This window comes from Lethenteron reissneri, chromosome 64 (genome assembly GCF_015708825.2).
Source record: "Lethenteron reissneri isolate LAM-NWPU_2019-01 chromosome 64, ASM1570882v1, whole genome shotgun sequence".
Taxonomy (NCBI): domain Eukaryota; kingdom Metazoa; phylum Chordata; class Hyperoartia; order Petromyzontiformes; family Petromyzontidae; genus Lethenteron; species Lethenteron reissneri.
Genome location: NC_083842.1, coordinates 465,680 through 537,768, shown reverse-complemented (window position 1 = coordinate 537,768; position 72,089 = coordinate 465,680). Strand labels below are relative to the sequence as shown.

Here is a 72,089-nt window from a genome sequence, read left to right as displayed (position 1 = left end):
TACATATATATACACAGATACTAAGGTATTGTCAAAGCCCGGTTGGCTGTTTGTACATTTCTCCACCAACAAATATATAAGAGGCTTTCACAAGTCCAAAAAGTTGTAGAAAGTGTGGGGTAAATAGTTGATGTCAAAAGGTTTCCGAAAATTGTGGTCTCCCCCCCCCCCCCTCAAAAAATATCTTTACCCCTCGTAGGTATATATACTAACAACACCTTACATACAACAGAGGAAGTGGTATCTATTGACTCTGTAGTAGTATCTACTGACTGTACCGTAGTATCTACTGAGCCAGTAGTAGCTACTGACTGTGTAGTATTTAGTGACTGTAATAACTACTGACCATAGTAGTATTTACTGGGCCTACAGTAGTATCTACCGACTATATACTCGTAACGACTAACTGTATAGTATCTGCTGACTCTATAGTTGTATCCACTGACTATAGTAGTAACTACAAAATCTATAGCAGTATCTACTCACTCTATAATAGTATCTACTGACTCTAGTAGCTACTCACCGTGGTAGTATGTACTGACTGTATAGTAGTATATACTGACTGTAGCAGTATTGACTGACTGTAGTGGTATATACTGACTGTTTTAGTATTTACTATAGCGGTATCTACCAACTCGATAGCAGTATCTACTATCACTACAGCAGTGTATACCGACTGAGGTCGTACCTGCTATCACTACAGCAGTGTATACTGCTGTGTTGGTACCTGTTATGATTACAGCAGTGCATATTGTGGTGGAACATGCTATGATTACAGCAGTGCATACTGCTGTGGTGTTATCTGCTATGATGAGAGGAGTACATATTGTGGTGGTGGTACCTGGTATGATAACATAAGTACATACCGAGTGTGGTGGCACCTGCTATGACGACAGCAGTACATACTGTGGTGGTGGTACCTGCTATGATGACAGCAGTACATACTGTGGTGGTGGTACCTGCTCTGATGAGAGCAGTACATACTGTGGTGGTGGTACCTGCTATGATTACAGCAGTGCATATGTAGGGCTGTTACAGAGGGGCTGTTTGTGTAGGGCTGTTTGCATGGGAGCTAACGGATAACAAACACAGTGGGCGGGGACTCCGTGAGCACACAGGGTGGTGCCCGCAACGACGTCCGCACTGGACGGCGTGAGGGGGGTTTCGATCCTCTAGGGGGGTATAAAAAGGGATGAGCCAGAGAGCTCGGGGTTGAGTCTTAGAGTAGTTAAGGGAAGAAGGAAGACCGGCCAGATAGGCCCTGGACTCCCCCTGGGACGCCGCCCTTGTAAGGGCAGCGCAGGCTGGAGCCAGTGGCGTGGTCCCGGAACCAGAGTTAGTCCTCTGGGATTCCGGGTACCGTAGCTCGACTGACCAGTGTCGGGCCAGACAGCCTCCCCTAGCCCGTTAGTGGAGGACTCGGCTAGGAAGGCTAGTTATAGGTGAATTCCCAGTTATACGGGTGAGGGGGCCGATACATCCCTCAGCGCTGTAAGACATTGTGTAAATAAATACGTGTGCCTTACTATGGTGTCCACGCGTCTTCAAGAGTACTTCATCTGGCGTCAGAAGAACTAAGAACATGGACACGCGCCAATCAGCTCGAGCCAAAGTACAGCAAATGGAAGACGCCGCCGAAATTGTCGAGCCCGAGATGGCTCAACAAGACAACGTGCAGCCGGGGCCGGACGCGTTCTTACCGGAGCGTCGGCATGAAGAGGAGCCGCGGACAGACGACCTGAGGCTGGCTCACGAGAGGCTGGCTGAACTGCTCTACGCCGCTGCCGCCACGCTAGAAAACATCACATGGCTGGGGGCTGGTGGTCCACCGCGGGGCGAGGGGAGCCGGCGTCCGGAGCGCCTTCCCGCCATTTCCGAAGATTCAAACTTCGAATTTCCCGCCATCGACGCGGCGACCGCTAGGGGCGTGGCCAACCTCAACCTGGGGTCCGACATCGGCCGCGCTGGGGCTGCCGCGTCAACGACGGAGGAGGGCGCGTCATCAAGGCTGCGACAGGCGATACCATCTGCCGTTCGCGCCGAGACACAGCCGAGTCGGGGAGACAGCAGCCCACGGGACTCCACGGCAACCGCTGCGCTGCACCAAAGGCTGCCTCCGCTTAAAGAATTCGTGGGCGCAGAGGGCGACTGGGGCGGCTTCCAAAGACGCTTCCTCGCCCACCAAGAAATGGCCAAATGGACAGACGCTGAAGCTCTCAGCGCGCTGCCGGCGCTCCTCGACGGCGACGCGCTCGCCGCCCTCACATCGGCGCCGAAGGAGAAGCGCTCTACGCTGCCGATGGCGCTGCAGCTGCTGGCCGGAGTCTACGGGCCTTCCGCGGAGTGTAGGCAGCAGTTCTACGACCGCCAGCGGGGCACGAAGGAGTCGCCGCTGGCTTACAGAACAAGCCTCCTGGCGTTGGCCAAGACAGCCTTTCCTCGCATGGACGAGGACGGGGTCGACGCCATGGTAACTGAGAAAATCCTCCTGCTAGCAGACGACCTGGACATCGCCGTCGTGGCACAGGAGGATACAGAGATGACTTCTCTACAAGCGGCGCGACTCCTCCACGCCAACTTGCTGTCGCAGCGGCGGAAGGCCAGCAGGGCAGCGGCTGGGCGTGCGGTGGCGGCAGCCACCCTCCCGGCGGAGGAGGTCTTCGCCGTCAACCACCGTCGGCAGCAGGGGACGGGAGCACGGCCGGGCCGGGATGGGTCGAGCCGCTTCGACCGTCCGTCATCGCCGCCGCCGCTTCCGCGCTGCTTCAACTGCGGCGTCCGGGGCCATGTCGCCTCGGGATGCCGCTCTCCCCGACAGCGTGGGACGACGCCTCGCCAGGACGCCGGGCCTCCTCCTCCTCCCAAGCTTCATCAGCATGATCCGGCGAGTCGCGACACCACACATGTTTGGCCAACACACACACCTGTCGCACACTCTCGCATCGCAACAAATGGGGGGACGACGTCGCATCGCGACGGGCCGGCGCGTACCACTGTGGGGACTCGAATTGAGCCCGGGCAGTGGTCCGCGTTGGCCCATCGCGTTGTGGCCGCATCGTCAGGGTCGTCGGCCGTCGTGGGACTTATTGACGGGGTTGAGGTACGCATCCTGGTTGACACGGGGGCATCGGCGACCATTATTTCCGAATTGATTTACAACATTTTGCCTGTCCAAAGCCGTCCCTTACTACCAGTTAATGTCCCATTCTATGCGGCGAATGGGGGCTCCCTGGGTATTATTGGACAAATTCGAGCGCAAATTTGTATCGGGGATATCAAATTATCAGGCCCGATTTTTGTTTCCTCCTCACTGGCGGTTCCGTGCCTGCTGGGGACGGACTTCTTGGGTAAAATGCCGATCCGTATTTTAATAGACCAGGGATGTATTGAGCTCCCGTCGGGACGGCGCATGGCGTTTTTACCCTCCCCTTCGGTGATTCGGACGGCGTTCGTAACTATACCAGCGTCCGTCGTCGAAACCGTTCGTGTGCCGCCGGGGGCTCAGATGTTAGTACCTCTAAAACTTCGTCGGCCCTTCGCAGAGGGTATCGGGGCCCAGGGGATCCTGTTGGGACCGTCTAGGGCCGGGGTTAGTGGACCGCATTTGATTCCGGCCCTGACCGTTGTGAGGGGAGATGGGGACCCTTTCATCGCGGTCCTCAATGTGGGATCGCAACCTGTTGTGGTTCCTCGAGGGACGGTGCTTGCGCACGCGACGCCGATGCCCTGCGAGGAACCAGTTGCGAATCATGTCGGCACCACCACCCGACTGCACCCACATTCGGACAGCGATGACGGGTGGCTCGACGCGCTTTGTGCGGGATCGACGGACCTGTCAAATTCAGAGCGCCAACAGCTTAGATCACTACTGCAGGAATTTTCCGACGTTTTTAGTCGAAATAAATATGATTTGGGTTGCACTCATCTGCTGCGTCACCATATTGACACGGGTGACAGCGCGCCAATTCGCCAAAATCCGTTTCGGTTGAGTCCCGCCGAAAAGGACCATGTCAAATTGGCTGTGGATGACATGTTAGCCGCCGACATCATTTCTCCCTCTACCAGCCCTTGGGGAGCGCCGATCGTCCTGGTTAAAAAGCAGGACGGCTCGTTGCGGTTTTGCGTTGATTTTCGGCGCCTTAACAAAATCTCGGTTGCCGACGCATACCCGCTCCCACGGATGGACGAATCGCTGGACGCCTTGGCGGGAGCGCGATTTTTCTCCACGCTGGATTTACTTTCGGGATTCTGGCAGCTTCCTCTGGATGATGAATTGAAACCTAAAACTGCTTTCCGTACACCGCACGGCCTGTTCCAATTCAACCGGTTGCCGATGGGCTTACACTCAGCGCCGGCAACCTTCCAACGTTTGATGGAATTGGTTTTGGCTGGATTGCAATGGGAGTCGTGCCTGATTTATTTGGATGATGTTATTGTCTTCGCTAAAACTTTTGACGAACATCTCCAGAGGTTGCGGGCGGTTTTCCTAAAGATGCGGGCTGCTAATTTGAAGTTCAAGCCCCAAAAGTGTCATTTGTTACGCGATTCCGTGCGTTATTTGGGGCACATCGTAGGGCGCTCGGGTATTGCTACCGATCCCGCCAAAACGCAGTGTGTCAGCTCCTGGCCAACTCCCACCACGGTGGGAGAGGTCAGGAGTTTCGTCGGCTTCGCGTCATATTACAGACGGTTCGTCGCCGACTTCGCAACAATTGCCAAACCCCTACACGCATTAACATCAAAGGGGGTTCGGTTCCACTGGGGTCAAGAGGAGGAGGCTGCTTTTTGCTCCCTTCGGGACGCCTTGGTAAAAGCTCCTCCCTTGATCTACCCCGATTTTTCAAAGCCGTTCCTGCTCGACACCGATGCGAGCAACACGGGTATTGGGGGCGTGCTTTCCCAGGTGGTTGACGGCGTCGAACGGGTGGTTGCGTACGGCAGTCGGGTGTTGTCTCAAGCAGAGCAAAGATATTGTGTTACCCGCAGAGAACTGTTGGCAATTGTCTATTTCATCCAACAGTATCGCCCATATCTGTACGGTCGGCGTTTCACCGTCCGCACAGATCATGCGGCACTGCAGTACGCCCTGCGAGTTCAACAGCCATCGGGACAATTGTCCCGATGGTTGGAGATCCTCCAGGATTTTGATTTTGACACCACATACCGTAAGGGCATCCGCCACACCAACGCGGACGCTCTGTCGCGCATGCCAACCACCTCGGAATGCGCGTGCCTCCTGGGGTCGGGACGTTGCAAACCAGCAGGGGACGGGTCGGTTCCGGGCCTTGCGGCCGCCGCCGACAGCGGGACAGTTGTTCTGAATTCCATTGAACAACAAGGGAAAGATTCCCTGCTGGGTTTGCACATTCAGGAATGGGGGCGCCTCCAGATGGAGGATACCTCCCTCTTTGCGTTGCGTCGTCGCGCCGGGGAGGCAGGGCGGGGGTCGGGTGATGCCGACGCATGGGAAATGCACGGGGGGTTGCTGTTGCACTGGGACGGAAAATCCCACCGACACCGGCTGGTGGTCCCTTCGGGCTTACGGGGTAGGGTGGTGTGGGCTGCTCATGAGCGCCTCCTCCACCTGGGTACCCAAAAGACCCTCGCCTTGCTCCAGCGTGATTTCTTTTGGCAAGGCATGACAAGGGATGTCTCTGATCTGTTGGCTTCATGCCCGCGGTGTGCACAGCGAAAACCACCAGCGTGAGAATCTAACCCGCCCTTGCAGTCTATCAGGGTCTCCAGAGTAAACGAACTTGTCGCGCTGGATATTCTGGGCCCATTCCCCGCCACCCCTAGGGGAAACAGATACTTGTTAACCGGGGTCGAGTATTTTACGCGCTGGCCTATGGCCTGGCCCCTGGCCAATCAGTCGGCAGCAGCCATCGTCGACGCCTTTGTCCAAGGCTATGTCATGGACAAAGGTGCCCCGGAGCGGCTGCTGACCGACCAGGGTAGAAATTTTTCCGGAAAACTCCTCCAACAGGTTTGTGAGCTCCTAGGAACGAAAAAGATTCGTACTTCCCCCTATCACCCGCAAACTGACGGGATGGTCGAGCGTCTGCATCGTACCATCTCGTCTATGTTATCACAGCAGGTTTCGGACTCACAGACTGATTGGGACTTGAAAATCCAAGGGGTCTTGGCAGCATACAGACTGGCCCCCCATGCTGCAACGGGATTTTCGCCATTCTTCCTCATGTATGGGCGCGACCCTGACCCACCCATTCGGGCGCAGCTGCAGATCCCCACACCACTGGGTAAAACTACATTAATTGACCATGTCAAATTCAACCTTGAAAAATTGACTGAGGCACGGGATGCTGCCATGTTAAATTCGGAACAGCGTCAAAAAGCAAACGAGCGCCTCAGACTGGGTCGCGCGCACGTGCTGCAGTGGAAGCCGGGGGACAGAGCATGGCTGCACTGCCCCCAGGTACCGCTCGCAACATCCCCTAAACTGGCGCGGCCGTGGAGGGGGCCTGTAGAGGTGGTCGAGGTTCTGCGGCCTCAGTGTGTTCGCATCAAATGGGGGAAGCGCCGGTGGTTTGTGCACCCCTCGAGGCTAAAACCATTCGTTGCGGTGCGAGGCCCCACTCCACACACGCGTGGCCAAACATGTGGGGGGTCGGCCGACTCAAAGGGTCCGTCCTCACTGCCCTCGCCTGACGTGTCGCCGGCTGTCCCACCCACAGGTGCACCGGGACTGACGAGCTCGCACCCACCTACTGCTGCGAGGGATGCCGAGGGTCTCGCGACGTCAGACGCGGACTCTATACAAAATGAACAACCGCCACCGGCGGGTTCGCCACCCGGGATTGCCCCGTGTGACGGGCCTGCAGCAAGGACACGCGCAAAAATGCGCAGACTCTTATAATGCATTGGACGAACACTTTATTCTCTTACGTACGGTTGCGTGGTGCTGCGTCGGTGGGGAGCTCCTACCACATTTTTTTTGTTGTGTTGCATGCGTGCTAGGAGTTCCCTGCTAAACCTGTATATACGTCGCTCTTACGGTATTCGTATTTATTCAGGGGGGGTGCGTCGGATTGTTCCCTTCGGGGTTGTGGGTTTTGTTGTTGTTGTTGTCGTTGTTGTTGTTGTTGTTGTTGCTGTTGTTCCCTTCATGTTATCGTTAAAAACGTTTTTTTAAGGCACACGCGGGGATCCAGGGGTTAAATAACTTTTATTGAAGTTGTTGCAGCCGGGACGGCTGCGAGCTGTACAGGGGGGGGTGATGTAGGGCTGTTACAGAGGGGCTGTTTGTGTAGGGCTGTTTGCATGGGAGCTAACGGATAACAAACACAGTTGGCGGGGACTCCGTGAGCACACGGGGTGGTGCCCGCAACGACGTCCGCACTGGACGGCGTGAGGGGGGTTTCGATCCTCTAGGGGGGTATAAAAAGGGATGAGCCAGAGAGCTCGGGGTTGAGTCTTAGAGTAGTTAAGGGAAGAAGGAAGACCGGCCAGATAGGCCCTGGACTCCCCCTGGGACGCCGCCCTTGTAAGGGCAGCGCAGGCTGGAGCCAGTGGCGTGGTCCCGGAACCAGAGTTAGTCCTCTGGGATTCCGGGTACCGTAGCCCGACTGACCAGTGTCGGGCCAGACAGCCTCCCCTAGCCCGTTAGTGGAGGACTCGGCTAGGAAGGCTAGTTAGAGGTGAATTCCCAGTTATACGGGTGAGGGGGCCGATACATCCCTCAGCGCTGTAAGACATTGTGTAAATAAATACGTGTGCCTTACTACGGTGTCTACGCGTCTTCAAGAGTACTTCACATATTTGACTGTACTCATCATTCACCCTCACCATTCACCACTCACAACTCACCCTTACCACTCATCCTCACCACTCACCACTCACTATTCACCATTCACCATCACAACTCACCACTCACCAATCTCCCTCACCAATCTCCCTCACCACTCACCCTCACCACTCACCCTCACCACTCACCCTCACCTCGCCACTCACCCTCACCACTCACCAATCACCACTCACCCTCACCACTCACTCTCACCACTAACCCTCACCACTAACCCTCACCACTTTCCCTCACCACTCTCTTTCACCACTCACCACTCACCCTCACTACTCACCATTCATCCTCACCAATCACCACTGACCAATCACCACTCACCACTCTCCACTAACCCTCAACACTCAACCTCACCACTCACCCTCAAAACTAACCACTCTCTCACCACTCACCCTCAGCACTCAGCACTCACCCTCACCACTCACCCTCACCACTCACACTCACCACTCACCCCTCACCGCTCACCACTCACCCATCACCACTCACAACCGCCACTCACCCTCACCACTCACCCTCACCACTCACCCTCACAACAACCACTCACCCTCACCGCTCACCACTCACCACTCATCCTCACCAATCACACCCTCACCAATCACCACTCACCCGCACTGCTCACCCTCACCACTCACGCTCACCTTCACCACTCACCCCTCACTAATCACCACTCAGAACCGCCACTCACCCTCACCACTCACCACTCACCCTCAACACTCACCCTCACCACTCACCCTCACCACTCACCCTCACTACTCACCACTCACCCTCACCAATCACACCCTCAACAATCACCACTCACCCTCACCACTCACCCTCACCACTCACCACTCACCCTCACAACAACCACTCACCCTCACCGCTCACCACTCACCCTCACTACTCACCCTCACCACTCACCACTCATCCTCACCAATCACACCCTCAACAATCACCACTCACCCTCACACTCACCACTCACCCTCACCAATCACACCCTCACCGCTCACCACTCACCCTCACCACTCAACATCCCCTCACCACTCAACCTCACCCTCACCACTCACCCCTCACTAATCACCACTCACAACCGCCACTCACCCTCCCCACTCACCCTCACTACTCACCACTCATCCTCACCAATCACACCGTCACCAATCACCACTCACCTTCACCACTTGCTACTCACCCTCACCACTCACCCTCACCATTCACCCTCACCACTCTCCCTCACCACTCTCCCTCACCACTCACCAGTCACGCTCACCACTCACCCTCACTACTCACCACTCACCCTCAACACTCACCCTCACCGCTCACCACTCACCTTCACCACTCACCCTCACCACTCACCCTGACCACTCACCACTCATCCTCACCAATCGCACCCTCACCAATCACTGATCACCCTCACTGCTCACCCTCACCACTCACCCTCACCACTCACCCTCACCACTCACGCTCACCCTCACCACTCACCCCTCACTAATCACCACTCACAACCGCCACTCACCCTCACCACTTACCCTCACCACTCACCCTCACTACTCACCACTCATCCTCACCAATCACACCCTCAACAATCACCACTCACCCTCACCACTCACGCTCAACACTCACCCTCACCACTCATGCTCACCACTAACCCTCACCACTCACCCTCACCACTCACTAATCACCTCTCACAACCATCACTCACCCTCACCACTCACCCTCACCACTCACGCTCACCACTCACCCCTCACCGCTCACCACTCACCCATCACCACTCACAACCGCCACTCACCCTCACCACTCACCCTCACCACTCACCCTCACAACAACCACTCACCCTCACCGCTCACCACTCACCACTCATCCTCACCAATCACACCCTCACCAATCACCACTCACCCGCACTGCTCACCCTCACCACTCACGCTCACCTTCACCACTCACCCCTCACTAATCACCACTCAGAACCGCCACTCACCCTCACCACTCACCCTCAACACTCACCCTCACCACTCACCCTCACCCTCACTACTCACCACTCACCCTCACCAATCACACCCTCAACAATCACCACTCACCCTCACCACTCACTCTCACCACTCACCACTCACCCTCACAACAACCACTCACCCTCACTGCTCACCACTCACCCTCACTACTCACCCTCACCACTCACCACTCATCCTCACCAATCACACCCTCACCAATCACCACTCACCCTCACTGCTCACCCTCACCGCTCACCACTCACCCTCACCACTCAACATCCCCTCACCACTCAACCTCACCCTCACCACTCACCCCTCACTAATCACCACTCACAACCGCCACTCACCCTCCCCACTCACCCTCACTACTCACCACTCATCCTCACCAATCACACCGTCACCAATCACCACTCACCTTCACCACTTGCTACTCACCCTCACCACTCACCCTCACCATTCACCCTCACCACTCTCCCTCACCACTCTCCCTCACCACTCACCAGTCACGCTCACCACTCACCCTCACTACTCACCACTCACCCTCAACACTCACCCTCACCGCTCACCACTCACCTTCACCACTCACCCTCACCACTCACCCTGACCACTCACCACTCATCCTCACCAATCGCACCCTCACCAATCACTGATCACCCTCACTGCTCACCCTCACCACTCACCCTCACCACTCACCCTCACCACTCACGCTCACCCTCACCACTCACCCCTCACTAATCACCACTCACAACCGCCACTCACCCTCACCACTCACCCTCACCACTCACCCTCACTACTCACCACTCATCCTCACCAATCACACCCTCAACAATCACCACTCACCCTCACCACTCACGCTCAACACTCACCCTCACCACTCATGCTCACCACTAACCCTCACCACTCACCCTCACCACTCACTAATCACCTCTCACAACCATCACTCACCCTCACCACTCACTCTTACCACTCACCCTCACCACTCACCCTCACAACAACCACTGACCCTCACTACTCACCCTCACCACTCATCCTCACCAATCACACCCTCACCAATCACCACTCACCCTCACTGCTCACCCTCACCGCTCACCACTCAACCTCACCCTCACCACTCACGCTCACCACTCACCCCTCACTAATCACCACTCACAACCGCCACTCACCCTCCCCACTCACCCTCACCACTCACCCTCACCAATCACCACTCACCCTCACCACTCACCCTCACCACTCACCCTCACCATTCACCCTCACCACTCACCCTCACCATTCACCCTTACCACTCTCCCTCACCACTCTCCCTCATCACTCTCCCTCACCACTCACCCTCACCACTCACCAGTCACGCTCACCACTCACCCTCACCACTCACCCTGACCACTCACCACTCATCCTCACCAATCACACCCTCACCAATCACCAATCACCACTCACCCTCACTGCTCACCCTCACTGCTCACCCTCACCACTCACCCCTCACTAATCACCACTCACAACCGCCACTCACCCTCACCACTCACCCTCACCACTCACCCTCACCACTCACCCTCACTACTCACCACTCATCCTCACCAATCACACCCTCAACAATCACCACTCACCCTCACCACTCACGCTCAACACTCACCCTCACCACTCACCCTCACCACTCACTAATCACCTCTCACAACCGTCACTCACCCTCACAACAACCATTCACCCTCACTACTCACCCTCACCACTCATCCTCACCAATCACACCCTCACCAATCACCACTCACCCTCACTGCTCACCCTCACTGCTCACCCTCACCACTCACCCTCACCACTCACCCTGACCACTCACCACTCACGCTCACCCTCACCACTCACCCCTCACTAATCACCACTCACAACCGCCACTCACCCTCATCACTCACCCTCACCACTCACCCTCACCACTCACCCTCACTACTCACCACTCATCCTCACCAATCACACCCTCAACAATCACCACTCACCCTCACCACTCACGCTCAACACTCACCCTCACCACTCATGCTCACCACTAACCCTCACCACTCACCCTCACCACTCACTAATCACCTCTCACAACCGTCACTCACCCTCACCACTCACTCTTACCACTCACATTCATCACTCACCCTCACCACTCACCCTCACAACAACCACTCACCCTCACTACTCACCCTCACCACTCATCCTCACCAATCACACCCTCACCAATCACCACTCACCCTCACTGCTCACCCTCACCGCTCACCACTCAACCTCACCCTCACCACTCACGCTCACCACTCACCCCTCACTAATCACCACTCACAACCGCCACTCACCCTCCCCACTCACCCTCACCATTCACCCTCACCACTCACTCTCACCACTCACTACTCACCCTCACCACTCACCCTCACCATTCACCCTCACCACTCACCCTCACCATTCACCCTCACCACTCTCCCTCACCACTCTCCCTCACCACTCACCAGTCACGCTCACCACTCACCCTCACTACTCACCACTCACCCTCAACACTCACCCTCACCGCTCACCACTCACCCTCACCACTCACCCTGACCACTCACCACTCATCCTCACCAATCACACCCTCACCAATCACCAATCACCACTCACCCTCACTGCTCACCCTCACTGCTCACCCTCACCACTCACGCTCACCCTCACCACTCACCCCTCACTAATCACCACTAACAACCGCCACTCACCCTCCCCACTCACCCTCACCACTCACCCTCACCAATCACCACTCACCCTCACCGCTTACCACTCACCCTCACCACTCACCCTCACCATTCACCCTCACCACTCTCCCTCACCACTCTCCCTCATCACTCTCCCTCACCACTCTCCCTCACCAGTCACGCTCACCACTCACTACTCACCCTAACCACTCACCACTCACCCTCAACACTCACCCTCACCACCACCACTCACCCTATTCCCGTCTTAAAAACGTACTTACGTGTCGCCAAGTATGCTTGAGGGTGATTGGTGATTGGTGAGGGAGAGTGGTGAGGGTAAGTAGTGAGGAATAGTGGTGAGGGTGAGTTGTGAGGGTAAGTGGTGAGGGTGAGTGTGAGTGGTGAGTGGTCAGTGATAGTGAGTGGTGAGTGATAGTGAGTGGTGAGGGAGAGTGACGAGGGAGAGTGTTGAGGGTGTATACATTTTTTGCCTATGATGACAGCAGTACATGCTGACGTTTTGTATGTTAAATGTAAAAGCTAAATGTGTGAATGTGTGTGTCGGAAATGTTAAGCAAACGTGGCAACACGTATGTATATTAAACAGGAATAGGGCGATTCTAATGGAATCTACAACCTTCGATGATTCCTTTGCGCGATTCAAAGAATCGATTCCTGGCGCGTAGGAGGTTTCCATGTTTAATTACAGAGTTTTATTTTCATTGGTATGTTATGTTTTAAAGTTTTCAGGAGTTTTTAATTATATTTTTGCTCCGGTCAACGCCGGATATTTCCCATTCGTAGCAGTTTATATCGACTCTATAACTAACTCAGTGGCGGCTCCTGCAAAATCTCTCAGGGGGGGCAAATGTCTGGATGATTGATAAGGATAAGGTCCACCCATGTAATGGATAAATTAACAGCTTAAGCATGTAAAGGCAACTTCACTTCTTTAATATTAATGAAAAATAAAGTGACTCTTACAATACATCTTGTTTGTTTATATACTCACTATTAAAACAAACCACTCAAGTTTATTTTATTAAAGATTCCACTAGGTAGCGATAAATTATATTGTTGGATGAAACGTGCTTACGTATGATGACGTTAGCACGTATGATGACGTAAGCACGTTAGGGCTTGCCCTCCCGGAGCCATAGAGAATGCATTGGAGCGCCCCCGTTCGAAAAAAAACATCTTTGAATGTAAGTCTATGGGGCCACTCGGGGCGATTCTCAGCCGGAGTGAAATCGCCCCAAAAGAGGCGGTACTCCACAGAACGTGACATGACGCTGATTGGACTATATCCAGAGGCTGACAGTGACGGCTAGCGTGACTGTGGTTGAATGACATTGGTGGTGCGTCGCCCAATCGCCCTAATGAAGAAACCGCCCCTGAACTAACTTATATTTAACGGGAAAAGGGCGATTCTAAATGAATCTACAACCATCGATTCCTTTGCGCGATTCAGAGAATCGATTCTTGGCGCGGTCGGTTTTACATTTTAAATTACACAGTTGTATTTTCATTGGTATGTTATGTTTTAAAGTTTTCAGAAGATTTTAAATGTATTTTTCCCCCGGGCAACACTGGGTATATCGAGTTTATACCACAAAGTTGTCGCCTGAGACGTGTGGGGTGTCGAGGCCTAGTACCGTGCAGAGCCTCCGGCCTCGCCTAGATTGCCCACCCGGCCTAGGCTGGGTGCTTTGGCCGTTACCCCCGCCCCCGCGCTACAATAATACTGTCTAATCGCTATAATTTTATTATCTACCGACCCTATGATAGTAATTGCACACATTGGGGTGGGGGGGGAGTGAAGAGGACGTGAAACTTTGATGAATTTACCTCAGCGTCGCGTGTTAATGCGTGTGCATATTTTTAACGGGAATTAAAAATGGCGTCCACCCTGTTGCTGCCCGTTGCCAGGGGCCAGCCGCCCGTTGCCAGGGGCCAACCGCCCGTTGCCAGGGGCAACCGCCTTCCCGCATGCCGGTCGGCAATAGTAAATAAATAAAATAAGAGAAATCGCACTAAATCGATAATCGGTCCGATTTAAAGTTTAGAGACGAAAAATTGGAAATGCCTAAGTTTACCGCGGAGCCGGGGGCGTGCCCACCTGCAAAATTTAATCTCGGCGAACCCCACGTTCCGAGAGCTAAATCCCCCGGAAGGGAGCGTACGCAGTTGGACAGACGGACGGACAGACAGACAGACAGACAGACAAAAAATGAATTATATAGGTTAGATAGCCCTGTAAGCCATTCGGCTCTTGAATCGGGTGCAACAGCAACAAACAAAAAACAAACAATGCGCTTCTGTGGCCGTCTGGAACGCTCTTCCTTACGATATTAGGAAGCCACTGGGGCTATGCACTTTTAAATCTGTATTGAAAACTAATTTCTTTAGAACTCCCCTTTTCCTGATGATGACCGCTTGTGTTGCGATCGAAACGTCGTGTTTTTTTTTTCAGGCTACAGTCTACATTATAGACTGCCAGTACACTCACCAAACTTAATAACCAGGCTACAGTCTACATTATAGACTGCCAGTACACTCACCATACTTAATAACCAGGCTACAGTCTACATTATAGACTGCCAGTACACCCACTCCGATTAGAACCAGGCTACAGTATTATTATTTTTATTTTTTATTCACTTTCTTTTTTAAATAAGTTTGTTTCTATCTACGTGACTTGACCGAAATAACCAAATACTTTTATTTAGAACTACTTTTTATTTTAAGTTTGTTGTCCTTCCCCATCACCTCCGATTAGCACGGTTGATTAAGTACGGTGCAAAAGAAGTTCAACATACACACAAAGACAAAGATCCCCCGTATAGCCTTAACAGACTGTTGGGGCAAGTCCTGTTATGGAGCACCTATGAAGGCCGGCACAGCACACGAGGGGGTGGATGGCCAGTACCACACCCGGCCGCCTTTGTCTCCCTAGTGGCGATGTTTACACACCGCACCAGGTACTCATTTTGAGGCTGAGTCGACCACACACAAATACGTGAGTGATCCCCACGAACTGGGTGACATTGGCTAACAGAGCTGCTGCACTGCCCGGGGAGGGGGCACATTGTCCGTGTCGGTGTGCCCAGAGTCAAGCAGCAGGCGCGGCGTGAGGCGTGAGTGGTGCAGGGAGGTTCCACAGAGAGGCGGCTGGTGGCCGGGTGGCCTGCACCGCGGCAGGGCGCTGCTGGGACCCTGCTGGGCTCTCAGGCGACACGAGCTGATGGCCTCGTCCCAGTTCAAACTCCCAGCCCATGACGCCACCGGCACGATTTGAATACGAGGTGGAACTGAAAAAGAAGACATTTAGTATGAGAGAGTTATGGAGGAAATCGTTTGAGTGGATAAAGTAAAATGATTATCGTGCTTATGATGGTGTCATTTGTGTGGCGTTATTGTAATAAACAATCACACATGGATCATCAGGTAATTCACTGACGTCACGCCGGGTTTATAAATGCACCAAACATCGCGGGCTGTCGGGTCGTCCTTGGACACGTGAACGCGCGAGTGAACCAAGTGAACCATTTTACTTGTACACCGACACCACAGTCATGGACATGGCAGCCACAAGAGGCAGCCCTCGTGTGCACGGCAATTGATGCGCTACTGAGTGCTCCCTGCTACCACTCTTGTCCCATTTAAACTCATTTTGCACGTCCGGGAGAATTCTAGAAAAATAATAATTCGAATAGCATCTACATTAAAAATATATTATGATTGTTTAGTTCAATTGCCTATTGCGCTTCTATGCTAAACAGCATTTACATCGATATTTGCCTTGCAGCAACCACCTTCATATATCTGATGTCGGATCGCACAGTCAAAGCCGACTCGAGCCTGGTAAGCGCTCGGATGGGTGACCACAGCGCTTCCCTGCAGTTCTAAATGAGAGACGATAAGGGTGGTGAAGTGCGGCACTAAGTGCACCCCACATACAGATCTGGTCCACTGACTGGATTGAGTCTGTCGATTGATCCATCTGCGCAGAGCTTTGAGAGTTTGTTCCTCATCTGCGATGGTTTTCGCCATGTCACATACAGTGCCTATGGGAGATAATCTGGGTATCTGGTTCATTATCAGGCGGTACATTCCGCGAGGGGTATTTATAGCACATCGCGCGCGTTGATTCACTGCACGGAAACCAGGCGTACAGATAAAGTTCGGGACTTTTTCTACACTCGTGGCGTTGTTTGCCGCGAGTGTACCCATCATACGTAGTGTGTGGGTGTGTGTAGGTGCGGTTAGCACGCTGCCCTAAGATCGATGAACACCAGTGACGATTATCTGAACAGGTCATGGGCCTCCCCAGGTCGACTCAGCCTCAAATGAGTATCTGGTGCGCTGTATAAACATTGCCACTGGGGAGACAATGGTGGTCGGGCGTGGTGCTGGCCACTAACCCCCTCGTGTGAAGTGCCGGCATTTATAGGTGCTCACTAACATCACTTAATCCTAGAGTCTGTGAAGGCTATACGGGTGAGGTGATCTTTGTTTTTGTCTCTGTATATTCGTCTCTGTTACTCACACGTCCAGAACCCGAATAGTTATCCGCAGGTGCCAGACGTTACGTCACTACTCCTATTACCCACTATTTTCACGGATAAGAGGAGTCATGCGGCAAACTCAACCTGTTATGCATGGGTACAGATACAGAATGAGGCTGCATGATCTCCCTATGTACCTGTATACAAGTGTATGGTTACATATACACAGTGGATCTGCATGATCTCCCTTATGTACCTGCGTACAGGTGCGTAGCCCTGGCGAGTAATATCTAACCCAGTCATGCCCTCCACCATTGCTTAAACAACCCACATTGACCAGCGTGGTGAAGTATAGTCAAATAACCCCTATGATCAACATGGACTGGAGAGGCCTTCTGTGGTATCATCCTAACTTGTGTAGTTTGTGAGGAAGAAGCCACAGTGGTGTTCCACGCGTGTTATACAATCCACAGCTGGATGAAGGCCTCCCATATGCCATGTTGTCATTGGGATTTTGACTATTTTGACTATACTTCATTGCACTGGTCAGTGTGGGTTGTGAAGGAGACTCAACTGAGTTAGGAGCTTGTTTACAGAGGCAACCACGTTACACATGATAGCTCATCGAAGTGGTTTAGAACCCCTTGTGGGAATCTATAGCTGCCAAATAATGTACACGTGTTTCTAAATAATTTACACGTGTGTTTCTAAATAAATTACACGTGTTTCTAAATAATGTACACGCGTGTTTCAAAATAATGTACACCCATGTTTCTACATAATGTACACGTGTTACTAAATAATGTACACGCGTGTTTCTGCATAATTGCCACGTGTGTTTCTACATAATGTACACGTATGTTTCCAACTAATGTATACCCGTATATTTTAAATAATGTACACGTGTTTCTAAATAATGGACAACCGTGTTTCTAAATAATGTACACGTGTATTTCTAAATAATATACATGCGTGTATCTATATAATGTACACGTGTTTCTACATAATGTACACGTGTGTTTCTACATAATTGTACGTGTATTTCTAAATAATGTACACGTGTTTATAAATAATATACACGTGTGTTTCTAAATAATGTACACGTGTTTCTAATTAATCTACACGTGTGTTTCTACATAATGTGCACGCGTGTTTCTAAATACGAAGGGTAAAACCTGAGGGCCAGGAGAACATTTCACGCCACCACCACGAGGAGAGAACAGATCAACCTCATCAGAGCAATGACGAGGCACACTTTGTATCAGAGCATATTGGGAAATTAGAGAAAGCCATTGACTTAAGAGAAGCAAGTGACTTGTGCAGGACACGTCACTGGAGGGGATGATGGCCGGTGGTCGAGACTAATGATGGCGTGGCAGGTAAAGGACGCCTGAGAAGATGTCCACCGTGGCCACAGAGCAATGAATGGGTCATGTGCGGGACCTGTATAGATTGTGGCATCACAAGAGCATGATATATGGTGACGGATTGGGGAGGTGTCCATGTTGCAGTGAATAGGTCATGGCTGATGGTGCATCTTGATACAACAATCCTTGAGCTTGGTGAGAGTCTCACACAGCACGACATGGGTGTTGTACTCCTGCCGGTAGCGCTGTCTCCTGTCTCCTGCCAGGTTCGCCACTCCGTCAGCGTGCTGCACCATCGCTTGGTCGCGGTAGAGGAGCCAGGCTTACACTGAACGCGTTCGTGTATTGTGGATAAATAATTGTGCACGCATCACGAGTCACGGCAGCGGTCGTCATCTCGCAAGCCGTCAGTCATGCAGCTGCGAAGGGCCATGCTGCCATCTGTCTGTTGACATCAACAGCTGAACGCGTAAAAAAAAGAGGGGAAGAGAGAACGAGGAGAGGGAGGGGAGAGAGAAGAGAGAGGGGAAGAGAGAGGGAGGAGAGGGAGGTAGGAGAGGCTTTAAAGTCCAGTAAACATCTCATGTATTGAAAACGCCATTGGACTCGCTCTTTGTTTAACATTTTCCCTCCCCAAGCGGGGAGGTGCACCATTCCCGGAGGTACTGCAATACCGGGTTGATGCGCGGAGTGGACGGAGCAAGCCCCTATTCCATCTCCTAGGAGAGGGAGGGGAGAGAGAAGAGAGAGACAATTTTCGTGAAATCTTTCATTTAAAAAAGGGGGGGGGGCATATAAAGCAAAGCATTGAAAAATAAACAAGAAAAACGAAATGATGAACGAAGCAAAGTGCCGACTACACCGAGCATCTTCTTATTTCTTCTGATGGTAAAAAAAAGAACGCGTCGTCCACATCATGATCCCAACAGAGGTCCCGGCATCGTGAGATGAGGGCTCCGGTATGGGAGCCGCCAGCAGGGATTGGCAACGAGCACCGCAATAGAAAGGGAAATAAATCAGACGACTGGACATGGGAACTGTGTGATGTGAACCTTGCCGCTGGGTTTAAATATCTCAGCAGGTCCTCATTCACTGCAGACAATGTTATTTGAAACAACACTCACAGATGTTACTGGGCAAAGACCCGGACTTGCCCCGTCTACTGTGTTCAAGCCCTTTTGTCAGTCCACTGCTGGATGAGGGCCTTCCCACGCTGTGCAAATAGTGGAGTTATTTGACCATACCTCACCACGCTGGTAATGCGGTTTCCTAAGCAACATTTATCGAAAATAATAGCAGTTATTAAAGTAAAAAAGTGAATTGGAAAACGGGATACGAGGTGGCTCGTGGAGGTCCAATGCCCCATCGTGAACAGCAGTGCCCCCAATTCATAGCTCCTTGGGGGGGGGGGGGGGGGCTGACGAGGTACTCAACTCCACGCTAAGGAGGTAACCACGGCCAGAGCCACTGATGCCACTTCACCTCACCATCGCCTCCTGCCTCGCAGCAGTCTCCCAGTTGACAGCTGCCCTCCCAGGTCTCTTCCAACCGCCTCGCGTATTCTACTTTGTACACTGCTGGAGGAAACATGACGCGTCTTGCGTTTAACCTCCATAGCTTTAACATTCAAATATATATAATAGGTGGCGTTTCAGAAAATGGCCCGTCTGCATAGCACATAAATCTAGCGCATCACTCGCCATTGATGTTCGCCGTGACCGGATATCAAACTTCGGTGGGCCGAGTTTGTAGCACAGTGCACGAACACCTGGCATTCCACATTGATCAGAGATGTGGACATCAAATAAAAAAATGGCGAAAAATGTAAGTGCTGAAAACAGCATGGGAATATTTATGCTAAGAATTACACTAAAATACACAGCAAGAGGAACGCATGCATTCAAGAATATACGCAAGTTAGTGACATCATATTGACTGTGACGAATGGTAAGTGGGTTGGGCAGGATGTGCTGCTGGAAGTGATGGGTCGCTGGTAGTCGAGGCTAATGACGGAGGGACAGCCAAGAGGTCACGCGCCCGAGAGGACACCCACCATGAGGATGGGGCCACGAGTGCAGCTCGTGTGCAGGTGCTGCTGGGTTGATGCTGCGCAGGTTGAGAGGCGGTAAGTTTGGAGGGCTTCGTCCAGCAGTGGATTGACCGTGGTTCATTATGGTGACGCGCTAACAAAAACGAGTCTGAGCACGGATCATTATTACCCAGGAAAAATTCACTCAGTCACGTGCCTCGTGTCAGAAGCATCCTGCCAAGTTTTCGCAGGAGGGGGCCATCATTGCTATGTAGAATCCCAGTGCACAATTTGCGAGTAACATTTCACATTTGGAAAACTTTTCTGACATGATGCCGGCAGGCAGTGGTCTACTCTTGCGATTGACATCAGGGGAATTTCAACGCTCACCGTGAAGCAAACAGCGCATGTGTCATGGTCAATAGACCCGCGGTGTTAATGAGGACGGCCGCTCGATGTCAACCGTGAAGCCCTGCAGCAAGTGGAGAGCGCTGCCGCCAGGCCACGTGACAGTCACATTGCTGCACGGCGCCGCGACCCGGAGCATGGAGACCCCCCCGCAACCCGGAAGCCCCGCCCCCCTCAGGGCCACGCCCCCTGGATCCTCCCTCCAGACTCGGCCCCTCCCCCCAGCAGCGCGGCACAATGAGCCGCTCGGTGCTGCCCCATGCGCTGCTGTTCTCAACTGCAGCGAGGGCGTGGGGGCTGCTGCTGCTGTTGCGAGAGCCGCCGTCGCCGTGCGGCAGGGCCCATGCACGTGGTGGCTGCACGCGGCTCTTCGTCATTGTGCGTGGCGACGGGCCCCGTGCCGCTATCGCCGGCATTGCTGGGAGAGTCGCCAAGGCAGCTGCGCGCCCAGCCGCTGTGGCGAGGCGCGAGCGACGGAGGAGCCAGGACTCTTGACTCGGGTGTGGTCACTGCGGACCCTCGCAGGCGTTTACCAAACGCACCCTTGGTTTAGGGGGTCGTGGCCTCCCTCGGCGTCCTTCATAGGCACGGCCAACTCAGCTGGAACGTGCCCGATCCTGCCAGATATCGGAAGCGAAGCAGCGTGGACCTCGGATCGCGCTTCGACGGGCAAACACCGCGCATGGAGCAGGTGCAGGGGGCTGTGTGGGCAGCAGAGGGCAGCGCGGCAACGTCCGTTGCTCTCTCCTCCCTCCGCCTTCGCCACCCCGCACTGACCAGCGTGGTGCAGGATGGTCAAATATGGCGATCCTCACGGCTGGCACGGCGTGGGGAGACCCTCATCCAGCAGTGGAGTGACAACAACAGGATGCCCATATACACGTTCCCTTGCACTGTGCATAATTTGGAACCTGCACTAAATTTTCCTTTCATCGTAATCTAAAGGTTGGACAGCCAAGACGAATCGGCCAGAGAGCGGCCGCAGTTGTGTCCAGTTGATGCTGAATGAGTTGTATCCACGTCACAAACAACGACCATGACATTGAAGTTCGTGTCCGATTCCCAACTCTCATATCAAACCCTCGGAGCAATGGCACGAGAGTGTCCATACTTCTGTGAGCATGAGATTTGTATGTGAACATGTTTCATCATGGCGATTTTTAGTTTGTCAAATGTTGTACTGGACGTCTGTAAAAAAAGAGCTGTATACCTCATCGGAATCCTCCAGTATAACTACATATTATGATTCTGTATGTACGTTGAAAGCTAATCAACACTATTGGTTACAACTGGACTCTGCATGATGAAGATTACTCAAGCAAGCACTGAGACAGGCTGACTCGGATGAGTTTCTTATATTCTGCACAGACACATGACACAGCAGGAGGAACACGCGGCTTGTTTCACTCAGCCGCGCCACACGGCTGGGACGCTGGGTGCGTGTTGGTTGAGTCGAGTCTCAGCTTCTCCCAGCTCTGACGGGCGTGGGGCAGTGCCCACTCCCACTGGGGGTCCTGAGCCAGTGGTGAAAACTCCACATTCCTATTGACGAGGCCAGTCTATCCATAATATAACACAGCTGCCCAGAAGGTGGTGCTTATTTTATCTGTCCCAGAGGGATGATGAGCTCAGCCTACCCGTGACTAATTGGAACGAGCAGACTGAGACAGCGGCTCTTCCACAGAACCCCCCGGCTCTCAGTGTTTATTCGGGGGGGGGGGGGTACTAGAGCGCGCCTCACCTTGGTGAGTGTGAGTGGGGTGAGGGGGAGGAGTGTAGACGTGGGGCCATAGAAGTACTGTACAACAGGTGATATTGTTACTTTTGTCGTGACTACAGCCACGACTGTGAGTGTAGACATTTAAATGTCTCTGTGGGTCGCGCCAGCAGCAGCGCTGGAGGGGCGCCGGGTGCCCCGATTGGACGCGCTAAGGGCACGTGACCGAAAGTGGGCCTAGATTGGAGGAGTCAAAGTCATGTGACCGGAAGTAGGCCTCGATTGGAGGAGTCAAGTGCACGTGACCGGAAGTGGGCCTCGATTGGAGGAGTCAAGGGCACGTGCTGAAGCGGTGCCTCGATGGGAGAAGTAGCCTAGTTAAGGACGTCCATGCAGCGCACCGAAACCAGGCAGCGTCTGTCTCATTACATTGCGTTGACGAAAGACAGAGACAGCGCACGTTCATGTGTGTATATAGACAGATAGACACACACGCGATGAAACATTCAAACTTGTGAGCACGGCTCCACTTTGGTTTAGTGGTGTTTACCCGTTTCACCAGCAGCAGCTATGGGAAGCAAACACGCAGCTGCGCTGATTGCTGCAACAAATCTCAACTCATCGCGCGTTCAACCAGTCTCTAGATCACCCCTCTGAGCAAACATCACGACTGTGTTTGGCACGATCATGATCAACAGCAAATGTGAAATAAATAAGAATGACGTGACTCATTGTTGTGTCACCGGCCACAGAAGTTGCAGCAGCTACTGGGGAAGGTTTCATGTTAAAGGACAGAGCTGAGACACGGGCAGACTGCGCAGCTTCAGGGCGCCTGTTGGGGGCAGCGACACCGCGAGAGGCCGGGCAACTCGGAGTCTGCCTGGGAGAGTGGCACCGCGGATGTAACTGCGCGCCGCACCCTGGGGCACAGCCCTTGAGCGTTGCCGTCTGCGGGTACGTGGCCGCGTGGCGATCACCGCCAGCCTGGCGTGGCCACAAACACAAAACGCGCGAGCATTGCAACAAATAAACAAAGATGGCGTGGTGCAGGCTGCTTTAGTGTAGCAACACAGCCATTCCTTATGAAAAATGTCTACTTTACAAGTTTTAAAATGTTAAATGAATATATAATATACATTGTGTAAAGAGCAGAAACAATCACGATTATCAATGTCGTTGGAAATCGCCGTCTCACATTTTCTCGTCCTGCTCCATACAAACTGTTAAATCACGAAGTGCGATGCGCGTTGCTGATTGTTCACTTACGTTGAGCGCTGTCGTTAAAGGGAGCGCCGTTCACAGTTTGGGTCAAGCTGAGACCGCCTCCACTTCGGGTTTGGTGATATCACAATAACCCAAGCAGCGTGCTGGCCAGCAGATAGGCTGGTCCCTGCCATAGGGATGTGAAATTTCCATTGCGAGCTCAGGTCCGTTAATGGAGTAGAGCACCACCCAATGCTTGTTTGAGCAGGACGACTTTGTTTTGTTTGAATGGCCATTGTGATTGTCAATGAGCTGCAGCAAAGCAACATAATTATATTGGATAGCGAGCAGCTAAGATGCAATAAACATCACGGTTTCCCAATGTTTAAGGCGAGAGACAAGGGGATGTCTATCTGTCCAAAGAGACATTTGTTTTCACAAAATTACAAAACCCTGAAGCAATCCCTACAAAACGTGAACGCAACTTTTACCAACATTTCCAGATTGAAAGATTTTGATAAAAATTGGCAAAAATAATTCACAAAAGGTGTTCTGCCTCACGGCAGGTGTGGGAGTGTGTGTACACAGGAATTTCCTGTCTGGATGTAGAGTTTGGTCACGTGACAGGGTGTCAGCCATTACAGAGTACAAAATGGTGGCACAAATCGCGTCTCGGTGAAGACAGGTGCATCTATTCATTGTGGGACTTTAAGCATTGTCTGTAAGTTCGTTTTTCGTCTTACAATACTGGGAATGCTGTTATAATGTCAGAATGCCCGTTATAATGCTGTAAATGCCTTTATAATGCTGTGAAATTGTTATGATAAATATGAGGCCTAGTTAACAACGAAGCCTGCCTCTTGCCTTATTGTGAATGTGACTTGTAATTGAATAAGTCGAGTCAGATTTGTACCCATGTAACGTTATTGCTATCTTGAGAGCAAGGATGACAAAATATCTCATCCACAGTTCAGTTTTATGTATAGTGCTGTACATTTAGGCTGCAGCATGGTGATTACACGATGTGCCTTTATTTAACACAGTTGCTTATTCTCTTGTATAGCTATTCAGTACTAATGTAGGTGCCTGGTCCATCCAGGATCTATTGTTGAGTTTCATGTTAGCTAAGACAATGTGATGATGCTGTAGCGTTCATTCATTGTTTTGATATTTCCAAGTAATAACAGATGCTGTATTTGTGCTGTGTTTTTCCAGCAGTTTTACCTCGTTCATTTTATTAAATTCGTTTTGAGTCGGATGTTCACCCTGGCTCTGAAGGTTTATTGAACCAGAGGTTATCTACTTGGATAGTGGTGCAACGCAGCGCACAGCGAGGCCGAGACAAAAGGTATTAAAGCCGCACCAACAAGGTTTTTTGATACAATTGTAGTTTAATAGCGCCAGCTGTTGGACAGCAGCGGCAACTGTGGTGGACAGATAGTACACATGCTGGTTAGGGTGTGCACAGTGTGTTGGCAGAGAGAAGGATCTAGGGTAAGGGTCACAGAGGACCCCATCTGGAGGCCCCTGGAATCTGCTAGCGGGTTCGAGAAGGGAGGCGCGGTGAGGGCAGAGCCAGGCCGCGCTGGTAGCATAAAAGGAGCCGAGAGCGGGGGCTCCAGGCTGCCGGTTCAGGGAGTTGCTAATCGTCTCCGCTAGAAATTGCGCTACGAAGGATATTAGTTGGCTATCTCAGTCAGCGCCATCGGTGTTAGACGGCTATTGTTGTGTACAGGCTAAGCTAAACTACTGTGGAGAGTGTGTGGACGGGACCGTGGAAGTTGTTAATAAAGAAGGTGCCTCCTAGAAACTCTGTCTCTGAATTGTTGACACTACACAATGATATAGCCCCTAACAGAGTGGAAGCTCTATTGATGTACACATGGCTTGTCACCTTGTTGCTGTCTGGCGGTCCCACAACACCCGATGGTGTCACCTGTGGCAGAGCCCTCAAATTGAAATGCGCGATCGAGGCTACCGTGGGGTTCCTGAGATCGACTCGAGGCAGCGTGAGAATAGCGGCAGTGAGGGGGAGACGGAATCGCCGCTTCTGTGAGATTCGAAGAGCCGATTGTGAAGCACGTGGCGGGCATGAGAACGGCTCCTGATGCCGCGAGAGTGCGAGCCGACTGCAAGATGCGTGGAGCAGGAGGCCTGGTGCCCTCTAGGAGGCTCTCTGGAAATCCCTCCAGGGGAGGCTGTTCCCCTCCAGCACATGCATTACCAAATACAGAGTTTGTATAATTTGCCCAGTTTTTTTTCACATGTACAAAAATGTTGTTAGCTGGATAATGTTTTCCAGAATCGATGTTGATCGATGCATGACATTCCTATCATGTACAGCGATGAGTACCCTGCGCAGAGACTTACAAATATGCAAAAAATCGAACTTATTTAAAGTGGGTTATCATTCAGAACATATTCATAAATGAGTCGCTGTAATGTGGGCTTTAGGTGCATATTGATCAAATCGCTCTCACTAAACCGGTTTGGTTCTCACCATTGGAGCCTCATTTGCCAGTAGCAAAATATGATAATTGTTTTTTTACCCTTTTATCTGGCAACAAAACTGACACCTTTTTTACAAGGAGTCATGTTTGCATTGACCACAATACCTGCAGTTGAAATGCAAACAAAAAACATAACTCTGATAATGTATGCACTGTTTTTGAAATTGATTGGTCCACACCCGAGACAGCTTTCTTTAGAGCCTGGTCTCACATGGTGTTAGACCAGATTACGCCAAAAGGCGCACGTGTCAGTTTTGTTGCCAGATAAAAGGGTAAAAAAACTATTATCGGTTTTGTTCTCCTCGGTCTCTGCACTGAAATCTCCGCCAGGTTAGGGTCGCGCTGCTTGATCCCTTCCCTCATCCAGCGCCAGCAGCAGCAGCCCCAGCGCGGGCGAGCGGCCCCCAGCTCACACAGCCGCTAGGACTACGGCACTACCCCTGCAGTAGCACCACGCGTGATTTTCCTCGCGCTCCAAATATTACGCGACGCGTTTGATCGACATTGTAAAGAAGTGGCACCGTGATGCTGCTCCATGGTGCTATCTGAAGGCCCTTTCTGTGAATAAACATTGGCGATGAGGAGTCACAACGGGACATTGTTTAGCATTCTGATTAAAGCGAGGATTGTGATTAGACCGTTAAGCCTATTAGAGATGAGGTTAAGATGACATGGAGGGTTATGACGAGGCTTAGGGATCAGGGCTCGGGTTATGACTATGGGAAAGGTTATACTGGTAGGAACGAAGTGAACCAGCCTACAATAGATTATATCGTCCGTCCGTCCGATGAACGATTAGGTGTAGCAACATCGCCCCCTACTGCAAACACTTGGCATGACCCTACAAAAACCTTTAGACTCAGTGAGGCTTTCCTGGCTAAACAAGTGTAACATTCCCTTATAGTTCCCTGAGATAGCTTTCAATTAAAACATTTAAATTAATGAGGCTTTCCTGGCTAAACAAGTGTAACATTCCCTTATAATTCCCAGAGATAGCTTTTAATTAAAACATTTAAATTAAAAATTAACTCACAGCAGCCTAAAGCCTACAGCTAGGCCTAAGGCCTAGAACTAGGCCTCAAACTCTCCCTTCGTATCGTACCCCCGCGTGTGTGAAAGGGAGTTTAACAATGTTACATTCCTTGAAGTTTTTAAATAGAAACATTTAAATGTAAAGCTTTTACGTAAATAATAAAAACATTTCAATTAAAAATTAACTCACAGCGGCCTAAAGCCTACAGCTAGGTCTAAAGCCTAGAACTAGGCCTCAAACTCTCCCTTCGTATCGTACCCCCGCGTGTGTGAAAGGGAGTTAATGTTTAACAATGTTACATTCCCTGATGTTTTTAAATAGAAACATTTACATTTAAAGCTTTTACATAAATAATTAAATCCTTTAAATTAGAAATTAACTCACAGTGGCCTAAAGCCTACAGCTAGGCCTAAAGCCTAGAACTAGGCCTCAAACTCTCCCTTCGTATCGTCCGATTAGGTGTAGCAACATCGCCCCCTACTGCAAACACTTGGCAGGACCCTAGAAAAACCTTTAGACTCAGTGGGGCTTTCCTGGCTAAACAAGTGTAATAATACATTATGTTTATATTCTTTGGTTATTCGTTCCTACCAGCCCACCCCGCAGGGTCCTGTTAACGTTAAAATGCTGCTAGGCAGGGTCAACTAACCCTCACGACCCGTACCAGCATAGAGAGGCCCTCATCGAGTTGTGGATTGGCACGCGTGTTTCTGCATAATGTACACGTGTGTTTCTACATAGTGTACACGTGTGTTTCTACATAATGCACACGCGTGTTTCTAAATAAATTACACTCGTGTTTATACGTAATATACACGTGTTTCTACATAATGTCACGTGTGTTTCTAAATAATTTACACTCGTGTTTATACATAATGTACATGCGTGTTTCTAAATAATGTACAGGTGTGTTTCTACATAGTGTACACGTATGTTTCTACATAATGTACACGTGTGTTTCTACATAATGCACACGTGTTTCTAAATAATCTACACGCGTGTTTCTACATAGTGCACACGTGTTTCTACATCATGTACACGTGTGTTTCTACATAATGCACACGTGTTTCTAAATCTACACGCGTGTTTCTACATAGTGCACACGTGTTTCTACATAATGTACACGTGTGTTTCTACATAATGCACGCGTGTTTCTAAATAATCTACACGCGTGTTTCTACATAATGCACACGTGTTTCTAAATGTACACGTGTGTTTCTACATAGTGTAGACGTGTTTCTAAATAATCTCCACGCGTGTTTCTACATAATGCACACGTATTTTTACATAATGTACACGTGTGTTTCTACATAATGCACACGTGTTTCTAAATGTACATGCGTGTATCTACGTAATGTACACGTGTGTTTCTCAACAATCAACACGTGTGTTTCTAAATACGGAGGGTAAATCCGGAGGACCAGGAGTTCATTCCACGCGACCACCACGAGGAGAAAAAAGTGAAACCTCAAAGCTATGAAGAGGCACACTTTGTATTAGAGCATATTGGGAAAATTGAGAAAGCCGTTGACTTAAGAGAAGTGACTTGTGCAGGACACGTCACTCGAAGGGGTAATGGCTGGTGGTCGATACTAATGATGGCGTGGCAGAGAAATTAATTGGTTCATGTGCGGGACCTGTATAGATTGTGGCATCACAAGACCATGATATATGGTGACGGATTGGGGAGGTGTGCATGTAGCAGTGGATAAGTCATGGCTGATGGCGCTTGGTGAGAGTCTCCTGTCTCCTGCCAGGTTCGCCTCGCGCATTCTACTTTGTACACTGCTGGAGGAAACATGACGCGTCTTACGTTTAACCTCCATAGCTTTAACATTCAAATAGGTGACGTTTCAAAAAATGGCCCTTCTGCATAACACATAAATCTAGCACATCACTCGCCATTGATGTTCGCCGTGACCGGAAATCAAACTTCGGTGGCCGAGTTTGTAGCACAGTGCACGAACACCTGGCATGCCACATGAATCAGAGACATGGACATCAAATAAGAAAATAGTGAAAACATGTAAGTGCTCAAAACAGCATGGGAATATTTATGCTAAGAATTACACTGACATACACAGCAAGAGGAATGCATGCATTCACGAATATACACAAGTTATAGACATATTGACTGTGAAGAATGGTAAGTGGGTCACTGGTGGTCGAGACTAATGACGGAGTGGCAGCCAAGAGGTCATGCGCCCAAGAGGACACCAACCATGAGGATGGGGCCACGAGAGAAGCTCATGGCCAGGTGTTGTTGGGTTGATGCTGCGCAGGCTGAGAGACGGTGACACTTTGGAGGGCTTTGTCCAGCAGTGGATTGACCGTGGTTCATTATGGTGACGCGTTAACACGAACGAGTCTGAGCGCGGATTATTGTTACCCAGAAAAAACTCAGTCACGTGCCTCTTGTCAGAAGCGTCCTGCCAAGTTTTCACAGTAGGTGGCTATCATTGCTACGTAGATTCCCAGTGCACAATTTGCGGGTAATATTTCACATTTGGAAAACTTTTCTGCCATGACGCCAGCAGGCAGTGGTCTACTCTTGCGATTGACGTCAGGGGATTTTCAACGCTCACCGTGAAGCAGACCGCGCATGTGCCATGGTCAATAGACCCGCGGTGTTCATGAGGACGGCCGCTCGATGACAACCGTGAAACCCTGCAGCAAGTGGAGAGGGCTGCCGCCAGGCCACGTGACAGCCACATTGCTGCACGGCACCGTGACCCGGAGCACGGAGAACGCCCCCCCCAATCCTGGAGCCCCGCCCCCAGTGCACCGCCCACCCTGGATCCTCCCCCAAGACTCGGCCCCTCCCCCCAGCAGCGCGGCACGATGAGCCGCTCGATGCTGCTTCTTGCCCCATGTGCTGCTGCTCCCGACTGCAGCGAGAGCGTGGGGGCTGCTGCTGGTGTTGCCTGGCAGCCGCGAGAGACGCCTTGCGGCAGGGCCCATGCGCGTGGTAGCTGCACGTGCCTTTTCGTCGTCATTGTGCGTGGCGATGGGCCCCGTGCCGCCATCGCCGGCACTGCTGGGAGAGTCGCCAAGGCAGCTGCGCGCCCAGCCGCTGTGGCGAGGTGCGAGCGACGGAGGAGCCAGGACTCTGACCTCGGATCGCGCTACGTCGGGCGAACCCCGCGTATGGAGCAGGTGCAGGGTGCGGTGTGGGCAGCAAAGGGCAGTGCGGCAACGTCCGTTGCTGTCACCACCCCGCACTGACCAGCGTGGTGCAAGATAGGGGTCGGCACGGTTTGGCTCAAACCACCAAACCGCGGTTTGAACCGAACCAAATCGGTTTGGTTTGGCTCTGTTTGAACTGGTTCGGTTTGGTTTGGGGCTACGAAAACCGACTCGGTTTGGCTCGGACAGGGTGGAACCGGCTCAAACTAGTTTGGTTGGTTGTAAAGGCGACACGAAAGGACATGCTGTAGTTGCCTTTGCCTGCGAATTCACTTTGCAATTGCATCTCCATGGCTCGAGCGGCTCAAGACGGCGCCATCCCCGGCGGCTCCAGCATCACAAGGTATCTCATCCACGACGTGGAAGAGACCAAACACGCCGGTAGCGATGAGGAGCCGATGGCGAGCGAACGTGAGAGCCCGGACGCCATGCGCGGCGACACGCGGCAGAGCCTCATGCGCACCCTCGGCGCCGCAGCGCTGCAGACCGCGACGCAGCCCAAGCCCAAGAAGGCCCGTGTGTCCCGAGCGCTGTGGCACGACGAGTACTTTGAGACGAGCCAGGCCGCGGGCGACGTGCAGAGCCGGACCTGCAAGATCTGCACCCTCCAGTACGCGGGCTCCACCTCCTCGGGCACCCGTATCAAGCATCTCAAGACCCATGGGATCGTCGACCCCGAGTCGCCCACCGTCGTCACGTCGCCGCCGACGGGGAAGGGTTTGCTCGTGCAGTCCAAGATGGCCACGCCCATGTCAGCGCACGCGAGCAAGGCCATGGACAGCTTTGTCGCCGAGTACATCGCGACGAGTGGTCTAGGCCATAAACACGTAACATCGGATCCCTTTACGACTCTTCTTCAACGAGCTGCCCCAGGTTACGAGCCCAAGTCTGAGCGCACGGTCAAGCGCCGCATGCTCGAGATGTATGTCGTCCTCAAGCTACTCATTCTACAGTACTTTACTACTTTTGGCTCTTGCGTCTCCTTGACCTACGACGGTTGGACAAACGACGCCATGACCGGCTTCTTCTCGGTCACCCTCCACTGGATGGACCCGGCGTCGTTCTCCATGTGCAACTGCATCATTGACTTCTTTTGGGTGGCCCCGGGCGAAGGCGTGGGCAAGCGCATGGCGCAGCGCCTGCACGAGCTGCTCGACGACTTTGGCGTGTGGCCGCGCCTGCTCGCCGTCGTCACCGACAGCGGTTCTGACGCCGTCGCATCCGCCAAATCCCTCACGCTCCCCGAGGGGAGCAACCTGCGCTCGACGTGCTGCTTGCGGTGCATCGCGCACTGCGTCAACCTCGGCGTCAAGGCCTCATTCGGCGCGTTCGAGACACTGCTGCGCAGCCTCCGCGCGACGCTCGGCGCTATCCGCAAGAGCAAGACGAAGAGGGCGGCCTACACGTCGCTCGCGCGGCACTACCTCAAGTGCCCGCTGCAGCCGCCTTGCCTCGACGTGGTCACACGTTGGGGTAGCACGTACGTGATGCTCACGGCGTCGCTAAGGCAGCGCCAAGTGATCGACGCCATCTGCCTTGAGCCCGGCTGGTCGCGGAGCCAGGCCGGCTTGTCGGACGAGCAGTGGGAGCAGGCGGCGCTGCTCTGCCAGTTCTTGGAGAAGCCGGCGGCCATCTCCGATGCCATGGGCGCCGAGGAGTACTGCACCATCTCGAACGCCATCACGGCGCAGGAGGCTCTCTTGAGCCACTGCATGACCCACCGCCCGAGTCCTCATGTGGTCGTGAGCTCGGCCGCCGTGACCATCTCCGACTACATGGTCAAGTACAGCGACCTTCTCTCGTCCGAACCAAGCCGCGTCGCCCGCTTTCTCGACCTGCGCCACCCCAAGCCCGCGGCCTCGAGCACCGAGTACAGCAATATCAAGGACATGATGACGGACATTCTCAACCAGCGCTACCCAGCGTTGACGACGGACGCGGCGCCGAAGGCGGCGCCGCATGGCGGCATTAACATCCTCTTTGACATGGTCTACGCGCCCAACGCTCACGACGGCGCCGCCTCCGAGGTCGACCGCTTCCTGCTTGAGCCGACTCAGGACCTGAGCATGGACGTCGTCGAGTGGTGGAAGCTGTACGGCGGCAAGTACCCGCGCCTACGACGCGTGGCCCTCGACTATTTGCCTATCCCGGCGTCGTCCGTGCCCTCCGAGAGAGCAAACTCGGCTGCCAAGCGCTCCTTTCTCGACCGACCAAACCTGCACAAGTGCACGTTCAAGGCCGAGATGTGTGTGCGCTCGTGGGCGCGGATGTTGCCTAGTGTTGGGGTTTCACTGCCATTGAACTACCACACTGCGTTCAAGGACATTGGGCGTGCCAAGCTTGAGGAGATGGCTGTGGACGACATCGTCGTCCAGTACTTGCTAGTGAATCTCAATATGAAGAAAGCCTGCGTAGAAATTAGCGATTAATACACTTGATATTTGTGAAGTATGGGAATTGACGGCAGGAACTTCTTGACGGGTAACACACTTTTTATTAAATCTTTACGTGTCACAATACAACGTGTGGTCTTCCTTCTTCCGACGACACACTCCACTAATCTCGTGTAAACTCTAGGCCTCTGGCTACACCCGATACACTTGACTCGTGTAGACCCTATGCCTCTGGCTACACACACTACACTCGACTCGTGTAAGCCCTATGCCTCTGGCTACCCAATACACTCGACTCGTGTAGACCCTATGCCCTGGCTACACACAATACATTCGGCTCGTGTAGACCTATGGCTACACACACTACACTCGCCTCTGGGTTACACAGAGTCCCGGTCCCCTTAGGACAGCGGGGCTAGGTACCGCAGGGCTCTAGGTCTTCATCCCCGTCTTCATTCTTCGCTGGTTACACACTCCCTCACGCCTGTGTGCATCCCCTTTTATAGCCCCTGCTCACGAGAGGCGGAGCTGATGCGTACTTCAGCATGAGCATCGCTCCTTAATGAACCAATCACGACGCACTCTCTCTACGATCCGGTTTCCCCAGCGCGTGTTAACACTCCTCCACCAATCCCACCGCGCTGCCACCCGGTCACTCCCTCTCAGCACGTCACCGGTCCACAGCCAATCAGTACCCCGTAACCCACGACCCCGCGCTGACCCCTGATCCTCCACCGTCAGCGCACGTCACCACCTACACAGCCAATCATTACGCGCTGGCATACGATCTCTAATCCCAGCGCGTATCACCTCTACATCTGTATTGAATGCGAATATTGTTTGCCGCGCATCTTTTCGGTTCAAGCCAACTCAAGAGGTTTGGTTTAGCTTAGTTTGGTTTGGTTTTGGTTTGGTTTGGTTCAGTCGTCGCTGGTTTGGTTTGGTTTGCTCAATTTGAAACCAGTTTGAGTCGGTTCAAACCGTGGGGAGGCCCTCATCCAGCAGTGGAGTGACAACAACGTTCTCTTGCACTGTGCGACATTTAGAACCTGCGCTCAATTTGCCGTTCATATTCATTCAAAGGTTGGACAGCCAAGACGAAACGGGCAGGGAGCGGTCGCAGTTGTGTCCAGTTGATGCTGAATGAGTTGTATCCACGTCACAAACAATGACCATGACATTTAAGTTCGCGTCCGATTCCCAACTCTCATCTCAAACTCTCAGAGTAATGGCACGAGAGTGTCCATACTTCTGTGAGCATGAGATTTGTATGTAAACATGTTTCGTCATTGCGTTTTTAGTTTGTAAAATGTTCTACTGGACGTCTGCAAAATATATTTATAGCTCATCTGATTCCTCCAGTATAATTACATATTCTGATTCTGTATGTACGTCTATAGCTAATCAAAACTATTGGTGACAACTGGATTCTGCATGAAGATTACTCAAGCAAGCACTGAGACACACTGACTCTGATGGATGAGTTTCTTGAACTCTGCACAGACACAGCTGACACAGCAGGAGGAACACGCGGCTTGTTTCACTCAGCCGCGCCACACGGCTGGGACGCTGGGTGCGTGTTGGTTGAGTCGAGTCTCAGCGTCTCCCAGCTACGACGGGCGTGGGGCAGTGCCCACTCCCACTGGGGGCCCTGAGCCAGTGGTGAAAACTCCACTTTTCTATTGACGAGGCCAGAATATCAAAGACAACCACTTCTAGCTGCCCAGGTGGTGCTAATTTTATCTGCCCCAGAGGGATGATGAGCTCAGCCTGCCCGTGACTGTATTTGGAATGAGCAGACTGTGAGGCAGCGGCTCTTCCACAGAACCCTCCGGCTCTGTGTTTATTCGAGGGGGGGGGGGGGGTACTAGAGCACGCCTCACCTTGGTGAGTGTGGGTGGGGTGAGTGTGGGTGGGGTGAGGGTGGGGAGTGTAGACGTGGGGGGTACTAGAGCACGCCTCACTTTGGTGAGTGAGGGTGGGTGGGGTGTGGGTGTAGACGTGGGGCCATAGAAGTACTGTACAACAGGTGATATTGTTACTTTTGTAGTGTCGTGACTACAGCCACTACTGTGAGTGTAGACAGTTAAATGTCTCTGTGGGTCGCGCCAGCTGCAGTGCTGGAGGGGAACCGGGTGCCCCGATTGGACGCGCTAAGGGCACATGACCGGAAGCGGGCCTCGTTTGGACAAGATGAGGGCACGTGACCGGAAGCGGTGCCCGATTGGACGAGTTAAGGACACGTGGCCAAAAGCGGTGCTTCGATTCGACGAGCTAAGGGCACGCGACCGAAAGTGGGCCTCGATTGGGGGGGCGGGTCAAGCGCACGTGACCTGAAGCGGTGTCTCGATTGGAGGAGTTAAGGGCACGTAGCCGGAAGCGGGGAGCGCCGGCTTGATACAGCAAGGGGCGGGGGCCATGAGACAAAGGGGGGGGGGGGGGCGTCAGGGGAACTCGGGGCTCGTGTCGGGGATCACGAGTTAATAGGCGCGTGCAGAGTGAGCAGCCTAGGACAAGTTAGCCCCACTTAGGGCCGTCCATAAATGATATCACGCGATTTTGGACGATTTTTACCCCCCCCCCCCATCGTCACACGGTGTCACAAAAAGTCAGACACCACCCTCAAATATGACGTCACAAAGCTCTGCCCCCCCCCCAAAAAAAAACCATGCTTCAAATCGCTTTAAACTATTGTCATTGTAGTGCGTATTTAATGTGGCGCTGCACTCTCATGTTGTAGGAGAAAACATTAAAAAGTATATTTAATGAAGTAGAACGTGTTGTCTATGTATTCAATGTTGCGCATTTTTACGTGACGTCATATTTCTCCCCCCCCCCGTCACATTGTCACAAATGTCCGACCCCCCCCCCCCCCCAGGTGCGTGGCGTAATTTATGGGCTGCCCCTTAGCAACAGAATCTGGTGTACAGTGAATTGTTTAATAAATGGGTTGCCTCCTACAGCAGTGTGTGTGCGCCTCAGTCGACATACACTACACTTTGCCCTCTTATAATCAAAGTGGCATCGCTGCCTATAACACCTATCATGGTGCGGAATGTACGTGCAGTACAGTAATTTGTGTCCCACTGACACAACATCGACCACGAAGTCGAGGGGCCCCGGATGAACATTGAGACTCAACAGTTTTTGGGAGTCTCTCAACGAGGGTTCGAGGGAGCCCCACGGCTTCTGAGAAGCACAAAGCGAGGCGCGCCTCGCGGATTCGAGTCGTCCGCTTTCTGGTGAGACCGCGAGCCGCTGTCTCCATCGCCAACAACGCGGAGGCTCCCCAAGCGGAGGCGTCATGGCCCCTGCTCTCAGCACGTGGACCAGCAGCAGCTATGGGAAGCCAACACGCAGCAGCGCATTCATCGTTGCAATAAATCTCAACTCATCGCGTGTTCAACCAGTCTCTAGATCACCCCTCCGAGCAAACAACACGGCTGTGTTTGGCACGGTCACGATCAACAACAAATGTGAAATAAATAAGAATGACGTCACTCAGTGTTGTGTCACCGGTCACAGAAGTCGCAGCAGCTGCTCGAGAAGGGTTCGTGTGAAAGGACAGAGCTGAGGCACGGGTAGACTGCGCAGCTTCAGGGTGCCTGCTGGGGGCAGTGACACTGCGAGAGGCCGGGCAACTCGGAGTCCGCTTGTGCGAGAGCACCACGGATTTAACTCCGTGCGCCGCACCCTGGGGCACAGCCGGCAGCGTTTCTGTATGCGGGCACGTGGCCTCGTCTAGATTCCAGCCAATCACCGCCAGCCTGGCGTGGCCCCAAACACAAACCGCGAGCATTGCAACAAATAAACAAAGAGGTCGTGATGCAGGCTGTTTTACTGTAGCAACACAGCTATTTTTTACGAAAAAATGTCTACTTCACGAGTTTTAGAATACTTAAATGAATATATAATATACATTTTGTAAAGAGCAGAAACAATTATTCCCGATTATCAACATCGTTGGAAATTGCCGCCTCACATTTTCTCGTCCTGCGCCATACAAACTGTTAAATCACGAAGTGCGATTCGCGTTGGTGATTGTTCACTTTCGTTGAGCGCCGTTGTTAAGGGGAGCACAGTTTGGGTCAAGCTGAGACCGCCTCCGCTTCGGATTTGATATCACAATAACCCAAGCAGCATGTTGGCCAGTGGATAGGCTGGTCCCTGTCATAGGTTTGTGAGATTTTCATTGCGAGCTCAGGTCCATTAACCGAGTAGAGCACCATCCAATGCTTGCTTAAGCAGGACTGTGACTGGTCGTTGAATGGGCATGGTTCTTGTCAATTATATTGGATAGCGAGCAGCTCAGATGCAATACACATCACGGTTTCCCAATGTTTATGGCAATAGACAAGGGGATGTCTCTCTGTCCAAAGAGACGAGATTTGTTTTCACAAAATGCCAAAACCCTGAAGCATTCCCTACAAAACGTGAACGTACCTTTTACCAACTTTGCCGGATTCAAAGATTTTGGTAAAAAATAGGCAACAAAATACATTCAGGAAAGGTATTAAAGCCCCACCTCCAAGTTTTTTTTAATACAATTATACAGCCGTTAATAGAGTGGAAGCTCTATTAATGTACACATGATAATTGGTTCTTTACCCTTCTATCTGGCAACAAAACTGACACCTTTTTGCAAGGAGTCATGTTTGCATAGACCGCAATACCTGCAGTCATAATACAAACAAAAGAACATAACTCTGATAATGTGCACTGTCCTTGAAGTTGATTGGTCCACACCCGAGACAGCTTTCCTTCGAGCCTAGTCTCATATGGGTTGGACCAGATGACGCCAAAAGGCGCACAACTCAAAGACAATGCACCATCAGAGTATGAGAGCTCGGGGCAAGCATCTACACTATGGGGACCTCATTTGCCAGTAAAAATATGATAATTGGTTCTTTACCCTTCTATCTGGCAACAAAACTGACACCTTTTTGCAAGGAGTCATGTTTGCATAGACCGCAATACCTGCAGTCATAATACAAACAAAAGAACATAACTCTGATAATGTGCACTGTCCTTACTGGCAAATGAGGTCCCCATAGTGTAGATGCTTGCCCCGAGCTCTCATACTCTGATGGTGCATTGTCCTTGAGTTGTGCGCCTTTTGGCGTCATCTGGTCCAACCCATATGAGACTAGGCTCGAAGGAAAGCTGTCTCGGGTGTGGACCAATCAACTTCAAGGACAGTGCACATTATCAGAGTTATGTTCTTTTGTTTGTATTATGACTGCAGGTATTGCGGTCTATGCAAACATGACTCCTTGCAAAAAGGTGTCAGTTTTGTTGCCAGATAGAAGGGTAAAGAACCAATTATCATATTTTTACTGGCAAATGAGGTCCCCATAGTGTAAATGTACACATGGTTTGTCAGCTTGTTGGTGCCGGTCAGCCCCACAACACACGATGATGTCACCTGTGGCAGACCTCTCAAGTTGAAATACGCGATCGAGGCCACTGTGGGGTTCCTGAGATTGACTCGTGGCAGCGTGAGAACAGCCGCAATGAGGGGGAGACGGATTCGCTGCGTCCGTGAGATTCGAACCGTTGAGTGTGAAGCACGCGGCGAGCGTGAGAACGGCTCCTGGTGCCGCGAGAGTGCAAGCCGACTGCGAGACACGTGGAGCAGGAGGCCTGGTGCTCTCTCGGGGGCTCTCTGGAGATCCCTCCAGTGGAGGCTCCTTCCTTCACCAGCACACGCATGACCAAATACACAGCTTGTATCATTTGCTCAGTTTTATTTAATACGTACAAAATTATTGTGAGCTGGATATTAGTATTTTCGAAAATCGATGTTGATCGATGAATCGTGACATTCCTACCATGTACAGTGACGCTTACCCTGCACAGAGACTTGCATAGATAACATTTCGTGAAAAGCAAGGTTTATTATCTCTACTTAAACGCGTATTATAACTTAAGTACAGCTAATGATACGTGACATAATGTTAATCTAATACAACCGTATGGACTTACACATTTACGAAAAAATTTAACTCATTTGAGGTGGGTTATAATTTAAAACAAGTTCATAAATGAGTTGCTGGAATGTGGGCTTTTGGGTTGATCAAATTGGTCTCACTAAACCGGTTTGTTCTCGAGCTCTGCACTGAAATATCCGCCAGGTTGGGGTCGCGCTGCTTGACCCCTCCCCTCACCCAGCGCCAGCAGCAGCCCCAGCGCGAGGGAGCGGCCCCCAGCTCACACAGCCGCTAGGACTGCGGCACCGTCTCCTAGCGGTGCCATTACCCTGCAGTAGCACCGCGCGTGAACTTCCTCACGCTCCGACGCGTATGATCGACAATGTAGAGAAGTGGCACCGTGAGGAAGTGATGCTGCTCAATCTGGAGGCCCTTTCTGTGAATCAACATTGGCGATGAGTCACAACAGGACATTGTGTACCTATGTACAGGTGTGTGGGTACAGATACACAGTGAAGCTGCATGATCTCCCTTATCTACCTACATACATGTGTGTGTGAGTATAGACACACAGTGTAGCCATGGCGAGTAATATCTGCCCTCCACCATCCCTTAAACGACCCACATTGACCAGCGAGGTGAAGTAAGTCAAACAACCCCCATGATCAACATGGACTGGAGATGCCTTCTGTGGTGTCATCCTAACTTGTGTAGTTTGTGAGGAAGAAGCCACAGTCGTGTTCCACGTGTGTAATACAATCCACTGCTTGATGAAGGCCTCCCATATGCCATGTTGTCATAGGGATTTTGACTATACTCATTGCACTGGTCAGTGTGGGTTGTGAAGGAGACTCAACTAATCTATTTTATTAAACAGGTAATGTCAACTGAGCTAGGAGCTTGTTTACACAGGCGACCGTCTTACACATGATAGCTCATCGAAGTGGTTTAGAACCCTTTATGGGAATCTATAGCTGCCAAATAATGTACACGTGTTTCTAAATAATGTACACACGTGTTTCAAAATAATGCACATGTGTGTTTCTACATAATGTACACGTGTGTTTCTAAATAATGTACACGTGTTTCTAAATAATGTATATCCATGTTTCTACATAATGTACACGTGTGTTTCTACATAATGTACACGTGTTTCTAAATAATGTACACCCTTATTCTTGGTTCTTTCGGTAAAGTCACGTAAATGGGAAATCATATAATAATACAAATTAAACAATACAATTATCACGACGTTTTGGCCACAACGCAAGCAGCCGTCCTCAGGTGAAGAACAGAGTTGTCGGAAAGACAGCGTCCTAATGAACACTGCTAAGCTTGGCAGCGTATTTTAAGCTGGATGGGAGGAGCAGAGAGCCTTGACAAAGGAGTTTACATATCAACAGAGAAATTTAGCATGTTAATGACACATGCAGATATGGGGTTAGTCACTCCTTGTGGAATGTGTAGGCGGTGTGGGGTCTCAAAGTCATATTCTGCTAGTGTATTATGTAGGATTAGCAGTAATAAAGGAAGGGACACGTGTTTATACATAATGTACACGTGTTTCTAAATGATGTACACGCGTGTTTCTACATAATGTACACGTGTGTTTCTAAATAATGTACACGCGTGTTTCTACATAATGCACACGTGTTTCTAAATAATGCACACGAGTGTTTCTAAATAATGTACATGCTTCTTCTTGGTTCTTTCGGTAAAGTCACGTAGAAGGGAAGTAATAAAATAATAAAAATAAAACATAATAAAACAATTCTCACGACGTTTCGGCCACAACGCAAGCAGCCGTCCTCAGGTGAAAACCAGGTCCGTCGAGGCGACAGAGTCTGAATGAAACAGCACACGAGCTTGGAGCATATATATAAGCTGGGCGCATTGACAAAGGAATTTGCATATAAAAAGGAATTTAGCATATTTATGGGAAATGCAGGAATGTGATTAGTACTGCATATGCATGTGCATTATGCAGGATTAACAGCATCAAAGGGAGCTGCAGTTACTGCTGCTGCTGCAATTGCTGCTGCTGCAGTTGCTGCTGCTGCAGTTGCTGCTGCTGCAGTTTCTGCTGCTGCTGCAGTTGCTGCTGCAGTTGCTGCTGCTGCACTTGCTGCTTCTTAAGGTCTCACAATGGACAGTTGTGGCTGGCTTTACTGGGACGCGATGTGTGCCGCCATCTTGAATTATGTGTGTAATAGCCGACGCCCGCGTGGTTGAGCGGGAATCTTAAATCGCAACTTCCTGGTCACGTGACCAAACTTAGCATCAAAAACAGGAAATTCCTGTGTACATACGCCCCCCCCCCCCCCCCATCTGCCGTGAGGCAAACCCCTGTCGTGAGGCAGAACAATACATATCAATGCTCACAGAAGTATGAACACTCTCATGCCATCGTTGAGCTATACAAAAATAAAAAGAGACCCCACCAACAGCCTCGTCTCCAAAACCAACAACATCATTTCTGCTTCAACCGCATTAATTGATCAGACCAAACAGTTCTCGTTGAAACCTTCTGCAGCCAGGCCACCAAGATTGTACGGCTTGCCAAAGATACATAAAGAAGATACACCTCTTCGTCCCATTGTCTCTACTATCAACTCCCCCACTTACAAACTGGCTCGTTTTTTGTCCGAAATCCTACGGCCTTTCACTGGAAAAACCACCTCTGCAGTACTAAATTCTACTGACCTGGTATCGACAATCAAGGGGATTGCCCTGTCCCCAGACGACCTGCTTGTCAGTTTTGATGTGGTTTCCTTGTTCACCAAGGTGCCTGTGCCTGACACCATCGCAATCATTGAAGACTTGGTTCATCAAGGACTGAATGCTGGGGTACCCCCCCTGGTGAGACACTGCTTAACCAATACATACTTCACCTGGAATGGAACCTTCTACAAGCAAATTGAGGGCACCCCAATGGGCTCCCCCCTATCTCCGGTTGTAGCCAACATCTTCATGGAGAAATTTGAGACGGACGCCATCCAGACTGCCACTCTACGCCCGACCTTATGGAAGAGGTACGTAGACGACACTTTTGTCATCTGGCCACATGGCCGGCCTGCTCTAGACCAATTTCTCGACCACATCAATTCCATACACCCAGCCATCAGATTCACCATGGAAGTCGAAAATGATGGCAAGCTACCCTTTTTGGATGTCCTAATCAAAAGGAGACCTGATGGTTCAATGAGCCACTCTGTCTACAGGAAAGCCACCCACACGGATGCTTATCTAAAACCGGATTCCCACCACCATCCATCCCAGAAGAATTCCCTCATCAAGACTCTATATCATAGAGCCCAATGCATCTCCGACCATGAACACATTTCCAGTGAACTCAAACACGTACGCCAAGCTCTTAAGGCTAATGGTTACTCCGACTACACAATCCGCAAAGCCATCACTCCAACCATCAAGAAGGATCCTGTTCAGGAGCCTTTCAAGACCATCACCTTACTCTACATTGCTGGGGTCACAAAAAAGATCTCCAAAATCCTGATTAAACACAAGATCCAGGTCCGATTCAACACAGTACATAAAATCCGTGATCTGGTCCCGTCTGTAAAAGATGTGGTTCCAGACATACAGTACCCTGGCGTCTACAAACTAAGTTGCCTCTGTGGTAGCAGTTACATTGGGGAAACCAAACGACATGTCTCGGACCGCATCCGTGAACATAAGGCAGACCTGAAACACGGTAGGACAAACACCTCAGCCGTGGCAGATCACTGTTACAATTCAGTGGGCTCACATGACATTGACTTCTCCAAGACAGAGGTTCTCTGCAAGCCATCCGGCTATCATGAGAGATTCGTTCATGAGGCGATCCACATATACAAACACAGAGACAATTTCAACCGAGAAGATGGATTCTGGCTTAGCAATCATTGGAAGGACGTAATAAACCATTTCGGATCTTAACTGATTGTGTTCACGTTTACGGTGACTTTCAGACCGCGTTCCACTCACTGGCATGGTGCAGTGTGCAGAGTAATGTATGGTGTCGTAATTGTATAGTAAACATATAGCAGTGTGATACACATTAGGGTGGGTAGAATAATACATAGTGTTATATTAAAATGGATAAGGCAGCAACTGCAGCAGCAGCAAGTGCAGCAGCAGCAGCAAGTGCAGCAGCAGCAGCAACTGCAGCAGCAGCAGTAACTGCAGCAGCAGCAGAAACTGCAGCAGCAGCAGTAATTTCAGCAGCAGCAGTAACTGCAGCTCCCTTTGATGCTGTTAATCCTGCATAATGCACATGCATATGCAGGACTAATCACATTCCTGCATTTCCCATAAATATGCTAAATTCCTTTTGATATGCAAATTCCTTTGTCAATGCGCCCAGCTTATATATATGCTCCAAGCTCGTGTGCTGTTTCATTCAGACTCTGTCGCCTCGACGGACCTGGTTTTCACCTGAGGACGGCTGCTTGCGTTGTGGCCGAAACGTCGTGAGAATTGTTTTATTATGTTTTATTTTTATTATTTTATTACTTCCCTTCTACGTGACTTTACCGAAAGAACCAAGAAGATGAATCCCTGCAGTCACGAAAGCTTTAAATCGAAAATTAAACAGATCTGTTTTTCCTATTCATGTTGCTTTTTTTCATGTTTATTTACAATACAATATTTATTGTATGTATGTGGATAAATTCATTCTGGATTTCCGGTGACAAATAAGAAACTGATCCCGGATTTTCTTCTGCGTACAGTACGTGTTTTGCTAACAATGGGTCATACTGAGCAACGAGTTTGATCAGCGCGAGAAAGTTTCCAACATTTTTATCCTCATCCGCATTCAAATTTTCCGCGAAAAACTCTGACTGTTGTTTGTGCTTATGCACCAAATAGCAGTTCAGAGTATTTTGCCTTATTAGAGACAGTGGATGCAGTGCTCAACAGAGTGCTGCAATGTTCACGTGGGAAAAACGATGAAGATACCTGGACAGGCATTATTGGGATAAAAGCCCCCCCCCCCCCAGAGCACCTTGGGCCAAAGGTCAGTGATTGACTTTATAGTTGTAACATCGGACCTAAGGCTTATGTTCTGGACACTCGGGTGAAGAGAGGGACAGAGCTGTCAACTTATGACCACCTGATAGTAAGTTGGATCCGATACTTTGGGCACCAACCAGATAGACGTGGAAGGCCCAAACAAATAGTGCAGGTTTTCTAGAAACATCTGGTGGAAGACCCAGTGCAGAAAGATTTAAAGTTCCACCTCCGGGAAAACTTCGACTGCACTCCAGGGGAGGTCGAGGACATTGAGCCCGAGTGGAAGATGTCCAGGACCTCGGTTATGGATGAGGATGCAAAAATCTGTGGCCTAAAGGCAGTTGGTGCCTGTAATGGCGGCAACCCTAGGACCCACTGGTAGACACCAATGGTTAGGGAAGTTGTCAATTGAAGAAGGCTTTCCGAGCCATGCTCAAAAAAGGTCCGACTCGATTGAGAGGTACCAGCTTGCCAACAGCGCGGCGGCTGCAGCAGTCAATGAAGCGAAAGCCCGGACATGGGAGGAGTTTGGAGGACTACCGGGAAGCCTGGCAAACCATTGGATACCTTAGGAGGGGTCGAGGGAACATGGTCTAGGCTGTTTTTAGTAAGGGCGGTGGAATATTGACATCGACTAAGGAGATAGTCGAGAGGTGAAAGGAACACTTTGAGGAGCTCCTCAAACCGGTGTACATGGCCTCCTCTCAGGAGGCAGCCCTGGAAACAGCTGGGGGGATAAGGTCCTTCACGGCTGATGAAATCGCTGTGGTGGTCGAGGGCCTTCATAGCAGCAAACCTGCTGGGTGGACGAGATTCGCTGGACAGTGTAAGAATATGGTGGTTAACATGTCTCTTCAATGTTGCATGTAAGACAGGTACAGTACCTCTGGATTGGCAAACTGGGGTTGTGGTTCCCATTTAAAAAAAGGGGACCAGAGGGTATGTTCCAACTACAGAGGAATCACACTCCTCAGCGTCCCAGGAAAACCCTATGCCAGAATGCTGGAGAGGAGGCTCCGCCTGGTGGTCGAGCCTCAGATTCAGGAGGAGCAATGCAGATTCCGTCATGGTCGTGGTACAATGAACCAGCTTTTTGTATTTGAGGGTCATGGAAGAATGCTTCTTCAGTCTACCTCTGGTTTCTAGACTTGGAAAAAGCATACACCCGTATTCCCTGAAATGTCTTGTGGTAGGTGCTTGGGAGTATGGTGGGCAGGTGCTGCTTTTGTGCGCTATCTGGTCCCTCTATTCCTCGAGTGAGAGATGTGTCCATTTTATTGGTGTTAAATCAAAGCCATTCACTTTGGGTGTTGGACTCCGCCAAGGGTGCATCTTGTCCCCACTCCTGTTTGTGATTTCCTGGGCAGGATATCAAGGCGCAGCCGAGGTATGGAGAGTATACAGTACGGGGGCATAGAGGTGGCGTCGCTGCTTTTTGCAGATGACGTTGTCCTCTTTGCCTCGTCAGTCTGTGATTTCCAGCATGCACTTGAATGGATTGATGCCGAGTGTGAAACGGCTGAGATGATGATCAGCACCTCCAAATTTGAGGTCATGGTTCACTCCTGAGAGATAGTACATCTGCCCTTAGTGGCGGAGTTTAAGCACCTCGAGGTCTCTTTCGCGAGTGATGATAAATAGGAGCAGGAAATCGGCCGACAGTTCGGTGCGGTGTCTGCAGTGTTGCGGGCACTGTACTGTTCTGTAGTAGTGACGTGGGAGCTGAGTTTTTGAACAAAGCGCTCGGTTTACAGGTCGAACTACATTCCCACCAACACATGTGGTCTTGCACTTTGGGTAATGACCGAAAGGATGAGATCGCAGGTACAAGGGGCCGAAATGAGGTTCACTCTCCATGATCGAGTGAGGAGCTCGTTAATTCTGGAGAGCCTCAGGGTCTCCTCTGGATTAAGAGGAGCCAGTTGAGGTTGGATGCCCCCCCGATAGGCTCCCCCTGAAACTCTACCAGGCAAGTCCCACTGGGTGACGACAATAGACCCGGCCCAGGACATGCTAGCAGGACTATGTCACTTGGCTGGCTTGGGAACACCTGGGAATTCCCCAGGAAGAGCTACAGTCTGTCGACAGCAAAATGGAGGTCTGGACTGCTCTACTCAACATGCTGCTGCACGACCCTCACCAGGACAAGTTGATTGAGAAACGAATGAATGAACAAATGTAGCAGAGTGCACAATTATACGTGCGATTCATCACGGGTAAGCTCACACCAACTGTACCTGCTAGGGGTATAGAGAAGCAGTTGATGGCACATGAACACGTGTCTGCTCCCAAGTCAAGACCGTGAGATGTTATGATGTCGAAATATTAACTACCTTGCCTGGTATGCATTAGCTCGTGTGTCAACCTTAAGCCTGACGCCTGTACAGGGTACTTCAAAAAAATGTTAACACTTCCGATAATTTGCAACAATACCACAAGAAATGTGCCTCCGGGCTCTGCAGACCACCTGGAGAAGATTACAGGCATGTGTTGACACTGATGGCGAACAAATGGAGATTCTTGGACTTTTTTAAGCTATTAACATACATTTGTTATCATACTATAGTGTATTATCTGTTCTTTTTCCATTTGTTGCGCCGTTACCAGGGCGCTATATGTTATGTTGCTTGCCACCACGCTCACAGGCCGATAGGGGGCAGCCGGCAGGTTGAGCGGGATGTGTGGCGGTTAACCTCAGGTAACTCCCCTGGGTATCTCGTGACCGGAGGTATAGACCCTAGACCCCCAAGGGGTGGGGGCAGGGGGCTAACAGTTCATTCCCGACCCTTCCAGACACTTCTGGAAGGTCCGAGGGGGGAGGGGCAAGGGGCGGGGTATGCCCCAACTTGCGTATGAAAGCCGGTCCTCTCAACGGGACCGAGGCTCTTGTAAGAGCCGGGTTGTAGTGGACCTGCGGTGAGACCCGTACCCTGGCTAGGTCGGGTCAGCCTAGCCTCCCCTAGGCCCCGTAGCGGAGGACCCGTGAGAGCGTAGCCCCGAGTCTGTAAGCCCCGCTAGAAGGGAGGCTGTACCTCCCTTAGGTTATCGGGCAGAGGCGTAGCTAGGGGGGGGGGCAGGGGGGTACATGTGTCCCCGGGCGCCAAGGTAAAGGGGCGCCAAAATGAGGCTTACAACGTTACATTAGAACTTCTTGCGGCGGGCGCGGCAGCCTGAAACTACTGCACAAATCTACACCTCAACCTAAAAGTTTATATATCCCGCCACACACAGCCTACATGTCATGTAATTACATTTTGGTACGCGCGCCTATTAAGAACTTACATGGAAGAACGTCCCAAACAACAGACACGCGCAGTCTTTCAGCCTTAGTCACTGGCCTGTTTTTTGGTGGCGGAAACTACGACGCGTTATGAAGAGCGTATTTTATCGACTTCAACAGGAGATGTCAACACGGTTTTTACGACTAAAAGACTTGAACACAAAATTTGAATTTCTGCTGGACATCAAAACTCTTCTATCCGACACAGATGTCGATGCAATTCGTCGAAATTGCACAGATTTTGGAAATTTCTACGACACCGACATCAATGGCCACGAACTTTTCACAGAAATTGGAGATTGCAAAATGCTGCTCAGTAACCGGAATGAAGATCTACCAGAAACTCCTTTGGATCTTCTTGGTTTTATTGTGTTTTATGGAGACGACATATTTTCGAATTTGCGAATTTCACTGCAAATTTTATTAACAATAGCAGTTTCAATTGCAAGCTGTGAGCGGTCGTTCAGAAAATTGAAACTTATTTTGTCGTATTTGCGTGTTGAAAGAGAAACATTGGAAAAAACTGATTTTGATTACGTGATTGACCAGTTTGCGACAGTGAAATCAAGAAAAATTAATCTTTTGTAGACTATGTCAACCAGTCTACGACAGTGACTGAGTGAGCCATGTAATGTAATTTCTATTAATTTGCTTCTTTAAATACAATGTATCATGAAAATTTTTATTGTTATTCCTTATTCGATGTAAGAGTAAAATGTGATTAAACGGGGGGAGGGGGGCGCCAATTTTATAGTTCGTCCCCAGGCGCAAAATATCCAAGCTACGCCTCTGTTATCGGGTGAAGAGACCGTACCCCTTCGTGTTACAGCTACTATTTAACCTTTTGATTGAAATAAACGCGTTGCCTCGAGAAGACGTCTCCTCGAGGTTTATACCCACAACACATTAAAAACGATAGTCTCATATATGTGTTAACATGTTTTTGAAGCACCCTGTATATTTGGAGTTTATGTGTTCTTCCCGTAATCGTGTGGATTTTTATCCGGGTCCTCGAGTTTTCCCGCTCCACATTTAGAAACACGAAGTGAGAGTATTTGGCTGCGATATATTTCCACGTGATAAGCCACGCCGTTAAACTATCATTTGTGGCTAGGTCGCTTCTGAAAAATGCCTAGATAACTCAGTGGGCCTAACCTGGTAATCTAAAATATGTGTTAGTTTAATAGTTTTGTTTTGGTTACACCAACAGTCTTATGCTATCAAGGTGTCGTATCTAAAATAATGGTGACATCAAACCAACCCCCTTGCCAGGCTAGGTACACTTAGAAGATGTATATATTTTTTTTATTTTGAAATAACAAAGGCAATAGACATAATTTGTGATTTTTCAAATTGTAATGCTCGACATGCCGTCCAGAGTTCTCTAGAGTTCCCTGGAGTGGAGGGCTTTCGACCAGGAGTGTCGTGAGCAATCCATTGCAGAGTTGCAACTTTAACTCTACAGATTTTAATGCGACCATGCGATTAAACATTTGTTTAACACATATATCACGAGTAGTTGTATAAACCTAGTAAATCTATGTAAGTCGCATATGTAATCAGAGGTCAGTGCCGATCTATCACCATTGAGATCCTGGGTTTGAAATCTGGGTTTCAGTTTCAACCACTGCCTGTTAATAAACCGAGGTTCTCAAGCGCAGTGAGTCGATGGCCTCAGCCTGGTCACAAATTACTTCTGTGCAGCGGCTGCGGGACCTAGCAGAAGGTGAAACGCATTGGCGCAGTGGTGGCCTCGGGCCATGCTGACATCTTGATGAATGCAGAGACATGGATCCCTTTATAGCCGTGCACCTTGTGGGATCTCAGTTGGTGCTCGCTAGCAGCACTTGCCCAAATAGACTACACACACAGAGACACTAGTGTGGAAAGTATAGTGGACAGTGCACTGCACAATGAGCCCAACGACATAATCTCGAATTCTGAACGGGTTCTGGAATTCTTCGAGATCCATGCAGCCTTAAGTGAGTGAGGACCGTTTGTGCTGTGTCAACAACAGCACAGGAGGAAAAATCTAAAGGTTGTAGGGAGTGTTGCTTGCCACTCGACCCCCTCATAGGTGCACCGTTCCGGCCTCGAATGCTGCTCGGTCACAGCAACTGCGTCAGCATTTTGTTAAATGCTACAATGGGGATCTGTAGGTGTGTCTCTTTGGCTTCGGGCACACAGACCCCCAGTGCGCTCTGTATGAAATGTACCACTGTTAAATATGCCACTCCTGTGTGGTAGCTTAGTAGTAAATCGCGACACGGATTTCGTATGAGAACTATGAGTAACAGTCTCGATCCAAAATCCAAGTCACAGATTGATCTTCTTGTTTCTTTCGGTAAAGTCACGTAGAAGGGAAGTAATAAAATAATAAAAATAAAACATAATAACTTTACAAAAGCAAGAAACATAGATACAGGGAGACAGGGAACCATTACACACTATCCACTACTGTATTCCCAATCTGTGATCCAGGAAAACAAAATGTGGGGGAGGAGGCCGGTGGTGGAAAGAGTAGTGGACATAGAGGGATTGGAGGAGAAGGGGTGAAAAAGGGACATAGGAGAGGGGAATTACTACTATAATAGCCCAGAAATGTGTGTAACGCGCGTGACGTCCCTCCACACGCCGCACCCCACGTCATTAATAATTAAATAATCGTGAGCGAGTGGATTTTTCCATTCACGCGGAAGAAGGTCGAGCGGAAAGATATTTTTTTCGCAAAGTCGCTTCAAGTATGACGTTTCTTTACAGAAAGTGACGGTCAAAAATATATCGACGCAGCACAGTGCTCCATTCTTACGTGACGTCACTGCAAAAAGCCCCCCCCGTCATTACTATAATAATAAATACATTTTTGTTACGCAAATTCGCTTTAAATTTCACGTTTATTTATTGAAAATGAATTAAAATAATTATTATGTGCAGACGTTTCTTTACAGAAAGTGACGGTAAAAATGGATTGGAACCAACATGGATTGTCTTGCACATCCAATCGAAGCTCAGCTATACGACGCAGTGCAAGAAGAACAAGAAGCTGAAACGAGAATTTGCTCCCTTAATGGGAAACAGTTTGAAGCTTTCACAGCAATAATGAGATCTGTCGACGATGAGCATGTCCACAGCAGACTTTTTTGCTTATGTAGTCCTGGCGGCTCTGGAAATACTTTTTTGAACTCCACGCTGCTCTCATTTGTTCGTGGAAAGGTCAAATCGCTCTTCCTTTTGCGACCACTGGAATCGCAGCGACTTTACTGAAAGGCGGACGAACTGTGCACAGCGGATTCAAGCTTCCAGTTCCCCTCCTCGACACATCTTCTTCGTCGATGAGACTGAATTCGCCAGAAGGCGAAACGCTACGACAAGCTTCGCTCATCATCATTGATGAAATTACGATGCTGACAAAGCATGGCCTTCAATGCATCGATCAGCTGTTGCGCGACATCATTCAGATTCAACGACCTTTTGGTGCAAAAGTCGTCATAATCGGTGGCGACTTCAGACAGACTTTGCCGGTTGTAGAAAAAGGCACCCGTGTTGATGTAATCGAGTGCTGCATTAAATCCAGAGTAATATTATGGCAGCGTTTTACGAAATTGACGCTCACGGAAAACCTTCGGAGTGATGGTCAAAATTAGCATAACAATTGGTTGCTGAAGTTGGATTGGGAACTGTGCCCGAGATATCTGGAGTGCCGTTAGGTTCCATTGAAATTCCACCTCAAATGATAACGGTTGATTATCTGGTCACGGAAATTTATGGTCAGAACTTGCAACATATGCCTTCCTAAGAACTTGCAAAAAGAGCAATTCTGGCACCTACCAAAAAGGACACTCTCGAAATGAACCAAAACATCATCACACAGCTGTCCGGAGATTTCCGAATTTATTACAGCTCTGACTCGATCGTATCGGAAGATCCTGCAGACGCATTGAATTACCCTCCAGAATTTATTCACAATCAAACGCCTTCAGGAATGCCGCCACACACATTGACACTGAAGACAGGCGTTATCATCACGCAGCTGCGAAATCTGAACCCGAAGAACGGTCCTTGAAATGGAACGCGTTTGATGGTCAAATCATTACAAAATAACTTCATCACCGCAGATTTTTATCGGAATACAGAGGCAAAATCGTTTTCATTCCGAGCATCGACTTAGCGCCAAGTGATGTCACTCTTTCTTTCGTACTGAAACGACGACAGATTCTGATTATTCCTGCATATGCGATGACGATCAACAAGTGCCAGGGCAGACTTTTTAAAATATCGCCATTTATCGCAATGAACCCGTTTTTTCCCATGGACAGTTGTGTAATAACACGCTGGAGACGGCTTGTGGAATCGGTCTTTTTATTTCACTTCTTGCAGTTCACAAACACTCCCGTTGCTGGCAGGCAACGGGAAGCGGGCAGACAGCCACCAGAGACACACTGCCACGTGGCACCCGGAGCCCCACTCGCGCGTGGCCCCTCTCTCTCTCTTAGTTCCGTGTCTGACCCCGTGTCTCTCCTCTCTCCCATTATTTAATGCCTGGGTCACGTGGTACACTCCAGCCAATCCTCAACAGCCTGCGCCGAATGTTCCAGATCCCCCATCAACTCCCGGGACCACGCCCCTGACTTGTCTTCCCATTGGCTGAGGCCAAGACCAGTGAAACCAATCACCTAGCTGACATCCCCTGATCACGCCGAGGCCATGCTCCCAGGCTCTCCCCCCATTGGCTGTAAAGCGGGACTGTCTCCGCTTCCTGCGCACGGTCGCCTTGCCGCCGGATCAACAGGAGGTGGTTGGCATGAAGAAGAAGAAGGAGGATTTTCGATTTTGGTCGTGTCCAGGGCAGGTCCCGTTGGAGGAGGGACGGCGGGGGTGTCATCAGCCCTCAAAATCTGTTCATCTGCAGGGGGCACAACACAGCCCCTCTGGGGATCAACGGGCGAGGCAAGTGGCATATTCGGCACAGCAGACCCCGGCAGGTGAACAAGTGGAGATGAGGGGTCGGCACGCGGGTCAACGTAGGGTTTGAGTCGCGACGAATGGACGTACCCCCGACGTTTTCTGAATTGGACGCGAACACTCTGCGGGTTCCGAATGTCCACCAACGTCACAGGCAACCGCCAAGGCCTGTGCAGTTTAGGGGATGTGCCCACCGGCACCTGAGGGCAGTGGAGCCATGCCAGATCGCCCACCGACCAGGGCATGTGGGTACGCGATCGACGCGCACACCTCTCGTTCCTTGCCTGCGTACGGGCCGTCGCACATCTGGCGGCCTCTCGCGCCTCTGTAACCGGTTCAAGCGAGTCCCGTACGTGATCGGGCAAGGAAAGGGACGGCTGTTTCCTCGGCGTACCCAGTTGTACATCAATGGGGGGTACGTTCTCATGACCATACATCAAGAAAAATGGCGAATATCCCGTGGACGCGTGCGGAACCATGCGGTAAGCCGCTAAGACGCCCGGTATGTGCAAGTCCCAATCGGTCTGCTTTTCACTCACCGTGTGACAAAGCATAGCCGAAAGGGTGCGGTTAAATCGTTCCACCATGCCGTCCGTTTGTGGATGGTAAGGGGAAGTGCGGATTTTCTTTGTGCCCAGCTTATCGCAAACATCCTTGAGCAATTTGGAGGAGAAGTTACGTCCCTGATCTGTGAGCAGCCTCTCGGGTGCTCCTTTATCCATGACATAACCATTCACGAAAGCATCGGTAATGGACGCGGCCGTCTGGTCAGGCAGAGACCAGGCCATAGGCCATCGAGAAAAATATTCTACTCCGACAAGAAGGTATTTGTTGCCCCTAGCCGATGGAGGGAACGGCCCGAGGATGTCCAGAGCAACTAATTCATTTATACAGGATACCTCAATGGAACGTAATGGCGACACATAATGTTTTCGAGGCGGTTTCCTTTTCGCACAATCATGGCAAGACTGGACAAAGTCCTTGACGTCTGCCGTCATGCCGGGCCAAAAGAAATCCTTCTGCATTGCGGCCAAAGTCTTTTGCACGCCGAGGTGCATTAATTTGTCAGCGTGCAGAGCGTGAAGCAGGTCATGGCAAAAGGATGTAGGCACGACCAGGCGTGGTCGGTCAGACAATCCATCGGTACACATTAATAGTCCCGCCTGGCCCCGGAACATCCGCCACTTCCATCCCGCCAAATGAGCTCTCGGTTTCCCGATCAATTTCCGCAGCGGAGCCAGAGAGGTATCGGCCTCCTACTCGCGTAGCCAAACCGAGTGCAGCAGCCGCAGGGTATCATCAGTATCCACTGGCACATCCTGGCCGTCCTCGTTCGACATTGCCCCCATAACCGGACAGGGCGAGGTAAGCGGCACTCCGCAGCGGTGCATACCCATCAGACAAGTGCACGGGAGAATGGGTGGTAACCTGGAGAGCACGTCCGCGTTGGCGTGGCGAGCACCCTTGCGGTACGTGCTATCGAAGGAAAATTCCTGTAACGATTCCAACCACCGAGCCAATTGGCCTGATGGTTGGTCCAATTTCAACGAGTATTGCAAAGCCGCATGATCAGTGCGAATGAGGAATTTCCTTCCATACAGGTATGGCCGGTACAGGCGAACAAAATGCACAATCGCCAAAAGTTCCCATCCTGTCACGCAATATCGTGTTTCTGCCGGGGACAGAACCCTGCTGCCGTATGCAACCACTCGTTCCACTCCGTCTTTACGTTGCGATAAAACGGCCCCGATGCCAATATCGCTAGCATCCGTGTCAAGGATGAACGGCTAGGAAAAGTCTGGGTAGTAGAGCGTAGGCGCCATGGCGAGGTGATCCCGGAGCGAGTGAAAAGAGCGTTCCTCCTCCGGACCCCATTTAAACCTCTGATTTTTGCCCGTCAGAATATGCAGTGGTTTAACCAGTGTGGCAAAGTTCTTAACAAACCGGCGATAGTAGAATGCAAATCCAATAAAGCGCCGAACGTCGCCCACTGAAGTGGGTGTAGGCCACTCCCGGACACATCACGTTTTCTGAGGGTCAGTGGACACGCCGTCCAAACTGACGATATGACCCAAGTAACGGACGGAGTGTTACAAAAGGTGGCATTTACTGGGTTTAAACTTTAGATCAGCCGACCGCATCCTCTGAAAGACAGTCTCCAGGCGTTGGAGGTGTTCCTCGAACGTTCGGCTAAAAACGATAATATCGTCTAAATATATGAGGCATGTCTCCCACTGTAGTCCCGCCAGTACCAGTTCCATCAGGCGTTGGAACGTCGCCGGAGCCGCATTTAAGCCCATGGGTAAGCGGTTAAACTCAAAGAGGCCTTGTGGCGTGCGGAATGCCGTCTTGGGTTTCAACGCATCATCGAGGGGGAGCTGCCAAAATCCCGAGGACAGATCGAGGGTGGAGAAGAATTTTGCCCCTGACAAAGCGTCCAATGAGTCATCCATCCGTGGTAAAGGGTATGCGTCCGCCACGGATATCTTATTCAACCGGCGGAAATCTACGCAAAATCTCGTCCCACCATCCTTTTTCTTAACCAGTACCACCGGCGCGCCCCACGGACTTTTGGACGGCGAAATAATATCCGCCGCCAACATCTCGTCTACCGCGCCGCGCACGTGTTCCCTTTCTGCAGGGCTCATGTGATGCGGATGCATACAAATCGGAGGTGTCGCACCGGTGTCAATATGGTGCGACAAAAGTGACGTGCGGCCGAGATCCAAATCATTTTTACTGAAAACGTCAGCATACTGTAATAACAACGAATGCAAAGCAGTCCTCTGCGCGTTTGATAAAGATGAATTTTCCCCGCACAAGTCCGCGATCCACCGTTCCTGCGAACGATCGCGTGGCGGTCCATCGTTGGGTGTTTTAATTTGTGGCTTTCCGTCAAAAGTGGCGAAATCGGTAGTGGCGTGAGCCAACACCGATCCAGCCGGGACAACGACCCGGTCTGGCCCCCCATTCAACACCTGTATGAACGGGAGTGCTGTTAGGTTCCATTGAAATTCCACCTCAAATGATAACGGTTGATTATCTGGTCACCGAAATTTATGGTCAGAACTTGCAACATATGCCTTCCTAAGAACTTGCAAAAAGAGCAATTCTGGCACCTACCAAAAAGGACACTCTCGAAATGAACCAAAACATCATCACACAGCTGTCCGGAGATTTCCGAATTTATTACAGCTCTGACTCGATCGTATCGGAAGATCCTGCAGACGCATTGAATTACCCTCCAGAATTTATTCACAATCAAACGCCTTCAGGAATGCCGCCACACACATTGGCACTGAAGACAGGCGTTATCATCACGCAGCTGCGAAATCTGAACCCGAAGAACGGTCCTTGAAATGGAACGCGTTTGATGGTCAAATCATTACAAAATAACTTCATCACCGCAGATTTTTATCGGAATGCAGAGGCAAAATCGTTTTCATCCCGAGAATCGACTTAGCGCCAAGTAATGTCACTCTTTCTTTCGTACTGAAACGACGACAGATTCTGATAATTCCTGCATATGCGATGACGATCAACAAGTGCCAGGGTCAGACTTTTTAAAATATCGCCATTTATCGCAATGAACCCGTTTTTTCCCATGGACAGTTGTGTAATAACACGCTGGAGACGGCTTGTGGAATCGGTCCTTTTATTTCACTTCTTGCAGTTCACAAACACTCCCGTTGCTGGCAGGCAACGGGAAGCGGGCAGACAGCCACCAGAGACACACTGCCACGTGGCACCCGGAGCCCCACTCGCGCGTGGCCCCTCTCTCTCTTCGTTCCGTGTCTGACCCCGTGTCTCTCCTCTCTCCCATTATTTAATGCCTGGTTCACGTGGTACACTCCAGCCAATCCTCAACAGCCTGCGCTGAATGTTCCAGATCCCCCATCAACTCCCGGGACCACGCCCCTGACTTGTCTTCCCATTGGCTGAGGCCAAGACCAGCGAAACCAATCACCTAGCTGACATCCCCTGATCACGCCGAGGCCATGCTCCCAGGCTCTCCCCCCATTGGCTGTAAAGCGGGACTGTCTCCGCTTCCTGCGCACGGTCGCCTTGCCGCCGGATCAACAGGAGGTGGTTGGCATGAAGAAGAAGGAGGATTTTCGATTTCGGTCGTGTCCAGGGCAGGTCCCGTTGGAGGAGGGACGGCGGGGGTGTCATCAGCCCTCAAAACCTGTTCATCTGCAGGGGGCACAACACAGCCCCTCTGGGGATCAACGGGCGAGGCAAGTGGCATATTCGGCACAGCAGACCCCGGCAGGTCAACAAGTGGAGATGAGGGGTCGGCACGCGGGTCAACGTAGGGTTTGAGTCACGACGAATGGACGTACCCCCGACGTTTTCCGAATTGGACGCGAACACTCTGCGGGTTCCGAATGTCCACCAACGTCACAGGCAACCGGCAAGGCCTGTGCAGTTTAGGGGATGTGCCCACCGGCACCTGAGGGCAGTGGAGCCATGCCAGATCGCCCACCGACCAGGGCATGTGGGTACGCGATCGACGCGCACACCTCTCGTTCCTTGCCTGCGTACGGGCCGTCGCACATCTGGCGGCCTCTCGCGCCTCTGTAACCCATTCAAGCGAGTCCCGTACGTGATCGGGCAAGGAAAGGGACGGCTGTTTCCTCGGCGTACCCAGTTGTACATCAATGGGGGGTACGTTCTCATGACCATACATCAAGAAAAATGGCAAATATCCCGTGGACGCGTGCGGAACCATGCGGTAAGCCGCTAAGACGCCCGGTATGTGCAAGTCCCAATCGGTCTGCTTTTCACTCACCGTGTGACAAAGCATAGCCGAAAGGGTGCGGTTAAATCGTTCCACCATGCCGTCCGTTTGTGGATGGTAAGGGGAAGTGCGGATTTTCTTTGTGCCCAGCTTATCGCAAACATCCTTGAGCAATTTGGAGGAGAAGTTACGTCCCTGATCTGTGAGCAGCCTCTCGGGTGCTCCTTTATCCATGACATAACCATTCACGAAAGCATCGGTAATGGACGCGGCCGTCTGGTCAGGCAGAGGCCAGGCCATAGGCCATCGAGAAAAATATTCTACTCCGACAAGAAGGTATTTGTTGCCCCTAGCCGATGGAGGGAACGGCCCGAGGATGTCCAGAGCAACTAATTCGTTTATACAGGATACCTCAATGGAACGTAATGGCGACACATAATGTTTTCGAGGCGGTTTCCTTTTCGCACAATCATGGCAAGACCGGACAAAGTCCTTGACGTCTGCCGTCATGCCGGGCCAAAAGAAATCCTTCTGCATTGCGGCCAAAGTCTTTTGCACGCCGAGGTGCATTAATTTGTCAGCGTGCAGAGCGTGAAGCAGGTCATGGCAAAGGGATGTAGGCACGACCAGGCGTGGTCGGTCAGACAATCCATCGGTACACATTAATAGTCCCGCCTGGCCCCGGAACATCCGCCACTTCCATCCCGCCAAATGAGCTCTCGGTTTCCCGATCAATTTCCGCAGCGGAGCCAGAGAGGTATCGGCCTCCTACTCGCGTAGCCAAGCCGAGTGCAGCAGCCGCAGGGTATCATCAGTATCCACTGGCACATCCTGGCCATCCTAGTTCGACATCGCCCCCATAACCGGACAGGGCGAGGTAAGCGGCACTCCGCAGCGGTGCATAGCCATCAGACAAGTGCACGGAGGAATGGGTGGTAACCTGGAGAGCACGTCCGCGTTGGCGTGGCGAGCACCCTTGCGGTACGTGCTATCGAAGGAAAATTCCTGTAACGAATCCAACCACCGAGCCAATTGGCCTGATGGTTGGTCCAATTTCAACGAGTATTGCAAAGCCGCATGATCAGTGCGAACGAGGAATTTCCTTCCATACAGGTATGGCCGGTACAGGCGAACAAAATGCACGATCGCCAAAAGTTCCCATCCTGTCACGCAATATCGTGTTTCTGCCGGGGACAGAACCCTGCTGCCGTATGCAACCACTCGTTCCACTCCGTCTTTACGTTGCGATAAAACGGCCCCGATGCCAATATCGCTAGCATCAGTGTCAAGGATGAACGGCTAGGAAAAGTCTGGGTAGTCGAGCGTAGGCGCCATGGCGAGGTGATCCCGGAGCGAGTGAAAAGAGCGTTCTTCCTCCGGACCCCATTTAAACCTCTGATTTTTGCCCGTCAGAATATGCAGTGGTTTAGCCAGTGTGGCAAAGTTCTTAACAAACCGGCGATAGTAGGATGCAAATCCAATAAAGCGCCGAACGTCGCCCACTGAAGTGGATGTAGGCCACTCCCGGACACATCACGTTTTCTGAGGGTCAGTGGACACGCCGTCCAAACTGACAATATGACCCAAGTAACGGATGGAGTGTTGCAAAAGGTGGCATTTACTGGGTTTAAACTTTAGATCAGCCGACCGCATCCTCTGAAAGACAGTCTCCAGGCGTTGGAGGTGTTCCTCGAACGTCCGGCTAAAAACGATAATATCGTCTAAATATATGAGGCATGTCTCCCACTGTAGTCCCGCCAGTACCAGTTCCATCAGGCGTTGGAACGTCGCCGGAGCCGCATTTAAGCCCATGGGTAAGCGGTTAAACTCAAAGAGGCCTTGTGGCATGCGGAATGCCGTCTTGGGTTTCAACGCATCATCGAGGGGGAGCTGCCAAAATCCCGAGGACAGATCGAGGGTGGAGAAGAATTTTGCCCCTGACAAAGCGTCCAATGAGTCATCCATCCGTGGTAAAGGGTATGCGTCCGCCATGGATATCTTATTCAACCGGCGGAAATCTACGCAAAATCTCGTCCCACCATCCTTTTTCTTAATCAGTACCACCGGCGCGCCCCACGGACTTTTGGACGGCGAAATAATATCCGCCGCCAACATCTCGTCTACCGCGCCGCGCACGTGTTCCCTTTCTGCAGGGCTCATGCGATGCGGATGCATACCAATCGGAGGTGTCGCACCGGTGTCAATATGGTGCGACAAAAGTGACGTGCGGCCGAGATCCAAATCATTTTTACTGAAAACGTCAGCATACTGTAATAACAATGAATGCAAAGCAGTCCTCTGCGCGTTTGATAAAGATGAATTTTCCCCGCACAAGTCCGCGATCCACCGTTCCTGCGAACGATCGCGTGGCGGTCCATCGTTGGGTGCTTTAATTTGTGGCTTTCCGTCAAAAGTGGCGAAATCGGTAGTGGCGTGAGCCAACACCGATCCAGCCGGGACAACAACCCGGTCTGGCCCTCCATTCAACACCTGTATGAACGGGGCCTGACCCGGCCGTACGATTGTTTGGGCTGCCACCAAGGAAAAAGATTTAGACACCGAATTCGACGGGGATAATGACACACCCATCGTACCATCCTTAACCTGAAGGGGTTTACGGTAACGCAGCGGGATAAGCATTTGTGAGCCTGATGGAACTTCTATTGTGGCAGCGACCATGGCGTTAACAGCGTTACCCGGTGGCGAACGGGCCAGCAGGGAAGGCAGGAACGACATCCTACGACCCCCCAGCATTTCTAAACAATCCTGGTCGACCAGTATCTTAAGTGGCATGCGGCGCAAGAAATCGGTGCCTAATAGGCATGGGACGGCCAGTGAGCGCGAGATCAACACCGATCCTTCGGCGGTAATATTACCGATAGCAATACGCACTTCGACTTGACCGAAAATACCCATGCTACCCCCATTTGCGGCTACACACGCGTCATTAACCCGGCGGATTCGCGACGTGGGAATAGACAAAAGATGAAAAATAACATCTGAAATGATGGTGGCAGACGCGCCAGTGTCCACCAAAATCCGGACGTCGATGCGGTCGATGGTACCCCGTACCGTCGACGAACCCGACGCCGCAGCCACAACCCTATGAGCCAATTTTTTCCATTGTGTAGTAGAGCGTGGTAATGACTCCGAAGAATCACAATTATCATTGGAAGTGCAACTATGTGTGCGAGTGGATGAATGATGTGACACGACCTGCCGAGTGTCCGATTTGCGCCGACTCGCCTGAAGGTGTCGCGGCTCCGCGCCCGGTGGAGGAGATGGAGGCCCACTCGGCGGAAGCGGCGAAGGCAGAGGTCGGTAGCGGCAGTCACGGGCAAAATGGCCTCGTCGGCCACACTTGAAGCATGTGGCCGTCGTCGACCGGCGGTCGGTCGACCCAGCCCCTGCACGTGGTCGGCTTGCGTAGTCACCACTCCGGTCGTGCAGCCGCTGTCTCGGGGTCAAGTGCGGAACAGCAGCCACCACCTCGTCGTCGCTGGAGTCGTCGGAGCAGTGGATGACCCGTCGTGGAGACCACCCTAAAGGTGGGCCGTCGATTTCGGGATTCCCCGTCCATGCCGCCATCTGATCCCAGCGCTTGATGTTAAATTTAGCATCCAAGCAGCGCGCCACCCATCGCGATATAAGCGGTTCGTGGCCGCATACCGGCAGCGAGATGTTGAGTTCCTGGGACAGCTCCAGCATACGGGAAAGGATGAGAGGATCAAAGTGATCAGCCGTCGCGTCGGGGTAAGCGGCCATGGCCAACGCCACCAACACCCCCCGATAAGCCAAAGGCGACTCCTCTGATCCTCGACGACGTGACATAAATCTTCTCGTGGCTGCCGTCGGTGGGTCGTAAAACTCCGCCATATCTGCGAAAGCATGACGAAGCGTCTTCTTCTTGGACGCCGTGATGGATCGGAAGACCGCCAGGGAAACATCGTCCAGCAGCGTGGGCAGCGCTCCCAGCGCCTCCGCCTCCGTCCATCGCACTGATCTGAAGGCCGACTCAAAGCACCTACGTAAAAGCACTCCAATCGCCCCCGGTGATAAATTCCTTAATCTGTGGAAGCCGATGTCCGCGGTGGCAGGCAGACGCCTCGAGCGTCTCCACTTGCGCTTCCCGCGTTCTGCGCGTCTCCAACAAAATGGCGTCCGGCGGCCATGTGGTGTCAGCCTCACGCAAGATGGCGTCGCAAGGCTCCGTCGCCGCCGCCCCGCCCAAGATGGAGGCCTCCCCCCGCGTGGCAGGAGCAATGGCGGACGTCGTTTCCCGCCGAAGTTCCTGGTCCTCGGCATTTAGCTGAACCGCAGGCGGCCGACCCAGGCCCGTAGAGGACGCGACCGCCGTCACCAGATTGAGCAGAATCGTGCGGAGCGACTCGATTTGCTCTGCCATCAGCCGCCATCCTTCGTCCGCCCTTGAGGTGGTTGCCTCTTCCTCCCATGGGCGATGAGCGGCGTCGAGGAGAGCGGCAGTCGGAGGCAGAGGAGCCGTAGCTCCTAACAGCTCGTCGTCGTCCGTCTCCACAACTTCCTCCGATGGAGGGTCGGGTGAGTTCTTCTTTCTGAGGTGCTTGGACATCTTGAAGATCGTCCAAACGGTCCCAGAATAACTTCTGACACCAATGTAATAACATGCTGGAGACGGCTTGTGGAATCGTTCCTTTTATTTCACTTCTTGCAGTTCACAAACACTCCCCGTTGCTGGCAGGCAACGGGAAGCGGGCAGACAGCCACCAGAGACACACCGCCATGTGGCACCCGGAGCCCCACTCGCGCGTGGTCCCTCTCTCTCTTCGTTCCGTGTCTGACCCCGTGTCTCTCCTCTCTCCTCTTATTTAATGCCTGGGTCACGTGGTACACTCCAGCCAATCCTCAACAGCCTGCGCCGAATATTCCAGATCCCCCATCAACTCCCAGGACCACGCCCCTGACTTGTCTTCCCATTGGCTGAGGCCAAGACAAGCGTAACCAATCACCTAGCTGACATCCCGTGATCACGCCGAGGCCATGCTCCCAGGCTCTCCCCCCATTGGCTGTAAAGCGGGACTGGCAAAGCCGATCACCACGTGAATCCGGCATCCTATCAGACGATGGATACCCCTTCGACTTCGCAGCCTGACTCCGTAAGGCCCCAAGCGAGTCATCGAGCAATTGCTCACGAACCCACACAGAACGTGGCAAATTCAAAACCCCATCGGCCGGTTCCGGACACGTGGAAGCCGCGGGCATCTCCACAGCAGACACGACAGGCCGCGGGGGGCTGTGGAACCCACGTGCACCTATTCGTGCCAGAGGCACAGGCGCAGGTGGATCCCTACGGCAATCTGGAAAGCGCGTCCGCATTAGCGTGACGCGAGCCCTTACGGTATTGAACATCAAACAAGAACTCCTGCAAAGTTTCCAGCCATCGTGTCAGCTGGTCAGATAGCTGGTCAACTTTCAGAGAATATTGCAAAGCCACATGGTCCGTGCGCACAATGAATTTGCGGCCTCGCGATCGTAGCAAAATTTGGAACGAATCTGCGGTAATAGGAAGCGAACACAACAAATCGACGTACGTCTCCCACCATGGCCAGAGTCGGCCAGTCCCAAATGCACGCCGTTTTGTCCGGGTTCGTGGCCACACCATCAGGGCTGACAATGTGACCCAAATAGCGCACGGAGCGTTGCAAAAGGTGGCACTTCTTGGGCTTAAATTTCAAATTGGTGGAACGCACCCTAGCAAAAACAGCATCCAATCTCTGAAGATGCTCCTCAAACGTGCGGCTGAAAACAATAACGCCGTCCAAATATATCAGGCACGTGTCCCACTGCAGGCCGGTCAACATGAGTTCCATCAACCTTTGGAACGTAGCAGGGGTGGTGTTCAAACCCATGGGGAGACAATTAGACTGAAACAGGCCCTGCGGCGTACGGAAAGCCATCTTTTCCCTCGACGATTCGTCCAGGGAGAGCTGCCAGAACCCCGAAGAGAGATCAAGAGTCGAAAAAAATTTCGCCCCAGACGAGGCATCGAGGGAATCATCCATACGCGGCAGGGGGTAAGCGTCTGCAACCGACACTTTGTTTAACCTCCGAAAAGCAACACAAAACCGCAGGCTACCATCCTTTTTCTTTACCAGGACCACCGGAGCGCCCCATGTTCTGTTGGATGGAGAGATAATGTCGGCGGCCAGCATATCATCTACTGCGCCGCGGACATTATCCCTCTTTGCTGGGCTCAACCGATGCGGATTCATCCGAATGAGACTAGCATCCCCGGTATTAATGTGATGGGAGAGAAACGAGGTGCGTCCCAGATCGAAATCATCTTTGCTAAAGACGTCAGAATATTTGTACAGCAGCGCGCGAAGCGCGGACCGCTGGTACGTAGTCAGGGATGCGTTTTCCTGACACAACCCGGCGATCCATCGATCGTCCTGCGATGTCGAGGCCGAAACCCCCGCCACGAGGCCCTGGTGACCAGGATCATCATGGGCCGTGAAGGCGGTCGTGGCATGGGCCAGGACTGTACCGGCCGGCACCACAACATTGTCCGCGCCTCCGTTTAAAGCTGGCAAAAAAGGAGGCTGACCCGGCTGAACAATCGTCCGGGCTGCGACCAGTGCCAGGCCACCCGTAACAGCGTTGGACGGTGACAATAACACACCCGCCGCCCCCTCAACCCCAGGCACGGGCTTCCGATAGCGCAGCAGAATGAGCATCTGCGAGCCCGGCGGAATGTCGACCGAAACGTCGGACAGGGTGGACCGGCCCCACGGCGATGGCAAAAAGAAAATCTTCCGGCCCGCCGGTAACTCAATACAACCCTGATCGACCCTCATCTTCGCCAGGAAATCGGTCCCCAATAAGCAAGGCACAGCAAGGGACCTGGAAATCAACACCGTCCCCGAAGCCGACACATCCCCAACAGAAATGCGTGCCTCCACCTGACCCACGATGCCCATACTCCCCCCATTAGCAGCAACACATGAATCGAAAACTGGTCGTACCTGCGACAGCGGAATGGATAGGAGATGGAATATAACGTCCAAGATGATAGTGGCGGACGTGCCCGAATCAACCAAAATCCGCACGTCAATCCCCTGTATCAAGCCCGGCACGGTCGAAGACCCAGTTGCGGCTGTGACCACCCTGCGAGCCAGTTTCCGCCACTGTGTCATCATCCGACGCGGATCCCTTAGAGTCCCCCCATTAGAACAGGCCCCCGGAATGCACTCCGATGGTGATGAATGAGATGACAGGCCTTGCCGGGTGTCTGATGCGTACCGACTTGCCTGACATGGGTGACTCTTCGACGTGGATGGCGCGTCCCTGGTCGGGGACTCCGAGCGAAGAGGTGGACGAGGGCGACTCCGGCATTCACAGGTGAAATGTCCAAGACGTCCGCAGCGGTAACTAGCCAAGTTGGCCCGCCGACCGGCTCCCCCGGCGTCCCGGCGATCCATCGACGAGGGCCCCGAGCGCGACACCGCTCCCCCTCGAGGAACCCACTGGGCCGCCGCCACAGTGAGATCGCCAGGCCCCCTCTCGTCCGGGATGAAGACGGCCTTCAACGGTGTCCAACCGACGGCGTCTCCCTCCACGGTCAGAACCCCTGTCCAGGCGGCCATTTGCACCCAACGGCGCAAGTTGAACTGCGCGTCAAGGCACTTGGCAGCCAACCGGGAGGTCAGCTGCTCGTGGCCGCACACGGGCAGCGGAATGCCCAGGTCCTTGGGCAGCTCCAACATCTTACCCAGTATCAAGGGCTCCAACAAGTCGGGCTCGGTCTCGGGATACGCGGCCATGGCCAGCTCAACCACAGCGCCTCGGAAGGCCACAGGTGATTCCTCCAGCGCCCATTGTCTCTGGACAAATCTACGGTGTGCGTCGTCCGGAGGCTCGTATGCTTCCGCCATCTCGTCGAACGCCCCTTTCAGCGTCACCTTCTTCGCAGCGGCGATGGAGCGGAAAAATTTCAAGGACTTGTCGTCCAGGAGCGTTGGCAAAACCTCCAAGGCCTCCGCATCCGTCCACTTGGCGGATCGGACAGCCGACTCAAAACGCCAAGCGAATGCACTCCAATCCCCTCCGACTGTAAATTCTTTAATAGTCGTCAGACGGTGGCTGCGAGTCCCCGAGCTGCTGTCATCCGAAGCGGGCGCCCCACGTGGCGGTGACACGATGGCGGCTTCCCGCCATTCAGTCGTGGCCACGCCCAAGATGGCGGCGACCTGCCGCGTGTCGGGAAAGGCGGGAAGCCACGCAGAGGCCGCAATGGCAGATGGCTCGGCCCCACCCGAAGTTTCCCCCCGTAAAGGACCGATGCGTGGCTGTCCCAGCCTCGTCGCTGGCGCGACCAGGGTAACCAAATCCAGCAAAACGGCCCGTAGCGAATCAATTTGCTCCGCCACAAGCCGCAAGCCGTCCTCGTCGCCCGTCGACGCAGACGGCCCGGCTGCCGCGACGACATCTTGTACCCCTGTCGTGTCGCTCGCCGCCGCTTCGCCTGTGCCCTCCGTGGTCGGGACCGCCACTGCCAGAGGAAGGTCCTCTTCGTTCTCTGAAGAAGGCGTAGGCAGATTCTTCTTCTTGAGATATTTTGACATCTCGAAGCACTTCTGACCCCAATGTAATAAAAAAACTTCGTCAGGCAATGCTGGTCTCCGTTGGTCTTTTATTTAGTTTCCTCCTCGCACCCCGCTAGTCCTGACCGCGGATCAGCGTCTCCTCGCACGCGCCCCGCACGCGCTCCCTCGTCAGCTCCTCTCCTCGCGCGCGCCCCGCACGCGCTCCCCCTCGAGCTCCTCCGCTCTTCCTCGCACCCCACTGGTCCTGACAGCGGACCAGCGTCTCCACGCGTGCTCCTCCAACAGCTTCTCCGCTCCCCCACTCTGCACACTGCTGGCCGACGGCGTGCCGAAGATCCTTCAGCCACGTGGCCGATGGCGCAGATCCCCTCCAGCCACCCAACGTGGCTCAGCCTCTTTACTCCCGCAACTGACCCCAATCCCTTCCGGGCTCTCACCTATATCCTCTTTACCACGTGACCCTGACTCCTCCTCTTCCGGATCGTCAGATCCGGCCATCCCATACTGCCCTGCAGGCTCCACCCCCATTCACCTCGCTTCCAATTGGACCCGAGGTGACCGGCGGCCCCTCCCACACGCCCCCCATACTGGGCTCCACCCCCCAATACCCCGGGCCGTGTAATTGGGCCAGAGCCCAGCAGCGAACCCCGTTTACACTCGCATTACACATGCATGAGAATACTCAAGATGCCATGACGTACATCAGCCAATATGCCACGCCCCAACTCTTCATCACCTTCACTTGCTATCCCAAATGAAAGGAGATCCAGGTTTACTTTTATCCAAACCAAAAGCCACCAGACAGACATGACATCTTAGCAAGGGTCTTAAAACTCAAAGTTTATGACCTCATGATGCTTATTATGACCAACGAAGGCAGCGTCTTTGGATAGACAAACAGTAATTTACTCTTTGGTTATTTCAGTAAAGTCACGTAGGTATAAAATAAAATAAAATAGATCACGACGTTTTCGGGGGCAGCCACACTCCATATACTCCGTCTTTTTGATGTTCAACCTCATCCCGTTTTCGTCCAAACGTTCCTTCCACGGGCGCGTTTGTCTTTCCACATCTCCTCTCTCTTCATCTGAGAGGAGGACGTCATCCGCATAGAGAATTGACCATGGCAGGGGCGTGTGCAGGTCGGCAGTGATCGTGTCCATGCACAGGATAAACAGGAGTGGTGACAGGGCCGATCCTTGGTGCACTCCAACGCTGATGAGAAATGGCGGTGATATGCCCACTGCACACCTGACTGCACTGGTGACGTTCTTGTATAGGAGTTGCACCTAAAGCACGTAGGTTTCAGGGACTCCATGGGATCGAAGCGAGTGCCAGATGAGGTCGTGGGGGACCCTGCCAAATGCCTTTTCAAGGTCGAGGAACGACACATGCACAGCTTTGTTCTTCTCTCTGTGCCTCTCCAGCAGGAGTCTCGCCGCGAATATGGCGTCCATAGTGCCACATTCTTTGACGAAGCCGCATTGGTTGGGTGATAGGGTGATGATGTTTCTAATCCTCGTGTCCAAAACTCGCTCAAAGATCTTCATCGCATGACACAGGAGCCGGATTGGCCTGTAATTCGAGCATTCTGCCACGTCCCCTTTACCCTTCCAAATTGGAACCGTCGTGCTGGTCGACCAGGCTTCTGGGACCTCACCGGTGCTCGTGATGGTACTGAAGAGCTGGGTAAGGAGGGCAGCACCCTGCCTGCCAAGGATCTTCCAGGCCTCAGCAGGGATATCGTCCGGGCCAGTCGCTTTCCCATTCTTCATTCTCTTGATAGCTTGTTCCACTTCGATGATGGTGATAGGCAAAACGGGACCGAGGACGTGTTCAGCGCTAATAATCGGTGGGTGGGGAAATTCCTGGATTCCAGAGAAGTAGTCGCTCCAGCGTTGAAGGATGGCAGGCGGATCTCTGAGAGCGCTGTGATTCTCATCCTTTATGCATTTAACCTGACCAATATCCTGAGTCGAACGATGGCGCGCCTCTGCTAGTCGATATATCTTATTGGCACCTTCTGGGGTGTCCAGTTCGACATACAGTTTGTCGTATTGAGCTAATTTCACCGCTGCTACTACTCGCTTCGCTGCCGATTTGCAGTTTCTGTAGTGTTGGTAATCCAGATCTGCGAGCGTTTGGCGCCACTTCTTGAAAGCTAGCTTCTTCTCTTTCACTGCTAACTGCACTTGTTCATTCCACCACCATATTTGCTTATCAATGAAGCGTTTTCCCGGCTTAGTTAGCCCCAGTGCTTCCGTTGCTGCATTCGCTGATCGGTTGGTGTTCACGTCAATCTGATTGAGGGCGACTCTCAGCTGATCCTTGCTTTCCTTCATCTGCCACCACTTAATTCGCTGCTGTCCCGTTGTTGGTGGGCGATGTCGCTGGCCAATGTCCATTTTTATGTCCATGACCAGGATGCGATGTTGTGGGGCGATGTTGTCCGATGGTATGACTTTAGTGTTTGTCACCATTTTCAGCTTATCCCACTTGACAAGCCAGTAATCAATTTGAGTTGATCTCCCACCACTGGCGTACATAATGAGATGGGACGGTCTCTTCTTGAAGAAGGTGTTGGCGAGGACAAGATCATGGGCTTCCGCAAAGTCCAGGGCTCGGTTTCCCTCATCGTTCCGGGTACCATATCATTGGCCACCATGGTTTCGAGGGTAGCCATCCCGGGCGTTTCCAACGTGTCCATTTAGGTCTCCACCAATTACTAACTGCTCTTCCCCGTTTATCGATTGCATATGTGCATCAAATTGTTCCCAAAATTCCTCCTTGGTATCTGCTGGGCAGCCAGGCTGCGGTGCATAACAAGATACCACCCGTAGGCGTAGGTCGTTTGAGTCGATTTCGATGGACATGAGGCGGTCGGAAACACGGTGGACGGCCACGACGTTGTCTCGTAGATTTTGGCTGACTGCGATTCCAACGCCATTCTTGGTGTTTCTTTCACCGTTGTAAAACAGTTTGTATCCTTCTCCAATCTCCCTGGCCTTTGTTCCACTCCACTTCGTTTCTTGGATGCATACGATATCGATACGACGGGCCTTTAGGGCAGCTGACAATTCTCGACTTCTCCCTGTCAATGTTCCGATGTTGAGTGTTCCCAGCCGCAGTCGGACTAACTTCTTTAGCCTGCCCCGTCCATGAGCAGGTAGCCCTCGTCCACTTCTCACATCGTTTGGGCGAGGACAGGGCGCGTTTCCGCCGGGGGGCGCCCTAGCTTGTTCCAAGTTGATTTGAAGTTGCCATAGATGCGACACAGAAATACTGTGGCCGGTGGGTCGCTCCATCTGACGCCAAAGACCCTCACCGTTGGTTGGAATGCAGCTGGCACCGCGTGGAGGTGGTGATGGGATTTTGCCGGCCTAAGGAAAGCTGTCTCGGGTGTGGACCAATCAACTTCAAGGACAGTGCATATGTGGTGGTCAAGGTTGACACCAAGGTTGACACAGGTCACACAGGTCACACAAGCTAGGGGAGAGGTACGTACCGGTCTGGACCGGTCCGGACCGGCAGGGACGAGAGGTGGTTGGAACCGCTCTGAGGGGAGGGGGCTGGCGAGAGCCAGGGCCCCGAGACACCCCCGCCCCTCAGAGAGAAGGGATATAAGACGGCTCCCGGAGAGCGGAGGGGTCGATCTCAGGAGAAGCTGAAGGAGGTGCGGCCGGAGATCCTGGACCCCCAAGCCTCGAGGATGCCGCCCCGCTGGGACTGAGTGGGCTGGGTAGCTGTAGGCTAGGGAAGGAGAGTAACAGAGTAGCTGGAGGCTAGGGAAGGAAAGTAACAGAGTAGCTGTAGGCTAGGGAAGGAGAGTAACAGAGTAGCTGGAGGCTAGGGAAGGAAAGTAACAGAGTAGCTGTAGGCTAGGGAAGGAGAGTAATGAGAATAGAGCCGGAGGCTGTACCTCCCTAGGTTGTGTGGTTGGACTGTTCGCCCAGTGAGTCCTGAGGACTAGTGTTATTGGAATAAAAGCATGTGGCCTCTACGAAGTCTCGGTCTCATTCAAGAATACTACAACTGGTGTTAGAAGCGGCCAAAGAACCTCGCTGACATGGAGACAAGACAGAAAGCGCTCACCAGGGGCCAGGAGAAGGACGTCGAGGGAGACGCTGAGCCGGAGGCGGGAGCGCCATTTCCGGGGGACGGGTCTGCGGGGGCGGGCTCGGGTTCTCCGGGGCCCTCCAGGAGTCCGCCGACGTCGGGATGGGCGATCCAGTCGGCCCATGCCCGGCTGGCCGATCTCCTCCATGCCGCTGCCTCCATCCTCGACGAGCTCACGCTGGGGGGAGCGGGAGTGCCGGGTGGAGTACCAGGCCGGAGGATGGGACGGGTTCCCGCCGAGAAACGCGCCATTCCCGCGCAAAACTTTGACGTCACCTCCGGAGGGAGAGACGTCACTTCCGCCGGGAATGCGGCCGCCGGAGATGACGTCACTTCCGCCGGGGGGGTCACCGCTTCCGGGGGAAATGACGTCAACCCCCCAGGAGGTCAGGGGGCAGAGGTGGCTCGCGTCACATCCGCCATCTGCGGCCTTACATCGGGAGAAGCAGAGTTTTCGGGTAGGTGCCCGCCGATTCGGTCTGATATTCTGCTGCCAGAAGATGCTTCAAATACTGCACTTGGGACGCTGCTGTCTTCAAGGGGGGACTACATCCCGGCGCTGCAACAGTGCTTGCCTTCGCTGCAGGTTTTCACGGCAAAGGGGGGGGACTGGGCTGCTTTTTCACGCCGTTTCGTGGCAAATGCCGAGACGGCTGGGTGGTCTGCCGACATTGCTCTCCGAGCCCTGCCTTCCGCCTTGGACGACGTGGCCTTGGCCACGTTCCTCCTTATTCCACGGAGGCAACGCTCCACTTTGCAGGAGGCTCTCGATTGGATGGCCTTAGTGTATGGACCTCCATCCGAAACAAGACATCGGTTCGCCAGTCGGAGGAGGGAGGCGGACGAGACACCTCTTGCCTATCAGAGTGCACTGATGGCGTTGGCTCAAGCAGCCTATCCTCGAATGGACGATGTGGGCCTGGACTCCATCGTGCTTGAGAAGTTGCTGCTGCTGGCTCGGGAACTGAGGATTGCCATCCACATCAAAGATGAAGCTAACCTTTCCTCGCTGGGGGCGGCACATTACCTGCACACAGAGTTGCTCTTCCAGCGGGATGAGCAGGTGGCTGCGTGCGCCGCTGCAAGAGTTGACGAGGTCCCGGCTACCCAGGCCTTCGCGTCGCAGCGGGCCGCCAGTTGGAGGGGGGCCGACCGGCCTCGCCAAGGGGAAACCCGAGGGAGACACGGATCCCCGCGGGCGTGGGCTCGCGTCACGTGCTACAACTGTGGCCAGCTGGGTCACCTGGCATCGGGTTGCCCAGCACCCCGGCGCTGGGCTCCGGGTCATCCACCATCGTCCGCCCGTCCGCCGGCCGCTCCACAAGAACCCCAGGCATGTCGCGACACCTCACGCACACGGTCCCTGCCCGCATCTCATACACCGCATACACCGCGAATCGGCGCGCCACTAAATCGCGTTGCGTTGAAGGGTGGGGAGCGGAATGGGGCTGATGTTCGGGGGCCACTTCGCGCGGCTCAGTGGTCCGAGTTGGCCCACAGGGTCGTGGCCGCGGCGACGGGCTCGTCGGTTATTCTCGGGGATATTGAGGGAATTCAATTTAGATTGTTGGTCGATATGGGGGCTTCGGCTACTATAATTTCCGACCTCATATACAACGTGTTACCAAAGAGATGTCAGGCACTCACCCCGTTCTCCGTCCCTTGCTTTGCGGCAAATGGGGGTTCCCTGGGGATTATTAGCCAAATAACTGCACAAATTTGTATTGGCGACATTAAATTATCTGGTCCCGTTTTGGTTTCCGATGCCTTGGCGGTTCCCTGTTTGTTGGGTACGGATTTCTTGGGGAGGATGCCCATCAAAATTTTAATTGACAAAGGCTGCATCGAGCTTCCTTCGGGCCGCCGGATGGCGTTTCTGCCCTCACCAAACCGGCTGCGCACAGCTTGCACGACTGTTCCGGCTATGGCGTCTGAAACCGTGCGGATTCCGCCGGGTGCGCAGATGCTAATACCACTTCAGTTACGCAAACCACTGGAGGCAGACGCTACGTCGGGGGTTTTGTTGTCTCCTTCAAATACGACCGAGCGAGGGTTGGACCTGGTGGGTGCACAAACGCTTGTGCCTAGAGATGGACAGCCCTTCATTCAGGTGCTGAATGCGGGGTTGCGGACGAAGGTCGTGCACCGAGGGGCTGTTGTGGCACATGCGTCGCTGCCGCTGCACACTGACTCCGTCGCAGCTCATGTCGGTGTGGCGCCGGCGTTCGGGACGCAGGTGGGTGTCGATGAGGCATGGATGGATTCTCTCTGTTCAGGGGCTGAAAATCTTTCAGAGTCACAAAGATTAAAGTTGCGCATGTTGCTTCGTGATTTTCCCGATGTTTTTAGCAAACACAAATTCGATGTTGGGTGCACTAATCTATTGAAACACCACATTGATACGGGGGATTCCGCTCCCATTCGGCAAAATCCGTTCCGATTGAGTCCGGCAGAGAAGGAACATGTCCGGTTGGCAGTGAATGACATGCTTGCCGCAGACATTGTGGCTCCCTCCAACAGCCCATGGGGTGCGCCCATTGTGCTTGTTAAAAAACATGATGGCAGTTTGAGGTTTTGTGTGGATTTTCGGAAGCTTAACAAGATTTCGCTGGCGGACGCATATCCGCTCCCTCGCATGGACGAGTCACTCGAT

General features: G+C 52.1%; 1 protein-coding gene across 1 annotated transcript; it reads left to right on the top strand.

The window, feature by feature from the left end:
- Positions 1-30,706: 30,706 nt before the first annotated feature.
- LOC133358982 (uncharacterized) lies at positions 30,707-61,048 on the top strand. The gene is made up of 7 exons (XM_061577361.1): positions 30,707-32,665; positions 45,120-45,139; positions 57,480-57,540; positions 58,889-58,943; positions 59,988-60,052; positions 60,411-60,488; positions 60,833-61,048. The coding sequence occupies exons 1-7, from the start codon at positions 30,707-30,709 to the stop codon at positions 61,046-61,048; spliced, it is 2,454 nt and encodes an 817-aa protein (XP_061433345.1).
- Positions 61,049-72,089: the final 11,041 nt, after the last annotated feature.

What these genes read in the sequence shown, in the direction of transcription:
- LOC133358982 (XM_061577361.1), top strand. Translation starts at nt 30,707, where the DNA reads ATGGCTCGAGCGGCTCAAGACGGCGCCATCCCCGGCGGCTCCAGCATC. An exon ending in GTCGCACCGGTGTCAATATG is followed by an intron (nt 58,944 to 59,987) that starts GTGCGACAAAAG and finishes ACTCGCCTGAAG; the next exon opens with GTGTCGCGGCTCCGCGCCCG. An exon ending in CGGAAGCGGCGAAGGCAGAG is followed by an intron (nt 60,053 to 60,410) that starts GTCGGTAGCGGC and finishes GCATACCGGCAG; the next exon opens with CGAGATGTTGAGTTCCTGGG.